At 43.9% G+C, this 72089-nt stretch overlaps 1 protein-coding gene across 1 annotated transcript; it reads left to right on the top strand.

Annotated features, from left to right (window-relative positions):
* Window positions 1-11847: 11847 nt before the first annotated feature.
* Window positions 11848-43824, top strand: MARCO (macrophage receptor with collagenous structure). The gene is made up of 16 exons (XM_037049897.1): window positions 11848-12002; window positions 19135-19236; window positions 20053-20274; window positions 21597-21632; window positions 26070-26114; window positions 27293-27337; window positions 27638-27745; window positions 31035-31133; window positions 31251-31286; window positions 31761-31859; window positions 31955-32017; window positions 39926-39970; window positions 40803-40901; window positions 41464-41508; window positions 42199-42375; window positions 43561-43824. The coding sequence occupies exons 1-16, from the start codon at window positions 11969-11971 to the stop codon at window positions 43689-43691; spliced, it is 1386 nt and encodes a 461-aa protein (XP_036905792.1). The 5' UTR covers window positions 11848-11968; the 3' UTR covers window positions 43692-43824.
* The last annotated feature ends 28265 nt before the right edge of the window (window positions 43825-72089 follow it).

Raw genomic sequence — 72089 nt, 5'->3', positions numbered from 1 at the left:
TAGGGTCTTGGGCACTGTAGCTCTGACGTACACTTCAAACACTGGGAATTATCCTGCTTGTAGTTATCAAAATATTTCCCTGGCATTGTGTTCTCAAAAGCTTTAAAGGCATGTTTGCAGTTGCTAACTACAAAGCAAATGACCTCCCTAACACTGGACAACAAGGGGAATGAAGAGAATGACTGATTCAGGGATTGTGAACCTGTATCTTTCACTTGTGAGTATCATGGAGATAAAGCAAAACTGTCATGCCACACCAAAGATCAACAGAACTGCAGAGCAGTAACTGAGAGTGACACCAATTCCTTAATTTTTTTAAATCACATTTCTCAGTTAAGCTGGGAATTTGATGAAAAAGGATAACTTGTTGAAGAGAAAACTACAAGGCTCAAAATGGTGCCACTTGTGCTAAAGGCCATAATACCAAACTTAATTTTTTTCTTTTCCTTTTTTTAAAAGATTTAATAGTCCCTGTGGGTTTTTTTTGCTTGTTTCATACACTAACTTATTGTTGTTCAATTACAGTTGTCGGCATTTTCTACCCACCACTCCCCCACCAATTCAGCCAAACCCACCTCTCTCCTTTCCTCCCACCCCTCCCTTGGTTTTGTCCCTGTGTTCTTTATAGTTCCCGAAAACCCTTCTTCCCACTGTCCTTTCCCCACTCCCCTTGGCTATTGTTAGATTGTTCTTAATTTCAATGTCTCTGGTTATATTTTGTTTGCTTTTTTCTTTTATTGATTATGTTCCAGTTAAAGGTGAGATTGTATGGTATTTGTCCCTTACCGCCTGTCTTATTTTGCTTAGCATAATGCTCTCAAGTTCCATCATAAACAAATCAACAAATAAGTGTTGGAAAGGATGCAGAGAATAGGAAATCCTAGTGCACTGTTGGTGGGAATAGAGACTGGTCCAGCCACTGTAGAAAACTGTATGAAATTTACTCAGTAAACTAAAAACAAAGCTGCCTTTTAATCCAGCAATTGCACTGCTGGAATTATACCCTAAGAGCCCTGAAACACCAATCCAAAAGAACCTATGCACCCCAATGTTCATAGAAGCACAATTTACAACAGCCAAGTGCTGGAAGCAACCTAAGTGTCCATCAGCAAATGAGTGGATCAACAAACTGCTACATTTACACAATGGAATTCTACCAAACCTAAATTTAATACCTGATCTAATTGATGTTTCAACCTCTCCTAAAAATTTAATCTTAATCAACTAGTCTGGAATTTCTGGTCAACACCAGTGAGGTAATCTGTCACACAGGCCCTCTCTTCACCCCTCACCCCCCAATATGAGAAAGAGGCAATCTGCATGATTAAAATTCTTCCACTTTCCTTCCCCACAAAAGATGTCCTGGTCCAAAAATGATCCTTTATTTTCTTGTTAATAACTCCTTTGCCTCACCCTTCTTCTTATAAAAGCCTTCCAATTTAGATAACCCTCAGGGTGACTTTCCAGTTTCTGGATGGGAGGCTGCCTGATTCATCAACTGCTTAATAGAGTCAATTAGATTTTCAAATTTACTCTGCTGAATTATTTTAAACAAATTTTATAATGTGGTAAATCCGTGAATTAGATTCTCCCTCTTCTACAAAGTTTCCAGAGGTTTTTTTTTTTTTCTTTTTTGTTTGTTTATTTTTTATTATTGTTGTAGGGTGTCTCTCTGCTGAACATTTCCTCAGGTCTTTTCTGAACCTGCCCCTTTCTCTGTCCAGGGTTCCTAGTACAGAGCTCCTAAAATGCCTGTAATTTCCTCAGTAATAAGAACACTAGGAGCACCTACTGTTCTAACATTTGTCTTTGACCCTATCTCTGACCAGGGCTCCTAAAACCTTTGTAACTCCTAAGTGATAAGAGCAGTAGGAACATTTTCTTGTTGGTGGTTGTTTTTTTTTTTTATGCAGCTCTGAGTGGGCTTCTGGGTGAGGGACTAATAACAAGAAAAAACAAGCCATGCTTAGAAGGGTATAATTTCAAGCCCCAGCTTTCATCCTCCAGAGAGAGGAAAGAGGCTAGAAATTGAGTTAATTGATCATGACTACCTGAGGAAGCCTCCATGAAATCCCAATAATACGGCACTCAGAGAGCTTCCAGGTTGGTGAACACATCCACATCCCAGGAGGGTGACACTCCATGGGGACTGAAGTTCCTGCACTTGGGACCCCCCAGACCTTACCCTATGCATCTCTTCATCTGTCTGTTCATCTGTACCCTTTATCACATTCTTTAATAAGCTGATAAACATAAGTGTTTCCATAAGTTCTGTGTGCTACTCTAGTAAATTGATCAAACCCAAGGAGAGGGTAGTGGTCTTTGGAAACTCTAATCTAGCCAGTTGGTCAGAAGCACAGGTGATCACCAGGTTCTGTTACTGGCGTCTGAAGTGTATGTGGCAGGTGGGGGTAGGGGGAGGCCGTCTTGTGGGACTGAGCCACTAACCTGTGGGATCTGATGCCACCATACCTCTGGGTAGATAGTGTCAGAATTGAATTAAATTGTAGGACACACAGCTAGTGTCTGAGAGAATCGCTTAGTGTAGAGACAAACCTCCACACATTTGCTGACCAGAAGTAGAGTGTGTTGTGTGAGTAGTAAAGGGGACTCACAGAATAGACTAAGACGTAGTAGTGGGGAAGGAGGTTTGCTCCTACTAAGGAGGTGAAAAACTGACTTCCTTTTTTACAACTGGTCATGCTTTCTAAACTCCACCATATATTGTGTTGTTTTGAGTGTCCAAAACAAGTGATGTTCCTCTAATTAAATTTCTTGGAAGGTAATTTAGCTGATGAGGGTTGATGCAATGGCGTATAGCCTTCATGCCTTTTCCTCAATAATATGAAGTAGAAATTCATTTTGAAACATAGAATCCTGATATTTAGAGGACAATGTCTTTGTTATCTCTTCTGGCTCCAGCAGGTCATGCCAGAAATGTGGGTTGCTGTCTCAAATGCCTGCTATGTGGCTGAGGGCAGGTAGGAGATGGGTAGCTGCCACTATGCTGATAGCTGAAACTGATAGAAATTAACTGCAGTTTATCAGCCAAAATGTTTCCTGGAAGCTGTCTTTTTCAAATAAACTCCAGAGTTACAAAATGCCGTAGTCACCTTAGACTGTTTCTGCCATTATAATTGCTGTCCAGCTGGAGAGATAGATTCCTGCTACTTTCTACTCTACCATCTTCCCTAATGTGACTCCTGACTTATGTCTTAAAAGAATAACTTCAGCTGCTATATTGAATGTGGACTATATGGTAGCAAGGATAGAAATATGAACATCTATTAGAAAGTTATTGAGGTAATTAAGATGAGAGGTCATGGTGACTTGCACTAGAGTGGTAACAGAGAAATGAGGAGAATTTTTAAGATCTGTATATATTTTGAAAGTAAACCCAAAGGACTTCCTAATGGATTGAATGTGGGGAAATAAAGAGAGTGGGGGAGATAAAGAGAATGAAAATGATAAAGGAGTCAAGGTTGACTTCATGATTTTTGATTGACATACATCAGCTAAGATGGAGGAAACACCAGGAGTTCAGTTTTAGTATAGAGCTTGAGATGCCAACGGCATGCCTTGGAGATATTGCAGGTTCAGTGCCAGACCACTGCAATAGAGCAAATAGCATAATAAAGTGAATCACGAAAAGTTTTTGGTTCCCAGTGCATATAGAAGTTAGGTTTACACTATATTACAGTCTATTAACTGGGTCATAGCATTATGTCAAAGAACAATGTACATACCTTAATCAAAAATACTTTATTGCTAAAAATGCTAAGCATCATCAGAGCCTTCAGCAAGTCTTAGTCTTTTTGTTGATGGAGAGTCTTGCCTCAATATTGATGCTGCTGACTGAGTAGGGTGGTGTTGGCTGAAGGTTGTGGCGCTGTGGCAATTTCTTAAAATAAGACAACAATGAAGTCTCCCACATCAATTGAATCTTTTTCTCATAAACAATTTCTCATGAATCTGATGCTGTTTGAAAGCATTTTCCCTACAATAGAACTTCTTTCAAAATTATAGTAAATTTTCTGAAACTCTGCCACTGCTTTATCCACTAAGTTTAGGTAATATTCTCAATCCATTGTTGTCGTTTCAACAATCTTCACAATATCTTAACCATGAGTAGATTTCATCTCAAGAAAACACTTTCATTGTTCATCCATAAGAAGCAATTCCTCATCTATTAAAGTTTTATCAGAATATTACAGCAACTCAGTCACATCTTCAGGCTCCATTGCTAATTCTAGTTGCTTTCTCCACTGAAGTTTTGAGCCCCTCAAAGTCATCCAGTAGGGTTGGAATCAACTTCTTTTAAACTCCTATTAATGTTGATATTTTGACCTCTTCCCATGAATCAAAAATCTTTCTAATGGCACCTAGAATTTTTTCCAGGAGGTTTATAATTTACTTTCCTCAGATCCATCAGAGGAATCTCTATCTATGGCAGCTATACAGCCTTATAACATGTATTTCTTGACTAATAAGACTTGAATGTAGAGATCCTTGATCCATAGGCTACAGAGTGGATGTGGTGTTAGAAGGCATGAAAACCACATTTATCTTGTACAGCTCCATCAGAGATCTTGGGTGATCCAGTATATTGTCAATTAGCAACAATATTTTGAAAGAAAGTTTTTTTCCTGAGTAGTAGTTCTCAGTAGAGGTCTTAAATTGGTCAGTAAACAATGTTGCAAGTACATATGCTGTCATTCAGGCTTTGCTGTCCCATTTACAGAGCACTGCTGAGTAGATTTAGCATGATTATGAGGGGCTCTAGAACTTGAGGAATTGTAAAGGAGCATTGAATTTAACTTAAAGTCACCAGCCCCTAATAAGGGAGTTAGCTTGTCCTTTAAAGCCAAAGCTGGACATTGACCTCTCATCTGCTGTAATAGTACTAGATAGTATCTTCTTCAAATACAAAGCTGTTTAGTCTACATTGAAAATTTGTTGTTTAGTGTAGCCACCTTCATCAATTACCTTAACTGATCTTCTGTGTAGCTTGCTGCAACTTCTATATGAACACTTGCAGCTTCACTTTGTACTTTTATGTTACAAAGACAGCTTCTTTCCTTAAACCTAATAAACCACTCTCTGCTTGCTTCAACCTCTTTTGCAGCTTCTTCAGCTCTCTCAACCTTCACAGAATGTACCAGAGTTCGAGCCTTGCTCTGGATTAGGCTTTGGCTCAAGGAAATGTTGTGGCTGGTTTGATCTTTTCTCTACACCATTAAAACTGTTTTGATTATAATTCATGTGTTTACTAAAGTAGCACTTTTAATTTTCTTTAAGAATGTTTCCTTTGCATTCACAACTTGCCTGTTTTGTGCAAGAGATCTATATTGGCTTTTGGCATGCTTTTCTCACTAGGCTTAGTCATTCCTTGCTTTTGGTTTAAAGTGAGAGATGTGCAACTCTTCTTTTAACTTGAACACTTAGAGGCCATTGTCAGATTATTAGTTGGGCTAATTTCAATATCATTGCATCTCAAGGAATAGAGACACCTGAGGAAGGATAAGATGAGGGAACAACAGTTCTGTGGAGCAGTCAGAACACACACAACATTTATTAGATTTGCCACTTATATGGGCACAGCTCATGGTGTCCCAAAACAATTGGAATAATGACAAAGATCACTAATCACAGATCACCATCTATTATTATTATTATTATTATTATTACAATTATAAAAGTTCTGGCCAAGATGGAGGTATAGATAAAAACCTTTGGCTTCCTCACACAACCAATCTAAAATCAATAAACAACCAAAAGTACCAGAAAAATCAAACTGCATGTAACTCCAACAACAAAAGAATTAAAGAAAAAAATCAATGAGAACAACCAGACGTGTAAGGTTGTAGACCTTGTGGGCTGACTCAGAAAAACTGAGGGGACAGATCACGAATGCAGGGCTGGCTTGTGAGCTCGGTGGGCTGTGTGGGAGGGGCTGATTTAAGAGGAAAACTGAGACTCAGAGCTGACTGTGGACTATGGCTGGGGTTGCCACTGTGGGAGAAACTCCCAGTTCCATATGAGAGTTTGTTGAAAAGTGCACTAGAGACAAGCAGGCAAGCTGCACTATTCCCTCTCTGGCCCCTCCCCCACAAGCAGCACCTCAGCTCAGCAAGGAGGGTTGCCCTGCCCTGGTGAATACTGAAGGTCCTGCCCCTTACAACTTATCGGGTGCCCCAAGACAAAGAAGTATGGCCCAAATGAAAGAACAGAGCATAACCTCAGAAAGAAAGCTAAGCGGTGACAACATAGCCAACCTATCTGATGGAGAATTTAATGCCCTGGTAATTAAAATGCTCACACATCTGATTGAGCTTGGTTGAAAAATGAAAGAATAGATGAAAGATACCCCAAATGAAATAAAGCAAAATATTCAGGGAACCAACAGTGACAGGAAAGAAACCAGTACTCAAACCAACAATTTAGAACAGAAGGAAAAACTAAGCATCCATCCAGAACAAAATAAAGAAACAAGAATTCAAAAAAGTGAAGAGACTCTTACAAACTTCTGGGACAACCTGAAACATTCCAATATTCAAATTATAGGGGTGCCAGAAAGAGAAGAACAACAATAAGAAATTAAAAACTTATTTGAGCAAATAATGAAGGAAATCCTCCCCAATTTGGCAGAGTAGATAGACTTCTAGGAAGTTCAGGAAGCCCAGAGTCCCAAGGAAGTTGGGCCCAAAGAGGAACACACCAAGGCCCATCATCATTAAGTTACCCAAGGTTAAAGATAAGGAGAGAATCCTAAAAGAAGCAAGGGGAAAGGAGAGAGTTACCTATAAAGGAGTTCCCATTAGACAATCAGCTGATTTCTCAAAAGAGAGCTTACAGGCAAGAAGGGCCTGGAAAGAAATATTTCTTCCTTGAAAGTCATGAAAGGCAAGGACCTGCAACCAAGATTGCTCTATCCAGCAAAGCTTTCATTTAGAATGGAAGGGCAGATAAAGCGCTTCTCAGATAAGGTCAAGTTAAAGGAGTTCATCATCACCAAGCCATTATTATATGAAATGTTAAAGGGACTTATCCAAGAAAAAGAAGATCAAAACTATGAATGGTAAAATGACAACAAACTCACAACTATCAATGAATGAACCTAAAAGAAAAGAAAAACAATGAAAACAAAAATGAAGCAAACAACCAGAACAGGAACAGAATTAGAAAAATAGACATCACATGGAGGGATTTCAGTGGGGAGGGGGAAGGGAAGAATAGGGGGGAAAAGGCACAGGGAAGAAGAAGCATAATTAGTAGGCATAAAATAGACAGGGAGAGATAAAATGGTATAGAAAACAGAGGATTCAAAGAACTTATATGTACAATTCATGGACATGAACTAAGTGGGGGGATGGTGGAGGGTTGGGAAGGTGGGGTGGAGAGGGGATAAAGGGAGGAAAATTGGGAAAACTTTAATAACATAATCAATAAAAATACTTTAAAAATAAAATAAAATAAATAAAAATTCTGGCAGAACACCCATTTCAATAAAAAAAGATTCAGCCAAATCTTATTTCTTTAAGAATTGCTTAGCCCTGGCTGGTGTAGCTCAGTGGATTGAGCGCGGGCCTGTGAAGTGAAGGATCACAGTTCGATTCCCAGTCAGGGCACATGCCTGGGTTGCAGGCCAGTTCCCAGTGGGGGACACATGAGAGGCAACCACACATTGATATTTCTCTCCTTCTCTCCTTTCCTTCCCCTCTTTCTGAAAATAAATAAAATATTTTTAAAAAAAGAATTGCTTATTCTGCCAGGTGTTGAAGGACAAATACCATATAATCTCACCTTTAACAGGAAGCTGAACAACAAAACAAACAAGCGAGCAAAATATAACCAAAGACACTGAAATAGAGAACAGGCTGGCAGTGACCAGAGGGAAGAGGGGAGGGAATTTCAGGGGAAATAGGGGAGGGATCTAGAGGGACATATATAAAGGATACATGGACAACAACTGAGAAGGGTGGAAATGGGAGGGAGGAGGGAGCACGGGGGGCAGGATGGGCTGGGAGTAGTAGACAGAAAACTGTACTTGAAAAATAATTAAATAAAAAAATTGGAAACAAAAGAATTGCTTATTCTTATTATTTCTTTCTATGTTGATTAGTATCCTATTTTATGGATGTAATGCAACATATTAATCTTGATTTACCTAGTTGCCTGTTAATGGTCATTTGTGTGTTGGGTTTTTTAATTTTTAAAACGAATCAACAGTTAAGCTTCATTTGGTATCAGGCACTGAGAGAGGCCCGAGGACACTGACCACTATTGTCATGCACAACTGACAGCAAATATAGATAGAATTTTAAAAATTTGTCTCCTATACATTCTCTTTAGCACAGGTTCCTCTTCCATCATATCCACTGGTGAGCTCGGGCAAACAGCAGGCAAGTGGCCAGACAGCTAGTGAGGTATGACAGGGCCTTGGGGACTGTGATGGAGGCTTGGCTAGCCTGCTTGCTGTGGGGTTTTTTGGTTTGTTTTGTTTTGAACATTAGGGTCTGTCAGTGGTTTATATACAGTGCAATAACCAGGTTGCCTCAATTTTAAGATGGAATGGGGTCATGCAGGAGTTCTTGATGATCTACCAGGTGGCCCAACAACTACACTAGTTTTGGACCCACAAGTTCATAGAGTCAAGTTCTGAGGAGGCCACCAGGAGTGGGGCCACATTTGCCTGGGACTCCAGCCCCATTTCCCTGTCTGTTAAAGCACTGTGAACCATGTGACTGGCATTCTGGAAAACATCAGAGCTTGATTTAGCTACACCAGAGCCACTCTGAACACACATTTAAATTCTCCAATCCAATTATATGCACTCTGCTAGAAGAATAAAGCCCAATCCTACATTTCTTGAACAACATGGGCCCCAAATGCAAGTTGACCACTTCGGCTGATGCTCAAGGGAAATAACAGCCAGATCCTTGTTCTCAAAGATAAAAGTATCTGAGTGGGACTTAGGAACAGACTGCACAATTATCCCAAATTGTGTGTTTTGTACTTTACAGAAGATCTAAAGGATTTTTAAGGGTAACATGGACAATGCAGGCATTTCACATTATGAATGTGGCTTGATAATAAATGCTATTCTACCTCGAGCCCTTTCATTTACAAATGTGCTTACAGTTCTATTATTTTGTTTCATCTTTACATCCACCTTGTGGGCGGACGTGGTGCCTATTGGCATCCGGTTTTGCAATGGGGATGCTGAAGCCCAGGGTAATGAGCAGGGCTGAGACCAGGCTGAGTGAGTGACCAGTAATTCACAAGTGCAGCATGGGATCCTGTCTTCATTTAAAATGTTGACGTTTTGTTCATAATGGGCTTTTTGCATAAATTGTCGATTTTAAAAGATTGTGTTCACATATTATCTACCTTGATTACTGAATGTTTTGCACCCCATGCTAGTACCTCATTAGCCTCACTCCAGTCCTGGCCCTGCAGCTGGGTGTATTTGCTTGCACCCTGTGAGTTGATTGTTTTATTGCATGTCGAAAGGGATCCAACCTAATGGATCCTCTCAGGATGGAGTCCCAAGGGCCCACAGGGGTCTTTGTGCCGCATGTGACCACTTCACTGTTCTGCACAGGATTCCTCAGGCTGGCTGTGCATTAGAACCCACCATGGGGCTGCTATTAAAATCAGAGCCTCTGGCTGCAGGTGGGGACCAGCATGTGAGTTTTCAAAAACCTCCTCTGGTTCTAACCACTGGATTCCAGCTTCTGTATTATACTGGGGGTAGAGGCAAGGAATTCTGGACTTGAATTCTGGCATCATCGAATTCTAACCATCTGAGGCAAGTTACAAGTTGTTATGAGTATTGATTAATGTATGTAAAGTCTAGCATAGTGCCTGGCACCTAATAAGTCCTGGATAATAGTTCATGTTTCTGCAAGCTAGTACTGTGTCTACAAGCAAGTTTGGGTTCCAGGTCTGTCTGGCCCCATAGGCAGAGCCAAAACATCCACACTTGACACTCACTAAATGCTTCCCTCCAAGGATGGTGGCACCAGGTAATGAGCCCAGAGCTTTCTAATGAGCCTCTTCCCTACCCCACACATGAGGATGGCCTTGGTCAGAGCTGAGCTGGAGGGGCAGAGGGAGGAGGCATTGTTACCTAAGTGAGGCTGGGTTTCTTTGCCTAGGGGATTTCCCTCCTGAGTGGGAATCCCTCTGAAGCCTCTGTTACCTTGTGCTGCCCATCCAAATCTCTGGCCCAGCTCCCAGCTGCCTTCATTGCTTCACTTTCAGTTATCTCCTTTTAACCTTTTCTGTTCTGGCTTCTGTTCCTACCCAGCCCTGGGCCAAAACAGAGACTCTGAATGTTGACATTGTGAATGTGCCACGAGGGACCTCTGCCATATGGGGCATTGCCAGTAGCCCACTTTCCTGAGTTTCTTTTTCCTCCTTTGCTCTCTGCCATGCCACAGGACAAAGAAAGTAAACCAGCCAGCCCAGCCTCATCTCCTGCTGCCTCTCCTCCTCACCCAGAAGACTATGGTGTCTCTACCTATGTGAGGCAGCACTTGCCATTTTTCCTACCGGAAGGCCCTTGTTTTATTTTGCTTTCCAGGGAAACATGTAGTCATCCCTTTAAACCCAGATTGGATCCTGAAGCTTGTTATGGTATTGACATCCTGCTGGCCCCACCTCCAGGCCACTTCTGTCCTCTCAGGTGTTTCAATGAACACCCCACTTAGCAGGGATTTTCTGGCTGAGACCAGGCTGAGTGACCAGTAATTGTTCAGTGCAGTGACCAGTAAGTGAGTTCAGTTTTGTCAACATCCATCCTGCATACTAGACTACAAACTCCTTTAAGGCAAAGGCTGGTTCCTTCATCTCCGTGGCACCCTTCACAACGTCTCCAGTGATAACTGGCAATGTTACCTTAGTGCCCATTGCCACCAGAAGCCATCTTAGCCACCCTGCACAATTTAATTCATTTAATATACATAACAATTATTACAAGCTTTTCATTTTACAAATGAGGGAAGTATGACAGTTAGAGCTTAAGTGACTTGCTCACAGTCACATAGCTGTTATGTGGAGGAAATGAAATTCAAACCCAGGCATTTCAGCTGTTAGGGTCTGTGTTTTCTTAACCAATGCACCATACAATCTCCCCAGTAGGGCCTGCCCAGCACAGGACACAGAGGAAGAGGTTTCCCCCGTCAAGTTTCTCAGATCTTACCAGGACCAGAGCAAGTACATATGTGTACACATAGAACGTGGGAAAACTGTAAAGGGAAACAATTGAATGCTAAAATGTGTGGCATAGAACAGTGCCTCTCCAATACTAATGTGAATACACATCACCTGGGGATCTTGTTAAACCATACATCTAGATTCAGTCTGCATGGGGTGGAACCTGAGACTTCATTTCTAACAAGTTTCCAGGTGATGGAAATGTAGCCGGTCCATGGTCCACACCTGAGTAGCAAGGATGAACCCCATGAGCAGAAGGAGGTCAGAGGAAGGAGATTTGAGTGTGGGCTGGAGAGGCCCTGGGGCAGCGAGCTGGATCTGAGATTAGGTAGGGGGAGGGGAGGTAGAGAAACAGTGTTCCTGGGTCCTCCACCTCTCTGCTCTCAGGAGCCTGGGAACAAGGGGTGGTTTCAAAAACTCTGCGCAGAAAGCCGTCTAGACCCGCCCTCACCAAGCAGCTGCGTTAAGCAGGAGCTCTGTACATGTGAATAGCCCGTTTTTGAGAAATGGCAGGAAACATTTTGCAAATTCAGAAATCAGAGCCAAAAGGAAGTGCTGCGAGGTCTACAACTAGCTACAGTAGTTAAATGGGAACAATCTTTTCCCAACTGGTTCCTCATGTGGGAAGCATTTCTGCTGGCTCCAGGACTTTGACCATCTATAAAGCTTAGTGTCGAAACATACAGAAATTCTCAAGGAGGAAGAGTTCTTAACTAACACGGGAGAAAGAACTGCTCTGGACCAAACCATGTTTTCTACAATGGAGTCCTTTGAACTCAGTGGTAAAGTACTACTCCTCAGTAATGACAGTGCCAGGTGATGTAGTCTTTCTGTTGGTGATAGAAGACTAGAGATGTCAATAGAAAGTCTAGGTTGGCACCATAGTTGAATGCTTCAATCTAGAATTTGTGTAATGCTAATAATAGATGCTGTGTTTTTAGGATAGTGAGTGTTTTTTAAGCTTCACAATTTCTTTCATTTGTATTGAAATATTTTCCGTTAGATTAAGGCCAATTCTTATTCCATGTCCCTCCTTTTTTTATTAGGGTCTTGTTCTGACAAATAGGTTGTGTGATGAAATGGCGGTGCAAACTAAAAGTAGTGAAAAAGTTCCACAAAACTGGAGCCACATGCCTTGTATTTATTTAATGCAATTCCTCTGAAATTCTGTAAGATGACTTCCATTATAATTGATGTGTTGACGAGAAGGAGCTATCTCTATTTCCTGTTGGCTATGCCCATCTCTTCATGATTATTTTGTTTAGGTCAAACTCAGATTTTAAAAATTCAGTCAACTCTGTTGTCTCTATTTTTGCTCAGTGTTACCCAGGTGATGCATTGTTTAAATCTTCTAGAATTTGTAGCATTTAAACCCACCAGTAAGTGCTTTCCAGAGAGGAGCTCTGACCTCCCATTCTAGAATATCCTCCGTGAAACGTTTTCCAAGTTGATCGGCCTTTCCTACTCCCAGTCTTTTCTGGAGGATGTTTGTTCAGGAACTACTGCATTTCTCTCCGCTGGCCTCAGTGCCCCTCTCATCCAGCGCCTGTTTGTGCAGATGGCCGATTGGAATTTATGGGAGTACAAAGATGAAGAGTCTGGTGTGTTGCCTTTAGGAATTTATACTGTGGTAACAGAAAAGGCATGCATGTGAATGCCTTTCGTAATTGTTGGTTCTTCAGCACCTTGGGGGAATGCAGCATTTCTGGATATATGATTTTTAAGATGCTTCAATGTTCAGACAAAGTCAGTTGATCAAACATATTCAGCATGCACTACCTCCTGGGCACTGCACTCAGCACTGAGAAAACAGACAGGAATAAACACAGCCTCTGGCCTCAGGGAGCCCATAGTCCTGTTGATGGTGGCAGGGGGGTGGCAGGGCAAGCCCACCCATAACCTATTTCTATATAATCCATGATCGGTTATAGGTGATATTTGTACAGGACATTAGAGATGAGTCTGGTGTGGGGTCCCGGAGGCCAGAACTGAGACCTTTTCTACATTTGAATGGGCAAGAGGGGTTCATCAGAAAGTAGGTATATGGTGCCTGAGGTGGGCTAAGAAACCATATGTTTAAGATATATTTATGAGGGCTATTCAGAGAAATGTAAATAGCTTGATGTTTTTGGACAAAAATTGGGTGGGGAAATCTAAGTGGGGATTGAGACTAGGGACAATTAATAGGAACTTTATCCCAAGGGCAATAGGGAGCTTTGAAGGGATTGAAGCTGGGCTGAGAGGCATTGGTTTGCATTTAAGATTACTCACTACCAGATGAGGACAAGCTGGAAAGAGTTATGCTGAGAACAGAGAGGAGTGAGCTCACAAGAGATGATAAGAAGCAGTGATTGTAAAGAAGAAAAGGGAAGGTGGTCTGGGGAAATATTAGAAGTCAGGTCAGTGGGACTGTAATGGTGGGACCCGGCAAGACTCGGCAAGTGAGGGAGATGCAAGGGTCAAGGGTGGGCTCCAGATTTCCGACATGGGTTGCAGATGCCACTGACTAAATATCTAACCAAGAAACAAAATTACTCCACTTTAGATGGAAGGAATATTTTCCTAAATGCATTTACAATTTCTTGTCTTCTTGTATAAAGATCATGGACCAAATGGAATTTTCTAGATGACTGCCATTATGGACAATCATCCCTATGAGGCTTTGTAACGTAGTGACCCCCTCAGGTCTCACTGAGATGCATGAAAGTACTTGTCTCGGCATTAAATGACCCCAGGCATCTTCCTTTATTGATTTATCTCTGCAAAGCTTAGTTCAGTTTTCTGTAGAGGCTTGAGCCCTGAAGGTCCCACAAAGCCCCAAGAGTTCTGCCCCCACACCTGCAAGCTCTGGCGGGCCTTGGCACTGCCATCTGTGGGACCTCTCACCCTAAGCCCCCACACTTTCAGCCTCCACATCTTTCTTCTTGATGCTTCTTCCCACTGATTCTAGTCTGAAGAACTTCATTTATTTATCTATTTTTATTTTTTTATTGAGTTATATTTGACATATGTCAAATTGTAAGTTTAAGGAGTACAATATATCAATGTGATACATATACGCTGCAGTAGGAGTGTCATAGTAGCACTAGCTAACGTGTTTAGAACATCACATAGTTACCAGTTCTTCTAGTGTTGAGAGCAATTAAATTCTAGTCTCTTAGCAAGTTTGATGTTTATAATACAGTTTTGTTGCTTGTAATTGTTGCATTGTGTATTAGGTCTCCAGGACTTATTTATCTACAAGTTGCAAGTATCATGCCTTCCACCCCACTCCACCCTAGTCCCTGGTTTATATTTATCTTCATCTATCTTCTCCTAATCTTTGAAGAACATTTCTTCTTGGCAGAGAAGACCCCCAAAAATATACATAGAGAACTTATGGTTTTTGTTGTTGTTGTTTGTTTAAATTAACACTAATCATCAGCTCCTAGCTGTGGGCTTAATATCTCTTCTTTCTGCTCTAAAGATAATTTAAAAAATTGCCCAACACCTTAACCTTGGAGTCCATTCAGGGTCAGACTTGCTGATGTGGCTACTATTGGTTCATGTCATTGTTCTGACTTTTTCCTTTGTTATGTCAATATTTCTCAGCATATTTTCAACATCTGGTCTTAACCTCGAGTTTTCTTAAAAATTACTTTTTATTTAGAAATAATTATATTGTAAATTTTATTGTAGAAATTATAATAATTTATAATTATATAATTTACAATAATTATATTGTAAATTATATTGCAGAAAGTTGCAAAACAATGTAAAGGGAAGTCTCACAACCCAGCCCCAGGACCCTCCAGCAACGATGTTTTGTATAGCTGTGGCACAATGTCACAACCAGGAGACCGGTATTGTACAACCCACAGAGCTTATTTAGATTTCATTAGTTTTCCATGCATTAATTTGTGTGTGTGAATATAGTTCTCTACAACGTAATCATATGTGTGTATTTGTGTAACGACCACCTACATCAAAACACAGAATGTGTGTTCAGTCACCACAAAAATCTCTCTTATGCTACTCCTTTGTAGCCATACATCCTCCCCACTCCCCTGCCAGTAATCACTGTCCCGCGACAACCAGTGATCAGTTTTCTCTTTCTGTAATTTTCTTATTTAAAGAATGTTACATAAATGGAACCACACAGTATGTAACTTTTTAAGGATTGTCTATTTTTCCACACAGCATAATTCTCTTGAGATCCATCCAAGGTGTTGTGTGTATCAATAGCTGGTTCTTTTCATTAATGAGTATTTCATCACATGAATGTACCACAGTTTAAGAGTTTACCCATTGAAAGACATTTAGGTTGTTTCCAGTTTGAAGTATTACAAATAAAGCTTCTATGATTATTTATTGTAAGTTTTTCATGAGTACAAGTTTTTATTTCTCTGGGATAAGTGCCCAAAAGTGTAATTGCTGGATTGTAAGTGTATGCTTGGTTTTTCAACAAGCAGCTGATCTATTTCCCAGCATGGATGGACCATTTTACACTTTCACTAGCAATGTACAGCTAGTCCAGTTTCTTTGCATCCCTGCCAGCAATTGGAATTATTACTACTTTTATTTGAGGCATTCTGATAGGTGTATAATAGTGATAACTCATTGTAATTTTAATTTGCATTTTCCTAATGGCTAATGATGTTAAATATCTTTTCATGTGCTTATTTTTCCATTTGTATATTCTCTTTGGTGAAATGTTTCTGTCTTTTGGCAAGGTTTAATTGGATTGTTTTTTTATTATTGTTTACTTTTGGAAGTTTTTTATATATTCAAAATACAAGTCCTTTGCTGAATATGTGGTTTGTAAATAGTTTCTCTCAGTATGTAATTAGTCTTCTTCATTCATTTAAACAGAGTCTTTTGCAAAGCAAATTTATTGAATTCTATTGAGGTCCAACTTGTCAGGTTTTTTTTTTTTTTGGATTGTGCTTTTAGTATCAAGTCAAAGAACTCTTCATCTAGCCCTGGGTCCTATGTTTAAGTCTAAAAGTTTTATAGCTTTACATTTAAAAATTAAGTCTATGGTTTACTTTGAGCTGATTTTTTTATAAGATGTAAAGTCTAGGCCAAGGTTTGTTTGTTTGTTTTGCCTATGGATGTCCAATTGCTCCAACACTTTTTGTTGAAAAGACTTTCCTTCTTCCATTAAATTATTTTGCCCCGTCAAAAATCAAGTGGGTATATCTACGTAGGTCTATTTCTGTGTTCTTCATTCTTTTAAAAAAGACTTTCTTTCTTTTTAGAGAGAGGAGAGGAAGGGAGGGAGAAAGATAGGGAGAGAAACATCAATTAAACATGCCAAGGACTGAACCTGCAATGCAGGCATGTGCCCTGACAAGGAATCAAACTGGTGACCTTTCATTTTGAAAGACGAGATCCCAAGCAACTGAGCCACATGGGTCAGGGCAGTGTTCTTTAATCTATTCCACTGATCTGTATGTTTATCCTCCACCACTACCACATTATCTTGATTACTGTAAATTTATGATAAGCCTTAATATCACACTTCACATTTTAGTTTTCATTTTCAAGATTATTTTACCTATTATATGGCTTTGCCTTTCCATTAAATATTAGTATAAACTTACCTATAACTACAGAAAACTTTGCTGGAATTCCATAAGAATTTATAGATAAATTTAAGGAGAACTGACATCTTTACCTTGTTCAGTCTTGCAATCCACGAATATGGCATGTTTCTACATTTATTTAGATCTTTGATTTTATTTTTTTAAATCAAGATTTTATAAAATTCAGCATATAGATACTACATACACTTTGTTAAATTATATCTAAATATTTTATTTTATTTGGAGTGATTGTAAATGCCATTGTGTTTCAATTTTTAATTCCACTGTGCCAGTAGTATATAGAAATGTGACTGAATATGAGCGTGAGAACAAACATCCTTGCCTTCTTCCCAATCCTAGGAGAAAACTATTATGTTGCACCATTAAGTGTCATATTAGTGTTAGCTATTGTGTAGATGCTTTGAAAAATAGATTTTATTTATTTATTTTTAGAGAGAGGGGAAGGTAGAGAGAAGGAGAGAAAGAGAAACATCGGAGAGAGATACACCCATCAGTTGCCTTTCACACACCCCCCACCGGGGACCCCACTTGCAATCTAGGTTATAGGAAGTGTGGCCCCAGGAGAACCACTTGGCAGGAGGGCTTCCCGTACCAGGTGGGAGCTGTTTGTACTGAGAGAAGTGAGCAGCCCTGCGAGGCTGAGGCAGGGGAGTGACTTGGCCAGGTTTTGTTCCAGGAATTGACCACTGTCGATTGAGCTCAGGCAGTTGTGTGGGCCTCTGTAGGGAGATACAGAGGGGGGATGCTCTGTGCTATTTTGAGCATAACCAAGTGCCACTAACTAAAACTCTACCCAACAAAAAACCCCCACTTTTCTTGGCACTGCCAGAACCACGACCACCACGCTTCGGTGATGCTTGAACAGTACCCCTGGTCTTCAGATATCTGGAAAGTATGTAACCAGCATAACATAGGCCCCACAGGTGATGGAAAAGACCCAAGCTCATACATTGCTATTGTAATAGTCAACTGAAAACCCACCCTCACCTAACTCTAAAGAAACCAATGCTCACAACACTCCCTCTGTCCCCTAGGTTGCTCCATACTAATGTCTTTTCCCCTCACATCTGCCCTGGGGCTCATATCAACTTCATTTTCTCAGAGGCAGGACTCAGTGTAGGCTAGTGAGGTGAGTGCAGGCCTGGGAGTCAGATGTATCTAGGGTCAGGGGCCTACTGTGTCACCTTTTCAGAACCCCAGGTCTGCCCTTTGTAGGATGGGATGATTACACCTACCTCACAGGATTGTTGCAGACATTAGAGATGATGCTGTCGATTGCTGGAGCAGGGTAGGTGCTCAGTAACATGAGTGGTGGGTTCCTGCCTTTGGGTGCCTTTAAACAGGGAGACAGCTGGCCTGGAGAAAAGACTGAGGTTGGAACCACTGCCCCTTCTTTTGTAATGCCCCAGACAGGAAACAGCTCATTAATAGGGAAATATTTTCATGAATTGTAGCTTTTGTTTTTAAGGACTGTTATGCAGCTGTTAAAAAGAATTGTTAAATCTTTATTTACAAAGAAAACTAAAGGACTGTCCATAGAAAATCACTCATTGTAAAAAGCAACATGCTGTATTATATGAAGTATGCTATCATTTATGTAAAATTAAAAGAAAAAACAAGTGTATGTAAAAGTATATGGGTATCAAGTTTCTGAGAGCAAGGTGGGCAGAAGCAAGGGCCACCCCTCAGAATGCTGACAAAGCTCACCGCCTCAATTAGAACCTAAGGGGGGGTTGAGAGAAAATCATTAACTCTTGTTATACTGTCAATATTGTCTAATTATATTAAGGATTTTTTACTGTTATAATTTCAAAGTCTCTTTAGACGAAGAAATTAGGAAAGAAATCGAAGGCCTGGACTTGAATTCTAAATCTGCATCTTATAACCTAAAAGGTGTCTCAACTTCTCCAAACTTTGCTCTTTGTGTATAAAATGGCAACAATCATCCTCTTTTCAGAGTTTTGAAACAAACACATCAATGTGCTAATAATTCACCTGGCAAACACCTACCCAGAGCACCCTGTGGCCAGGCCCTGGGCTGGGGCTCTGACAGTGACACCTGTTTGAAGGACCGCCCTCCTCCAGCTGTGAAATGTGGCACAGGGGTTTGTTTGCCTGGCCACACAAATGAATGGCCCACAGTGGCACTTCTTGTGCTGTGGCAAGCAGGAGGATTGGGGGGAGATTTGGGGGAGTGGGCCTTTGGTGTCTTCTCCACACAACTTCACAGGGAGCCCTCTGCACGTACACAGGGGACTCCAGCCCAAGTTGGGGCACCTGTGCTCCACCCTTGGCAGCAGCCACCTTCCTCTTGGTTGTGTTTCAGGTCCAAAGCCTCAAAAGAGAAATGGGCTGAAGTGCTTCATGGTCACGGTGGTCATCTACCTGATTCTGCTCTCTGCTGGCACTGGGTTGCTGGTGATAAAAGGTGAAGCAGCCTTGGTCCCTCTGGGAGTGACTAACACAGAGCTGCAGCTGAGTGGAGAGCCCTGGGGCTGCTGCTGCCACCTGCTGGGAGAGAACTCTCAGTCCCTTAGTTCATGGATGGAGGCAGACAGAGGGAAGCAAGAAGAGAGAAGTGTGGGCTGTGTCGTGTGTGTGTATCTGTGTATCTGTGTGTGTGTGAGAGAGAGAACCCATGTGAGCCTGTGTGAGTCCAAAGCAGTGAAAGATGCAATGATTTCACACAGGTGTGCCATCAGCTTCTTACATCAAGGATTTACAGCCTCTGAATTGGAAGGGGTTTTATCAGTGCTCATTTCAACATGACTTTACTTTTCAAAGTGTTTCCACTCCAAATCTTAAGGTCATAAAGCAATTCTATCAGCAGACACTGAATTTACTCAAGAACATCGCGCGCCCAGCTGTCAAATACATGTCACATGCATATTAAGGTGACATGAATAAGTCAGACCAGCACATTAGTTGTTATACATTCATGTCCAGAATATGCACAAGGGTCTTCACTTCATGAAGATTAAAGGTTGACTGTGATTCCATGGGTACACAAGGGGACGTTCTGTGAACATTTAGTGTCATGCCTCAGTGTGGAGCACACATGTGCAAGATAGAGAAAAAGCTCTGTGCTCATGCTAGGTCTTCACAGTATATGAAATTTGTTTATGCATTCAGGGCCTAGAGGAGGTATGACATCTATGACACAAAAATGCCAGAAATGTGCTCAAATGCCTCAGGCTTTAAGGAGGTTCTGAAAGAATGCCGTGGGGTGGGATGGGGTGTCCAGTTCTGAATCTGCAGGAGCAGCTCAGGGCCCTCAAGATTCACCTTGGCAATGGAACAGGGGCCGACGAGGACAGCTCATTGTTCGCCTTACGCTGGTCAGAACACACCCCTCACGGGGCTGCAGATGCACTGAGCCTGCAAGTCCTGCGGGTGCAGCTCAGCCAGGTCCACACCAAACAGGAGTACCTGCTGCAGCAGGTGGACAACTTCACTCGGAACCCAGGTTTGGCCCTCTCCTCTCCCAATTGGGACTCCTTGGAGGAGGACAAGGAAGTAGAAGCTGCTTGTTCACAGCAAGAGAGTCTTTGGGCCTGAAACTCCTTCCCTGGCAAGGGGGTCTTCCAAAATCCTGGCTTGGCATGAAAACTCGGAATCCAAGACATGGAATGAGAGCCATGTGGGGTAGACACAAAGTTACAGGTTCCATGGGTTGCAGACAGGGCTATCAGAAAGTGGGGCTGGGAACATAAGAACCAAAGGCCTTGTCCAAACAGAGTGTAACCTAAGAACCAGGGACTGGAGCAACTAGCTCAAGGCCAAGTCTGACTCACAGAGCCTTCAGTCCAATCCAGAATACTTGGGAAGTTGGGTAAGACCCATAACCTGTGGTAATTCCCAGGGCCCCACCCATACAGACAGCTAATACTGGCCCATTGCTGGTAGGCCAGGTGATGTGGGAACTGTGGAGGGGAAAGATCAGCTGGACCTAAGGGGAAAAATAGTGGCTTAGATGGTAGGGCTGCAGATAGAAAAAAAGGGATCCTAAAACAATCCTCCTTCCCTCTGTCCCCTCCAGGACTTATACCCACCACTCTCTCAGGCTGGCCTAGAAAGGAAAAGGCTAATTTAAGCAAAACCAGCTCCTAGGTGTGACCTGGCTATTGCAGGGTTTACACCATTGCATGGAGCCTGGGATCCTTGCTCTGAACCCCCCTGTCTGGGGTGAGCTGGGGCTTAGGAGAGTGAGCCTATGGCCAGGGGCCTGTCCCCACAGAAGCAAGTGCTGTACACAGATGCCATGAAATGCTACTGCCTCCCCAGTGAGCACAGATGAGAACCAAGTTGGGATGTGAGCATAGAGGACAGTGTGGCAGATGGGCAGAGTCCAGGCTCAGGTGCTGGACACAGGAAGTGTTACTCTTTCAATTGAGAGGTGAAGGAGGAGCTAGTGCTGAACAGCATGAGGGCCCTTCCTCTAACCTGAGGCATTTTCCCAGCTGGTTTGTCCCCACAGTCTCTGACAGAGTGGGGGGCCTCCAGGGCCCCACACTTCTGGGACTCCCAGAGATCTACAGGTGTAGAGCTCTCAGGTGTAGAGCACTAGTTACAAGGAAATACCTGGCCCTCTCTAAGGACTCATTCTTGGAAAATGTCCAGGTGCTTGGCTTCTGTTGTTCAGTGCCCCTCGGGTCCCCCCAGCTCTTCCACCCCACTACAATCTCCCTCTGCTGCCCACATGGGAGGTGCTAATACTCAACACCAAGCTGGGAGCTCTGGGTGGTGCCACCACAGCCCAGCCTGCAACCCACTCTCCTTTCCTTGCAGACCTCTTCCGGATCAAAGGCGAACGAGGCACTCCAGGTGGGTTCATTTCCACTCTGACCCATGCTGCTCTCCCCACAACCTTCACCCATGGGCCCCTTGGCCTGTGCCTTTCAGGTGCTCCACACTTGACCCCAACTTACCTTCCATGGGTCCCCCCTAAACTCCCTGGTCTTCACCTGGATTCTTCTCTTGATCCCCTGACCACATTTGCACACCCATTATCTGAGCCTTTAAACTGCTCCTTGCCTGAGATGGGAAGTGGCTCCTACCTCAACTCACCCCCCAAATCTAGCCACTTCTAAGATGAGCCCCAGTGCATCTCCTCAGCTGGACTCTCCTCCCAGGATCCCAGCTGCCAGCACAGGTCACTTCCTTTGTTTCCCGCAAGTGCTCTTTCCAGGTTCCTGTTACCTGACACTCCACACTCGCACCCAGCTGGCAGTGGCCGAGGTAATGATGTGGGGAGGGACAGCCTGTGAAGTCAGACTGACCTGGGTCTAGTCGTGGGTCTGCCACTCACTAGTTGTGTGACTTTGGGCCAGTTACTTAATTTTCCTGGAGCCTTGGCTGTTCACCTGTTTAGAAAATAATGGAGGTAATTATCCTTCCATCACAGAGTTGCTGTATGATTCAAGTGAGCTGATGTGAAAAAATACCTGTCAATAACAAGTGCCCTCTGAGGACAAAGCCTGTGGCTTAGTCTCCTTTTCTTTCTACCTCGAGACACACATTTTGTTGCACATACATGCACACACTTCACTGGCACTCTACTGTAGTCCATTAGCTTCTTGGAGCAGAACTCTTTGGTCTCATAATTTTTCAAGAATGGCCCAGATCACACTACTGACCAGTGGGGCATTGAGAAACCTTGCGAGTGCCAGGAATCTAGGCTTGGATGACTGTCAGACTGGGACACAAACTCTAGCTCTGCCTTTCAGGAGCCAGGTGGCCTTGAACAAGTTGGTTCCCACTTCTGAGCTTTGTGTTCTTCCCTATAAGATAGGGGCAATGATAGGACCTCCAGCACTGGTGTCAAGATAAAATGATAAATGGAAAAGTGCTTAGTCCAGTGCCCAGTTCACTGTGAGTGCTCAATAATGTTGTTGTTACTATGATTATTATTATTTGCTTCATTTTTGTTTTTCTTGGGAAGATTAAATGAGCTGATACTTGGAGAGCCCCCAGCCTGATGAATGTTGGCCCCTGCACTCTAAGGAGACGCTGTTTCAAAACCTCAATCACTTTAGTGGACAGAATCAATGCTTAAACTCTTTCTCAACTCAGTGAGTTTTTAGCCTGACCTTTAATATCTGCTCTATCACCTGCCCCAGGCACAGTGGCCCAGGACCAGGCACGGAGTCCACCTTCTCCCACATCAGGGTGGGAACAGGCTCCCTCTGGTTCCTCTCTATCTCTCTATGAGCACATGGATGTATATACATTTATAACCTTCAGACGCTATCTGTCTGTGGTTCTCAGTCTCTGACAGCTTCTTCTATCTGTCTTTCTCTTTCTCTCCTAGAGCCAGAAACTGGAGGCAGGAATTACTAATGTCAGCAGCCTGGTCTGCAGAAGATCTGCCTCAGGACCTGCTTGCCTCCCAGGTTCCCCACCACCTTGGCTTCCCCAGGAGGCTATAGACTCTCTCCCATCCTCCATCCTGCTTTGACTGGTCAGGGCTCCGCAAAGGGACATTTTGCTATAAAGTCTCACAGAGATCAATAGGTTGGCCAGAGAGGGCAGCAGGGTGCAGAGCTCGGAAGCTGGTGTTTTCACCCTGAGGACGCCTGCTTGTGAAGGTGCACGATGGCCCAGGGTTCCTAAAACACTGTTGGGGAAGGTGGAAGAGGGTACCATTACACCTAAGTCAAGTTTTGGGGAAGTGTAGTGTGGAGCCCATCTGTGCTTCAGTTCCCATCTTTTGTATGCCCCAAACTTTTTTCTTTCTTCCCAACAAATATTTATTGAAAGCCTCTTAAGGAGGAGGCATTGACCAGGCAGTGAATCCATTCATTAGAAGTCACACAGGACACCTGCCCCCAGGGGCCTTCCTGTTTAGGCGGGAGATCAACTTGGAGCATAATTTGGTAGCAGCCCTAGCTACTGCTCTGAAAGGTGGACGATTCCCTGGGTTAAAAGAACATAGATGGGACCTGACCTCCACAGGTGCCAAGGAAGGCTCCAGAGCCACCTTTTAGATGAGACCTGAGGGTGGGGGAAAGTTACAACGAAGCATGGGTCCCAGAGAGCAAGAATCCCAAGTGTAAGGCTCTTAGGTGGGAAGGGAGTTTGGTGAATAAAGGAACGCTGAGAGTCCAGAGTGCAAGAGCAGGGGAAATGTAGGTGGGCGGTGGGCCTGGGGAGTCACAGGGACTAGGCAAACCCAGGGGTGAGGCCAGCCCCGCTAGTTAACTGAAGGTACATTTTATCTGTTCTTTTGATGACTTCACACCAATGCTGAGTGGCTGTTGCTATGATCCCTCTTTCACAGATGAGGAAAGTGAGGGTCAGAGGTATGTTGACTTGCTCAAGCTGAGCCAGGTAAGATTGCAAGAGATGAGTTTGACTCCACAGTGAACCTGGGACAGTCTGTAGAGCCTGTGGTGAAAGGGAGCCACCTGAGAGGCACAAGATTCTGGGGCACTTCTGAAGTGCCAAGGGCAGGAGCCTCCTGCCTTGGTCTACTAGGATGAGGAACAGCTCTGATGAGGTGTTTTCTGTGTCCTGGGGTCTCTGGGGTTCTCGCCTCCTCCTTTTGGTAGTAAGTATAGAAACCCTCTTTTACTGGACTTCTACCACATCCCACAACCTCATCAAGTCCCCTGGGGATCCCGTGAGGAGGGTGCTGCTATTCCCACGTGCAGAGGAGAGTGATGCTAGGCCGAGGGAAGGCCCTCACTCAGGTCACAAAAGGGGAGCCAGCTCTCAAATCCTGAACTGGTCCTCACTGGTCTCTTGCCTGAGACCCTGTGCTAAAGTGAGGTATTACAGTCCCCAGTTCTACTTCTTTCTCTCTGGACCTCAGTCTTGTATACATAAAATAGATCTCATAACATCACGGGTTCCATACGCTGCACTGCAATTCTACTCTGAAATACACTCAGGCCTCCACATCTGTGGTTCTGTATTTGCAGATTCAACCAATCAAAGAATGAAAATATTTGAATAAAAATTCCAAAATGTAGATCCCTAAACAATGCAGTACAACTATTTATGTAGCATTTACATTATATTAGGTATTATAAGTACTCTAGAGATTATTTAAAATATATGAAAGGATGAATGTAGGTTATATGCAAATACTGTGCCATTTTATACAAGGGACTTGAGCATCTGTGGATTTTAGTGTCCATGGGGGTCCTTGAACCAATCCCCTGTGGATACCAATGGATGACTCTAGAAGCTTCCCCACCATGGTGCCCTGGCATGTGTACAGGCTTTGCTGTTGGGACACTCAGAGTCTGCTGACCTCTCTCCAAATATGTCACCTTAGGCAATGCCCAAAGCGCTCAAAAAGTCATTCTTCTCTGTGGTGATGTGGAGATGTGCTATGTTCTGAATGTCTGTGTCCTGAATTCATGTATCAAAACTCTAATGCCTAAGGTGGTGGCATTAGGAGGTAGGGCCTATGCAAGGTGATTAGGTCTTGAGAATAAAGCCTTTATGAATGAGATTAGAGCCATTGTAAAAGAGGCCCCACAGAGCACTCTAGTTCTAGAGAAATGAATTTCTGTTGTTTGTAAGCCACCCAGTCTGTGGCATATTGTTACAGCAGCCAGAATGGACTGAGACGGGACAAGGAGCCCTGTCCTGCCCATCTGAGTCATTGAGACTTGAGTCTGCAAAACAGAGAGGCCCTTACAAAGAGAGAGAACCACATAGAAAGGGCAACAGTCATGGGCGCCATTTGTCCAGAGCGCTGTATGTTTCCACACGGTTTCCATGTGATAACCTCAGAACAGCCCTGTGTAAGCAGTATGTCAACACCACTGTACTGACAAGAAAGGTGAGGCTCAAAACGGGGAAGTGACTTGCACAAGGTCACTCTGCTACTATTGGGACCCAGGTCTGTCTTAGTCCCTGTCAGGAGATGTCATCTATACAATTGTGTCTTGCCTGCTAGGCCATGAACTTCTTGCAGAAAGAAGCTCTGTCTTGTTTTTTTTTCTTCTTCCTTCCACACAGTTTGGCTGGTCCTGAGTGCTAGTGACAAACTGTCACTACAGTTTGTTGAATGAACAATGACACTGAGTGGCATTGTCAACACACCTGTTTGGATGGCTTATTGGTGTTTCTGCTCCTCTTCCTCATGTCTTCTAGGTCAAAAGGGTCTTGACATTCTTGGCTGAGAAGAAGGATCAGGAGGTGGAAGGGAACAATGGAGCCGCTGATGCTCCCCACTTATCTACTTGCACCGTAATCCTCTTCCTCCTCCTTGTCCTGGCTGCATTATGAATTCCTTTTCCTTTCCAGGCCCTCCGGGACTCCGAGGCCCACCAGGAACCAAAGGAGAGGCAGGTAAGTGGGGGCCAGTGTGTGTGCTGGCACCCCCAGCAGGCTTTTTCAGAGAGGCTGCCTTGGGTTACAGACACAGACCCACTCTAAACACTCCGCGGGGTCTCTGTGTGAGGGAGGCTGGCTCAGCGTGACACCCTAGATGAGCTGGGAATGCTGAGAGACACCCTGCATTGTGGGGAAAGTACCTAGATGGGGCTGGAGCGGGTTGGATGCTCCAGTCTCCTCTCAGGGATCAGGAATCCAAGCCTGTGAGCATCACTGGGGAGAGTCAAGCTCACTGGTGCAGCAGAGACTCTAGAATCCAACATATCTGCCTCCACCATGGACCGACTCTGTGACCTTGGGAACACCCTCTCACCTTTCTGAACCTCATTTTTCTTATGTGTAAAACAGGGATAGTGTGCTTCAGAGGGTCACAGGGGGATTAGCATGATGAACAGTCCATGACTGTGACTATGTATTAGGATGTAGCTTAAACCCACCCAGCTGCCTCACAAATGGCCACAGCATGGCTGGAGCAGAGAATTTGGGGGGCTTGACTGCACCCACCCTGGCAAGGAGGGAGACTGAAATGTCAGAGCTCATGACCCTTATAGTCCAGTCCACTCTCCACTTAGACTCTCCAACCTCCAGGTCCCTGGAAGTGCTCAGGCCACTGAGATGTACAGATGTTAAGACAGTGACGTTACTAGAAAAAGAGCTGGAAGAGAGTACTCACGAGGAAGGGCAAGTAAACAAACCAAGAGTCACTAGGCCTCCGGGGCACTGAGGTAGAAAGAAAACATTGCCAGTTATGGAGGGGAAACTTGTTAGCAAATAAAAATCTTTTTTTTGAGGAGCTAGTTTTGGGGAGGAATTTAACAGAAGAGATCCCAACGAGTCTCATTTTAAGCCTCTAGCAGGGGTTTTTCCAGGGAGGTTTTCAGCGATGGAGATGGACAAGTAAACAATAAGGGGAGAATTTATAATGTAGCGAGGGACCACCCAGACACCTGTACACCCGTGTGCTCACACACGCATGCTCATGTGCCTCTGTGTGTGTATGTGTGTGGGGAGAGAAAGAGACAGAGTGAGAATGAGATCTCTGCAGGGTGCTTTAGCAGGGAAGCTGCTACTGATTGAGGAACTGAGACCGCAGAGTGACTGAGCTCTTTTTCCCACCATTCCCTCCCATACAGGCCTCCAAGGACCGAAGGGTGCTCCAGGGGAGCAAGGAGACACAGGTAACGTGTGCTTCTTCTGCTTGGGATCAGTGATGCACTGGCCCGGGCACTGAGTCGATCAGATGTCCCCAGCATTTCTTCCCCTCAGCTCCTCTCCAGCCCAAGAGCATTAACGCCTCCTACAGTCCTCTTGAGTCTTACTGTACCACCTTAAGATTACCTAAGAGATGAGCTAACACACCCCTAGACTTTTCCAGAGACTCCTTACTTTTCTCCCCAGAATTTCTCCTGCCTATCATGTAGCAAGCCCATGCCCAGGAGGATGCTGGGAGCCCACCTCACTGACCATTCCCTTCACAGGCAACCCAGGACCTCAGGGAGAGAAAGGCAGCAAAGGCGATGGGGGTCTCATTGGCAAGAAAGGGGAAGCTGGTGCTAAGGGAGACAAAGGAGACCAGGGCTTCCCAGGTAAGGGCCTTGTTGAAGTGTTGGTGTTCACCGGGAGGCCTGGCGGGCTGGGTTCCCACTCTGTGCAACCATGTCTGTTCAGTGCCCACAGAGGACAGGGCAATCCTTGGCCTACCAGCATCCCTGGATTGTAGATGTGGTACCTTCCATCCAGGTGAGCAAAAGAAAGGAATGTGAAAGCTAAGAGCAATGTGAGAGAGGCGACAATGTCACACCAAGCATAATGGTGGCAACTGGTGAGATAGGCTGGGCTAGTAAGTAGCAGGAAAAGAAAGTGAGACACCAGAGTAGGGACCTGAGGTGGGCAGGGGGAAGGAGGGAAGCCTGCATGGCAGTGAAGGCAAGGGGCTGATTCTAGAGGGAGGACTTCAGACAGCCCCCCTCCTTGATGGCAGGTGCAGTACTTCTCAAGCTAAGTAAGGGTCATGGGTTAGAACTACTTTGGGTGCTTGTTCAAAATGCAGGTTAGACCCAACAGTCTGTTTCAGAGGCCCTGGATGATTCTGACCCTGGAGGTCTAGGAGACACCTCTGAGAAGCACTGCCCTAGGGGCTCTGGCCCTCATGACTAGGCATGTCATGCTCTTTGTCACTTGGCTTCTTTGTGGGCCTCTCAGGGTGTATCTGGGATGCAGCAGGGGAATGAGGGCTGCAGATCTATCCAGGTTGGTTGCCATCTCTGCTCTGAACCTGTCCACCAGCGTGACTAGGCACATGACTTTGCCTGCTGAGATTTGATTTCCTCATTTCAGAAAAAAATGGTAATTAAATTAAAATAATTAAATTGTGCACACCATGGAGGGCAATTATAAAGGTTAGAGGTTATATTTTCAAACTCTTCCATATGGTTGACACTAAATAAATGACCATCATTATTGTTAGTAGTATTAGTGATCCTGTAAAGTAGGAAGGGAAGGACTTCAGTTCCAAGATCAGGCAGATCTGGGTTCTAATACGGCTCACTACCTGTGTGACCTTGGACAAACAACCTCAGTTTACTCACCTTAAAGAGGAAGATAGTAATAGTAGCCTTTAATGAGGATTAATTAAAACAGGAGTATGAGAAACAAAAGAAGTGTGATACTGTCATTACAAATGTTACTACCTAGTTTCTTATTTACGTATACTTGCCTAGGTACACTTCCTGTACCTAGGTACACCTAGAAACTAGGTACACTTGCCTTCAGGAAGAGAACCCTTAACAGGGAGCTGTCAGCCATCCTCAAATATTAGAAAGGCACTTGTGGAAGAGAAAACAGACTTGCTGTAGTGGAGCCCAGCAGACGAATGAGCACTAATAGGCAAAGGTTTCAGGAGAACCAATTGTGTCGTGTGAGGGAGGAAGAACAGGGTAAGACTTGGGACTGCCCCGTGATGAAGTGGGCAGATGATGGTATCAAGGAGCAGCCTGCTGCTGGGGAGGTACAGAATTCTCCCGGGTGGGGCTGGCAGGGCAGGGTCCTTCCTTGCATTAGGTTGGACAGTTGACCTCTAAGGATGGTTTCCAAAGTGGCAGTCTGAGTTCTCTTTGCAACAGGAAAGGGAGGACCAGACTTTTCTCAGGGTGGTTCTGCCGGCCCCAAGGAAGGGGACAATAGCCAGGCCTTCACCTGCCAGCCCTTTCCTATGGAGGTTTTCCACCCACACTCACACACTGCCACATAGGAGGGCATTGAGCCCACACCCAGTTGCAGCCTGGGAGCACTGTGGCTGGTGAGAGGAAATGCCACAGACTCACTTCCTCAGAAATCAGGATGCTGATCTTCCCCTCCTCTTCCTAAGTCTCCTCTCCCAGTATCACAAGCTCTCTCTTACCCACTGCTTGCTCACCCAAATGCGACTTATCCTGGTGCTCCTGAGGTTTTCTACTCTTCATCCCAGCAGATGGGTAATGCTACAGAGGTGAATTTCCAGGAGACATGCTCCATCTTTAGCTGTATTTAAAAGTTCTGAAGTCAGACACAGCTGTGATTGTTCAGCTGGTGCCAGACTCGTCTTTTCACTGACACTTCTCTGCTTCCAATGTTGTCCCTTTGATGGAGACATGGAAGTCATGGAAATATAGACTCAGGCCCAGGTCATGCTCAAGAAACTTCATACAGCCAGGAATGATGGTCCTGACTATCCCAGAGCAGTGGGACGCCAACAAATTCCTCCAGAGAAATAATTCCTAGTCCCTTTAATAAGACATTTGTTCCTTCTGTCACAGTGAATGATCAAAAACTGCCTTCTTGCTGTTTGCACCTAGGCTGTTGTAAGAGAGCTCAAGTCTAACCAAGTTCTTGAGAGTTGTTTTATCTTCCACCAAGAAAGAATCATTCTTTGTATATCCAAAACATTTTCAAGAATCTGATTTCCAAACCTTGCCCCTAACATCCCTCAAAGCTTATAACCATTTAGGTTTGTATAACAGTTGCTCCTCTTCAGTCCATTTTGTCTCCTTTCCTGATTCACTAGAGAGAAAGCTGGTTGTCTCCTGAGTCATCTCCAGCTCTGATATCACAACACTAATTGAATTCTATCCCAACAAGCCATCCCCAGGGCCCAAGGAAGCTGCCCTGGGCGGGTCTTTGCAGCTCCCTGAATATCAGCCAGCCTGTGGGTTACTGATGAGCAAGCTCACCTGGTGCAGCTGGCGAGGGCCAAGCAGCCCGCTCACAAACCAAAAGCACATTTTGGGAATGGGTGGGTGACTCCTGCCTTGTGAGGAGCTGCCCTCCGTTGATATGCATCAATCGGTGGCAGAAAATGGGAGGGAGCAAAGAAGAATCAAGGAGTGGACAGGCTGGGACAGGCTTTGAATGCTGATGACAAGGGGTACATGTGAACCCTTTGTCACAAGGAAAGCCTGTGGCTGAACAGCTGGTAGGAAAAGGAACTGCCACAATGTCTTTCTCTCCACTGATGCTCAAATTTTCTATTCTCAGCATTTGGTGTCTGCCTTCTAAAATATTCAGATTTCTGTTTGGGAGACTTGAAAAAATAATTCCCAAATAAGCTGGGCAGTGCAAGTTGAGCCCGGGCTGTGGTCCCCCCCAAGTGGACCTGAGTGCTTAGCTGGGTCCTGAGAGCCTGGCTTCCAGACCTCCCACTGTCCTGGCCACTGTTGATCAGCTAGGCCAGGTCACCTTGTCCATTTTTCATGAGTTTATGTCTTGTCTCTGGGGCAAGGTGGTATGCCTCTTGAGGGCAGCCATCATCTCTTTGTGTGGGACAAGATGCATCAGAGTGGGACCTGGTGCCCAGGTTAGCTCTTGTGTCATGCCTGACTACGACTTTCTGGTTTTTAGGAAGCAAGGGGGATATGGGCATGAAAGGAGACATGGGGATCATGGGACCCCCTGGAGCCCAGGGCCATAAAGGTGACTCGGGGAAACCAGGCCCTCCAGGTAAGAGGCTGTGTGGACAGGTCCACTGGCTTGTAGACATTCCCCCCTCCCCCTTTTCTTTTTCTGGAAGGCTGAGCTAGAGGAAAAATAATTCCTAAAAGTCCCTCCTAATTTTAGGTGTGGCTGGCGTTTCTGGAGTCAAAGGAGATCAAGGTAAGAACAGTAGAAATCCGTACCCAGTTCCCACGCTTTCTGGGCAAAGTCGAGCCCAAGACCTGACTCTGCTATCTTTTATTTCATTGCAGTATTAATCTAGAGCATCTGGGGTTTCTAAAACCTGGCCCCTCCTAAGAGGAACAAAGCAGCATGCTTAACTGATATTCCTCTTTAGAGCTTCACCCCACTCTGCCACCCAGGGTTGGAGCTGGACATTTGCAACCCAGGGCTCCTAGTAAGTTCACAAGACCCAAACTGCAGCAGTGAATGGAAAAAAGTAATAAATTGCTGAGACTGTATTCTTTCCCCTTCACCCTTGCTTCTGTTAAGGCTACTTCTAAACCTGCCCGGGGAACATATGAGGTGTTAGGACATACTACTCTCACTGCTGAGAACAGATGTGTGTTTAGGGGACAGCAGCCAGGCCCTCTGCCAACCATCCTAGCCTTGCAGTCATGACTTAACTTTCAGGACCACCCGGAGCAGAGGGTCTTCGGGGCCCACAGGGTGCGACAGGATCCCCAGGTGCCAAGGGTGAGCCTGGCAGTGCTGGTGCCCCTGGGCTAACAGGTGAGGAGGTCCTTTATCCTGTGGTGGGCTTGGGGAGTGGTGTCTGAAGATTCATCTACCCAGCTCTTATGCCCACTGTGGCATCTCTTGTACAGGACCGCCAGGGAGACCTGGGAGTCCAGGAGCTGAAGGTGTGAAAGGAAGCAAGGGAGACACAGGTAACAGAGGGTGTAGGTTGAGGATGTGGGTAGGTTTGTTGGATATCAGAGATGAACAGGAAGGAGGACCAGCTCCCTGTGGGTCCACTAGAATGTGGCAGAAGGTATCCTGTGCTCTGCCCCTCTGAAAGTCCTGGGGCTGTTCTTCCTCTGCCCAGGATTTCCTAAAGGCCTTGAATGTTATGACCAAACCTCCAACATCAAAAAGGAGAGCAGAGCACCTTGACCACACCGTCTGCTTGTTCTGCCTTCCAACTGTGAGCATAGTTTTCACTCTTTTCTGCTGACTTGGGATTCAGGCAGAGAGTATCAAGAAACCCCTTTTTGCACATTGTTTCATGGTTCTCAGGCTGGGAGGAGTGACCCACTGCAAATGAACTCACAGAGACTTGCTTCTAAACCATTGCACCAACTTACCGTAGGTTATAAATTGTCATGTCAATTTTATCTGTGTTATAAACCATTGTGCCAACTTGGCCTATATACCAAAAGCAAAACACCAATGCAGTCTACTTTATAAAACACTATGCCAATTTTATCTACGTCACTATGCAAGTCCAGGTACCTGCAATGTTCTAGAAAGTCTGGGCCACCGTGTTGGGCGCTGGGTCCCCATGATGCGTAAGACCTAGTTCCATTCTTCAGCCATACAGATTGGGGCAGGAGATAAACAGACTTTTACCGCACCATGTCAGGCATATGTCAGGCATACTTTGATGCATGGGGAACTCTTGTCCACAATTTAGAAAGCCAGTTGCAAGTGTGGTGGCAGTATGAGGCTGTGAAAAAGGGCTACATCTCTGCTTAGGATGTCTGAGGGCAGTCTGCTGCAGTCTCCTCCTCTGCCAGAGCAAAGATCAGGCTGGTTTTAGCAAACCTGCATGTCCTCACCCCAGAGCCATACTATGAGCTCGCAGCAGAGGCAAGAACTCTCAGTTTTAGTTGATCAAGTGGTTGACTGATTAGTTAATTAAACAAATAGGACTTGACCCTGCTAAATGCATCAGGTTAGCAAGGGCTGGAGTCTGGTGGGGGTGGTGAAAGACCCGTGTGGGGGTGGTGTAAGAGCTTCAGCTGAGTGTTAGAGGATGAGTGAAGTTTGGACAATGTGCAGGAGGAGAAGGGAAGTCTAGAGAGAGGGAACAGAGCAGGCAAAGTCATGGAAGAGTGAGAGAGGGCTCTACAGGGTGCTGTCCTTGGCACCTAGTTGATATCTAAATTTGGTAAGGGGCAAATCAGGAGCTCTGGTCAGAGGAGCAGGTGAGGCCACCTCCTGGCCAGCTTTGGACATCTGAGGTTTTACAGAAGGTTGTCAGGAGCCATGGCATGGGCAGCTCCTGCACCCACTGTTCTTCCCATCCATCCAGCCTTGGAGCTGATTTCTTTTTCACACATAGTGTGTCCGTAGAAGCAGTGGCTCTGCTACCTAATGCCACCTGAAGGCTGCCAGCAAGGTCTTACCTTTCAGAAAGATTCCATCTGAAGTGAAGTCTGGTGGTCCTAACTTCTCAGCTCCCTCTTCTGATCTTATATTGCCCTCTTTTCTGGAGATCTTAGGGTGTCTTACTTTGGGACCTGAGGATGTCTTACCCCTGTTTTCTGCTTGGCTTCACGGATATGAGAGCTTTCCTGTCTCAGTTATAAACAGAGTATACCTTCTCCTCCACCTCCCACTACCCCCAGCTAGACTAAGCAAAAATATTTGCAGTAAAATATTATTTTACTCAAAGCCTTCCTGTGGCCACTCCCCAAGCCCTAGTCTTTGTCTCCTGCTGTCTGAAAGCGGAGTATCTTGCCCTGTACTCTGCATCCTTGGAAGCTTTGCATTATAAGAGCAGCTACTGACAGTAAGCATCCCTACAACAAATAGTGGACTGAGCAGTCTTGGGAGTTGTGTTTCACAGTAAGAGGTGTGGGCCAGGGTTCAAATCTGGGTAAGGGTTCAAATCAGGCTTGGCCCATACAAAGCTTGGGCTTCATCTATTACGCTTTGTCATGCTATCTTCCTCCCCAAGCAGCCTGAAGTGTCCCCTTTTCCAATCAGGAGATGCTGATGAGTGATACTTCTCCCCCTGTCCTAGTCCAAAAGGATCGGTGGAAGCTGCAGCAGCTTCTTCCACTCCTAGGAGAAAACCAGAAACTCTCAAGCTCTGTTATGGCTCTTCCTATTTACCCCACCCCCATTTTAGCATGCAGTCTGGGAATTATTTTAACTCCATCATTGAGTCCTTGTTTATTTGCTAAACATCTTTATATTGATCCCCATCAATAAGACCCCGTGGTAAATACCAACCAGGCAAATTCTAAGGGTAATTCCTTAATTCCCATTGCCCAAATAAGCATGGTGAATTACATTTTCATTTTGAAGCATGCAATAATGACAACTCATGTAAATTTGCATAAATTTCTTGCACAAATCCAAATACTTGTCTTGAACAAGTAGCTGATGGTCCACATGGACATCTCAGAAAGGAATTCCCATAGAGAGGACCACAATCTGGCCCATCATAGCCAGGTCTATAAATCATCCTGAAGTAAAAGATTAATGAACTTTGGGATAAGTTAGATTTTTGGAGTGGGAAAAGGAAGGCTGGGGGGCAGTGAGTGGTGGAGAAATCTCATTATGGAGATAATGCATATTTTTCAGTGTCAGGACCCTGGTATTCCCCAAACCAGAGGTCCTATGCTGTTTGTCCAGTTTTGATTATATGAAACCAGTTTTTCAAATGGATGTGTTTTTTCCATTTTGTAAATAAAATCATTAATCTTTCAAATGGCTATCTAACTGCATTTGATAAAAAAAAAAGAGAGAGAAGTTACAGTGCATTGGCTTGGCCTGGGTGACAGCTAGCTTTCAGTATTGTGCGTTAATAATAAAAGCAAACAATGTTTATTATCAACAATGCCTCTGAGCCAGACACCGTGCTTGGGATGTTGTTCCCATGATCTTAGTTTATCTACCCACACACTTGAGTTTCATCATCCCTCCTACATTATAACCAAGGAAGCCAAGGCTCCCAGATGGTACACACTTTCTTAGGGATCTTACAGTTAATATACATGGAATCCAGTTAATCTCAAAATATGATTCCAAATTGTACTTTTTAAGACTTTGTTGTGTAGAATAACATAGAGTATAGGACTCAAGATAATTCAGAATCACCTGCACCTCTCATCCCACAGTAGAAGGGTAAATCCTGGCTTAGACACCAACTATCTCCACTTTTACAGTCATTAACCATACTCCAACCCATTCTGGTGAAATATTTCCTCTTGTTCCCACCTCTTGAGAAAAAGGTGGCAACTCAGATGAGAGGAGGTGAAGAGGAAAGTTCTTCCATTCTGTTGGAAAGGTAAACTGCTTAGCTTATTAAGTATTCTCACCCAGCAGAACTTTCTCTAATGGTAATTTCCTTTACCATTCATAAAACAAGGTTTTATCAAACCCCCAAACTAGTTTTTCTCACTTTTGGTCTTTTAAACAATTGTAAAATCACTAAAAATTTTTTTTGCAAAAAATACCCCACAACAAAATGAATTTTAGCTCAAAATTTTATAAAGTTCATTTGGAAATGAGGAAGGACTCACTTCAACTTGTAATAATGGCATTTCTCTTTCTATTTCTACCTCATGGAATGATGTTAGTAGCAACCAAAACATTTAAGCTCCAAAACACTGATCTAATCAGAAGTTCTGCGTCTCCACAGCCTTCAACTCCAAAATATAGCAAGAACTTAAATTTTCTATGTCTTTTTATTTTTCTCTTGAGGAAAACCCAAAGTGCAAAATAACTTGAAATCCATTTTTTCATCTGTAATGCTTTACTTTAAAGATAAGCAACAAAAAATAATTTATAATAGCAATCAGCCCAATATTGTGAATTTAATTTCTCAGTTAATTCCATTCCATATATCTAACTACTAAGCCCAAAAATGTATTAAGTCTGTCAAGTCATGTTACTAAATTGTCACTTATGAATTTTTTCCTTGTTTTTCTCTGAGTTTCCTAGAGGTATTTGCAGAAGTCTGCATGCCTTCCATTTTTAGGTTTACTACACACCCTCTTACTTTTTGACAAGCAGCTCAATTTGTCAGTTATTAAATTAATCCTAAATTTGCCAGGCTGCACTCAGCCTGTATATCAAAATGATATTGAAGGAAGTTTCCTAATTTCCATACTGGAAATTTCTGCATTCGGGAAACCTGTGCCTCAGCTTGGACTTGCCACTGACTAGTTCGGTAACAATGGGTCAGTACTCGACCTCCCTGGGCCTCAGTTTTCTCCTCCATGAGATGTGAGGAAAAGTCTAGAATAGCATCTGGATCTTGCCAGCTCAGCAGCACTCTGGGTTTGAAATAGGCAGTTTTCCCATGGGGCAGGAACATTCTAAGATTTTAGGCAGAAAACTAAGCAGGCATTTGCTTTCTAATCCACAGAAACTATTTTGGAGAAAGGAATATCTTCCCTGAGTAAAAATCTTGCAAATAAATATGTCAGGCCCTCTCAGCTTATAAATTTCTGATACCCAAGTAAACCCAATTTGTTTGTGGTTAAGAGGAAAACCCAATGTTCATTGGCTTTCTAGTGTAGTTTTATATACACATCTAGATCCTAATTTTCAACCATTTTCTCTCTCCCTGGTCCAATCAGGATGCTGCCTTGATTTATAGTGAATTACTAGTCCTTTGATCAAATGCAAAGCACAGGCACTGAGAGAACATCCCCTGGAGTTTGGTGAGTCTTAGAGAGAAATCAAACAAAACTCAATTTTCATTTTCTCCACTTGAAGTGGGGAGTTTTGAAGATAAAACCACCACCCATTATGCACACACACACATATCACAGGGCATTTTATTAAGAGCCAGTGGATTTGGGAGCACTCAGACATGGGAGGGTCTGGGAATTCCTCAGAGATGGGAAGACTGCCCACAGGAACTGATACTTGGACCATCAGTATCAGCATCACCTGTAGACCTATTAGAAATGCAGAGTCTCAGGTCCTGTCCCGGATCCATCCACCGAATCCACAACTCTGGGTGGGGCTTAGCATTGTTGATTTTTTAAGCAAACCCTGTACAGGTGATTCTGAGGCACACTCCAGTTTGACTACTTGTTTAGGAGAAAGAAATGGCCTACAGACATTTGGGAACATCTTCAGAACCAGGTGAACAGCCTTACTGAAACCCCAGGAAGCAGTGAGCTGGCAGCTACAGGGCCTAAGGGAGGCCTAACCTGGGATCCAACCACAATTTCCCCTTAGATAATCTTTTTCCTCCTCTGTAATGAGGGAAATCGCCCTGCCTTGCAGTGCAGCTGAGAGATGAAGCAAGGAAGTATAGGTAAAGTCCTTAGCACACTGCCTACCTTAGTGCAAGCAGTAGAAGACACTGAGTCCCCAGGAGGTGAGAGGCTGAGGGCAAAGGTAGGAGAAACAAAGTAGGGAGTGTCAGGCCATAGGGATCATGGGCCTAATGAATTAGGGTTTTCCTACGGTTCCTGTCTGTACAGGGTGTTTGTTGATCAGTGCTTTAGAGATAGCTAGAGAAGGCCCTTCTTTGGGGGGTGAGGGGAACAACAAAAGGAGGTCACAGATTCTGAAGTTCTTGAACCTGGCGTCTATGGACAGGATCTTTAGGTAGAGATTTCTGCAAAATGGTGCTCTCTAGGATACAGACAGAGAGGGCCAAGAGTCTAGACATGGAGCATTTTTAAATTTAATAGTAACCAAGGACATGTTTCTGAATGTCTTCACCTTCTTTATCTTGACACATGCAATTCAGATGCAGATAAGCAAAAAGAGAACATCTGCCACCTCTCCTGGGTGACCTCAGGTCAACAGCAAACAGGGGCTCTCTGGGAAGCAAATGAGGAGCTTGTGCAGGGCTCCAGTCCCAGAAGAGGAAAGGGAGTCTCAGGGAGGGAAACACCTTGCTCAAGGTCACAGAGGTGGACACACGCTCAGGGCATCTGACTTTAGCTACTTTTCTGCCTTGGAAGGAAGTGTGCCATGAGTGGGCAAGGCCAGAGAAGGCTTCACAGTCTATGACATTGGACATTTTAGCAGGTTTTACAGACTTCATTGGAGTTTTCCAAGGACCAAAGAGGTGAAACATTTTAGACAAAGATACCAGAGCACAAAGAAATGGCCTGGGTGAATGGGACCTGCCAAGCTTTGGGCCTCTAAGGTACCTCCAGCTCCTAGAAGAAGCTTTGAGCCTGAGTCCTGTCTCCATCCCTCAAATGAGGTGCTGGAGCTGTTGCCTTCTCACTGAAAGGTTTTCTTAGGCTCTGCCAAGGAAGAAATGCCATTCAGCCACAAAGTTAGGCAGTAGAGCTTTATTGGGGTTTGTGCACCTGGGCGAGGTTCTCTGGTCCACAAAGTGGGGCTCAAGAAGCCGCACCCAAACAGGGAATGTGGTGGGGTTTTACTTTTGTGGGCTCTCTTCATGGGAGCTGGGGACAGGTCCCCTTTGAACAAAGCGGCAATATAGCATTGGTGGTTCTCCTCGGGCTCAGGTTGCTATGCGGATATCCTTTTGGCAAAGCCCGTCACTTTGGCTCCCTGGTTTGACATCAGCCGTCTTTTCCGGGTTGTAGTTCAGCCGCCATTTTGTCCTACCCTGCCCATCCTGACACCCATATCATTCCAGTGTGTGTTGCATCTCTCTGCACTGAGACATGTAGTGACAGCTCATGGCTCCTTGGCCCTCTGATCCTCCTCCCAGCAGTGTCCAGCCTCAGGCAAGTCATCTGAAGGCTGCTGGGAGCCACAACTCCCTTTGCTCATTACTCCAAGAAGTTGTCCCAAACAATTCTACCAGGCCTCTAGCTAGCTCTACACTGACCAGAATTCATTGTAGGTGCTCAGCAAAGTCAAGAACTGAGAGGCAGGTACTTACTCAGGTGGGAACTTCCCCCAAACAATTGGCAATGAGGGTAACTGTGGTTTCTATTGAACATCAAAGGGCGGGCCTTTGGTTAAGGCTGGACTTCCACTATGGGAGGGACATCAGTCAAGGGCATGGTGACAAGCACCCTGCTGCCTGCATTCCTATTGTTAACTTCTAATAACTGTACTTTATATCAATATCAAACTTTCTTTTTCCCAAACTTGTATAACTGTCATGAAGAGTCCTGTTTCTCTGAAATAAAGATAATTTTGGCCCTTAAAATCATGATGTGGCTACACCAATAAATTATTACCCCACAGTGACCCAATTTGGTGCTGAGAACAGTGGACATTCCATGGAAATTAGAAAATGAAAGGATGAATGGAAGAAAAGAAGGAAGAAAGGAAAAGAGGAAAGGATGAATGAAAGGAGAAAAGATACTACAAATAGTATCATCACCAATAATTGCATGATTATTTTTTTATTTTATGGACATGAGACCCTTTAGCTACATGAATCTTTAGCCACACTGGGGAACCAGAATAAAATAAACCAACCAAACTACTGAACATCTACTATGGGTAAAGGCCCCCAAAACTCCTGGTGGCCACTAAGTATACTTCACAGTCTTTTGGAAATAGAGATAACTTTATTCTCAAAATACCAGTTCTTTTCCAATAAAATGCATCCTTTCCTAGGAAAGGATGGAATTGGATTTAGACACCAAGTCAGGAAGAATATCACTGGCAAGGGAGGCCAGCAGGAACTTTGGGGTCTGTCTAACTCAGACTTTCATCCAATACAGTTCCATTTTCACCCCAACACACATGTCCCCGAAAGGAGACAGAAGCAGTCTGTCTCCTTTTACACTCTGCTGAAGAGGCTTTAAACAATCACGAAGAACCAATGTCTCTTTCTATCTGCATTAATCAGACAAAAGGTAGAGGTTTTCTGAGATTAAAAGTATCTAATATCCAAGTTTTATTATCTCATCCCCCTTTTTGTATTTTTATCTTAGGACTTCAAGGACAAAAAGGAGCAAAAGGAGAATCAGGAGTTCCAGGTAAAGGGCCAACTTTGTTTTAATTTCCTCTTTCCAGAAAGATGACTGCAAAGGCTCAGGCTTGGAGGGAGGGCTGCTTGACTTTGAACACACTGCTGTGACCTTCCCCCAAAGTGGCCAGGGCCCAAGGTGATTTGAGGCTAAGACTCCATGATTCTGTCACTGAAGCCTAAGATTTTCTTCCTGAAAAGGCTGAGGAATTACAGGGGGTGTAGGGAGAGGGCTAGTGTGGAACATAGTGAAGTGTCAGGAGAGCCAGTGGTCAAGTAGTGGCTTCAGGCTATACAGCCACCGTGGTATCTCCCGCACCTACCCTCCTCCTTCTTCTGACTAGATTATTATCGTCATCCCCTCCTCGTTCACTTAGCCCCTGGCCCTTTCCATACAGCTTCTTCAGTCTTCTCAGCAGCTTGAGCCTAAGGAGTGCTAAGGCAACAACACTTCTCAGACAAGCTGCTTGAGCAGTCTTTCTTACTCACAAACGGCACACTCTATTCCTATTTTAACTTACAAAAGGAGAAATTGAGGCTAGAAACATTGTAACAAATTCTTCCAGAATGTCTAGAACTTCCACCCAATTTTGTAGTCTGATGAAGACCAACGACCTTTGGAATCCTGACAGCAAGTTTTCAACCAGCATTTACACGCAAGTCAGGAGATCTGAGCAGCACCATGCCCCCTCAGTTGGACCAAAGATACCAGCCAAATATCCAAACAATCCAATTCACAGGGGACACCTGCTAGTTAAGGACAAGTCATTCATTAAACACCAAGGCTCTTGGTCCCATTTGCAGAGCAGAGCTTCTAACAGAGTGGTCTCTCTCCTCCCTAGGCCCTGCAGGCATGAAGGGAGACAAAGGAAACCCAGGACTGGTAGGCCCCAAGGGTGCATCTGGACCAAGTGGCCAGAAGGGAGACCCAGGAATGAAAGGTAAGGCTCTGTGTTTATTTTTTGTGGTTTTGAAGAAGTCCTGATGTAAGGGGCTTGGGTGTTTTCAGGACCAGAAGGGTTAAGGTCTCTTGGTTTAGTGGACAAGTCCTGAGCTCTGGGGATTGGCCAGAGCTCTGAGGGATTGGCCTCAGCTCTGAGCCTACAAAAGTGGATAAGGCACAGTCCAGCACTCAGAGAGGCAGACATGTGAACTTGCACTCACACTATGCCCAGCCATGCCCCCAGCCACTCTGGACAGTTTCCACGACTGACCAGATCTTTCCATGAAGGAGATGCTTCCCACTCCATGTCTCTTACCTTTGCAATGTCCCTTGCTAATCTAGCTTAGATCCTTCCTGCTGTGGATTAGGTCCATTTCTTTGTGCTTAACTGATGGTGCCCATGGAATGCCCTGTCCCCATGATGCCAGGTCACTGGCAAAGCTGGAAAGAGAATCTGGCCTCCTTGGCACCACTCCAACCTCCTGCCATGGGTGGTAGAGGAGGGCAAGGAGGTCTTGCCTGGTTCCCTTCAATTCATGTGGTTTTTCTCCTTGTGACAGGATCTCCTGGGTCTCAAGGCGCAAAGGGAGAAAAAGGTCAAAAAGGTAATTGCTGTTTTTATTCTTTTATTTGTGCTTTATAGTCAATTCTATACTTGAAAATTGTGTGTGTGGAAGGGGTAGAGGTTCTCAGAAAAATGTCTCATTTTTAGAAAGGTTAGTGATCTCTTTTTTTGAATAAGCCTACTCATAACAATAACCATAGCACAACAGTCTCCCTTCCTTCCTCCCTCCTTTCCTCCCTTCCTCTCTCTCTCCTTTCCTTTCCTTCCTTCCTTCCTTCCTTCCTTCCTTCCTTCCTTCCTTCCTTCCTTCCTTCCTTCCTTCCTTCCTTCCCTCCTTCCCTCCCTCCCTCCCTCCCTCCTTCCTTCCCTCCTTCTTCCATCTCTTTCTCCTCCCTTCCATTTCTCTCTTCTTTCATTTCTCCTTCCTTTCTTTTTTCTCTTCCTCTCCTTTTTCCTTCCTTCCTTTCTCCCCATAACTCAAGGCAAAACATGGTCATCTGGACTTACAAGACCAACCACAGAGGCTCCTGGTTCTATGGCATCATGCCTGTAGGCCCAGGGGTACAAAGGCTGCTTGCCAAGTCATGTTGGTGCTGTATGTGGGATATTCCTGGCCAAGCAGGGGGTTTCTCTCCCCTAACTATAGAATGCCCCCAAGTAAAAAAGCAGTCTACATTCACACAAAGCGCTAGGCTGCCTTCCTCACCTCTCTTATGTATTTTTCACCCAGGTGAATTCCCGACATCTGTCAGGATTATTGGCTCTGCAAACCGAGGACGGGCTGAAGTTTACTATAGCAATTCCTGGGGCACAATTTGTGATGATGCCTGGGACAATTCGGATGCCACTGTCTTCTGTCGCATGCTGGGTTACTCAGCGGGGAAGGCCATTTACCATGTGGGAGCTGGTAAGTGACTCCTCAAACAGCAGCCTCTTTCCTTAAGCAGCTGACATGGGCTTTCTCTCCCTTTGCAAGTTATTCAGTGTGGTTTTAGTTAGAATAAAAAGACTGGTTCAAGCAACTGAGAAGTTCTACAGCTCAGGGCCCTAGGTTTCCATCCTTCTAGCTTGGCAGCCCTTGAAAAAATATGGCCCTTCTTCTCCAAGATTGACAGCAAGGCTTGGTTAGAGTTCTGACTGGCTTGGCTTGGGTCAATATCTCTCCATCCCTTGAGCCAGAATGCAGTATAGCTGATGGTGTTTGAGAGGAATGACTCTCCAAAGATTAGTTGAGGTGCTGGTGCTTGAAGAATGGAGAAAAGATGCAATGCAGGGAAACACAGGCATTTATTCCAACTGTCTGGAAACTAGAGGAAACTAGTGGGCCAGGATTGCCCACTCTGTAATCACCTTTAAGGAGAAGGTGTGAAGGAAGAGAAAGCAAATCAGAGAAGGGGCTTCCTAAAATCAGTGCAGGTTGCTAGAGACTCAGCCTGTGTCTTTCAGCAAAAGGTTCAAGCTTTCAATAAAGGAGTTAAATCCTCAGGCTGAAACCATTTTTTCAGCCATAAGGGCTTATATGGCATGGACACTAGGCCCATTCCTCCTGCTCCCACCCCCAAATGCTCTCTGCCCTTATTACTTCACCCCAAAGTACATAATTATTCTTTAATCTGAGTCCAGGTGGATTGTAAAACAACTTTAAAATACACATTCCCCTTGTATAGATTGTCACACTGTGGTGTCAATTAATGCAAAGAAACAATCCAACTGTTTTCCTCTGAGCTCTTGATCTAAAATCAACTATATCAGAAGAGAGGGGGATTGAAGAAGGTGAATGCTTGGGAGGAACATGGATAGGCTGTAATGACCTAGCAGGAAAAGATGAATGCTGAGAGACTCCCAGGAGGAGATTTCGAATAGTGAGTGTATTAGTATTAAATACTTGGATGAGACTTTTGTCAAAGGGCGGAAAGCAGAACAGAGGCAGAACCATTAAAAGAGACTAGTCTAGCCACCAGCACCTTGGGTCTGAAATGATGTCAGAGAAATTGGCAGTCTACCACAAATGGGTGCCCCCAACCATCAACAAGTAACTCAGCTTTGAACCTAATCCCAAGCTCCTTTCCCTCCTTGCTTTCTCTGTGAATAGGCACTGGTGCAATTTGGCTGGATGATGTTGCATGTACAGGGACAGAGACAAGCCTGTGGAACTGCGCCAAGAGCAAATGGGGAGCTCACAATTGTAACCACAGTGAAGATGCTGGTGTGGAATGCAGCTGACCTGCTGTAGCCCTTACATGGTTCTGCCCCCAAGGTGCCTGCTGGACCCACTTGGGGAAGGCCAGCACTCTCTGAGGGGTTCCCTGAAAGTGGAGTCATTAGTAAAATTCAAAGTGCTACTTGGCAATGTAAATGGCCATGGCTGAAATCATTCCAGCCCTTCTTGATGTACCCAATCAATGCACAACCTTGCACTGAGTCCTCACATGCCCCTGCACACAGGGACAGTGGAGTCCCCACTTATAGCCAGGGAGTACAGGGGATCTAAATGAGATACAGAAAGTGAAGGCCACCTGTAGTCACAATTAGTCATGACCATTCCTTTGATCATTCAGATGGAGCATCTCTCATAGCATGTTCTCCCTCCAGCACTGGAGCTGTTCAGGATGATAGCACCTTTAAGCATGAACATTAGCTCTTATTAAAACATGAGCTCCAGAAATGCAGGGACTTTTGTCTGTTGAATTCATTCCTATAGGGGCTCAGCAAATAATTGCTCAATGAATGACTGAATTAAACCAAGACAATAGAGCAGCTCACCCACTCTGAGAAATTTGGCTTCTGGCTTCCTTTTCATTCTTCCCCTGGGACCACATTCTCTCTGTCTGCCTCTCTGTCTCTTCTCCTCTCCTCTCCCCTCATCTCCAGGGGTTATAAATGATTCAGATGAATGTTGAATTTTGAAGAATGAATGCATGTATGATGTGACTCTGATGTACCATCATTCATGCTTGACCCATGAGTTGCTCAGCTTCAGGGAATTAGGAAAATTGCTGAGGGTCACTTGTAAATGGTAAAGCCAAGGTTAGGACTTAGGGAGCAGCAGTGGAAAGGTTGGGAAATGGAGTGGCCACAGCTCTGGCTGCTGCACAGGCAGAGCACAAACAAGTGGCCCCCACCAGGACACTTCAGGGCTCCCCTTGGGAACTCAGCAAACCACCCAAAAGCCACAACAATTTCAAGGGCTGCAGGTTCACAATTCTAGAACAAGTGTCAGAGCTGCAGGGGGAGAGAGGGGAAGGGACCCTGGCAGGGAGGGGGGCTTGAAAGCTGGCAGTTTTAACTTTGCAGAAACCTCTGTAATGATGCACCTTTTTCTGTCATGTTGGGATGGGGGAATGGTAGGCCAGGGAGAACTTAAAATGTCAAGAAGACATTTTAAGCCGTATCAGTGGTTCTGGGATGTAATATTTTGAAAATGTATAAACAGAGTGCTTTGCCAGCATCTCTTATCTCTCAAATCTTTATGCCTGTTATCTCCCAAGACTTTTTTGTTCAAGGGAAGGAAAGAACTGGTACTGTTGCCTGATAGGACATGGTCCTGAGCAGGTCTGCCTAGGGCTGGCTGGTAGTGTGTGGGTTCTTGACTTTGTGCAGGATAAATTTTACAACACAAGTCCATGTGACTAGGAGGGTACGTTTATTAAAACTGGGGAGAATAAAACAAGGAAGGACTTAGCATAGAAGCAACAGAAGAGCCTAAGCTGGGCTGCTTTTGCTCACTGGGAAGTCAGAGAAAAGGGGATCTTGGGGACAAGTTCAGGGAGTCAGCAGAAGATGAGGTGCCACTGCACATTGCCATCCTGGTTGTAAGTCTTGTAGGGCCCCATAGAGTTGCAGATATGTGCCTGTGGGGAAAAGTGAGGGAAACAGAGGGGGAAGGGAATGGTGTGGGCTACTCCCTAGAGGGAGAGTGCTGCTGGGTCCTTTGTCTTGAGGCCTTTGTCTCTTTCTTGCAGTTGGAAATTCAGGGGAAGATTTCAGCAGAATATTCACCAGTTTTCCAGGTGTGCTCTTTCAGGGTCATGGTCTCCACTGATTGGCAAGTGCCAGGGGAGTGCCAGGGTAATTAGTCATTGCAGCTGGTCCTGGCTTTGCCCACCTGGTTTGCTGCTTTTTCTGGTTTGGGAGCTGAAATACAGCTTAGGCCTAGATGTTATCTCTAAGGAGATGACCTTCTGTGTGTGGCTGCAAATTACTCAGCCCATTTGTTCATCTCTTTCTCAGTTTCCCTATTCCTCTTATCCTGGCTGACTGGCCTATCTCAGTACTGTCTGAAATAGATGTCATCTCTCCCATCTGAATTTCAAATCTGACTTTCTGAACCTCCTTAAAACAGGAGCACCATGAGAATAAAGATGAAAGCAGAACTATTTTCTTCCTTTTAGCTCATCAAAAGCCAAGCCTTGCTGACTTAATCATAGCATTTTAAGGAAAGGAGGTCTGACCTGAGGCAACAGGACAGGCATGAGGTGAAAGCCTCCCTACCCCCTTGCTCAGTGGATTGTGGGAAAAGGGAATCAGGAGATAGAAGTAGAGGGGAGGGTCCTCCTGGTACTCTCAGAGCCAGCTCCTGCTTTTTTTATTTTGTGTCTCAGAATCTGCCTACTGCAAGAATGATGGACTGTGGGACTCCTTGCTGCCCACAGGACCCCTGCTGCCATGCTCAGAGACCTATTGGCACTTGTGCATTCTCTCTCTCTCTCTCTCTCTCTGCCTCACCCCCACACACATCTTTTCACAAGAACAAAAGCAGTTTATAAGCACAGAATAGTCAAAATCCTTACAGAGAATGGACCATCTATGCTGCCAAACCACACTCAACACTTTCCCTCCATGGCACTGGTTTTCATCTCTGGGCTGTGGATAAAGTGTAGGCCTGTATCCTGACCTCTCATCTTATGCAACTTCCTGCTAATTTCCTTCCACACAGGTACCTCAAAGGTCAGGCAGCTAGAGCCTGACCCATCATCCGCCCCTCCTATGTTCCCCATCTCAGCCAATGTGTATTCCCTCTATCCAGTGCCAAAGACAAAAACTGAGTGTCAAATGCCATGTCTCCCTTCTGTTAGCCCCCATCAACCAGACACCAAATCCAACTAATTCAACTTCTCAGATATCTTTTCAGTGCATCTAGCTCTCCTCATCTTTGTCACCACAATGGTCCAGGACATAACATCAATGGCCTAGATGCTTGGACCATCTCCTAATTAGTCTCTTCCCTCCACCACACTCCACCAGCCACTCATTTATTTCCCACAGAGCAGCCTGAAAGATCCTTAGAAATGACGAAGCTAACCATGCCACTCCCTGCCTGAAACCTTCAATGGCTCCCCACCCTCTTATGTAGTGGGGCAGATTCATCACAGTGGTTTATAAGGAAGTGACCTTGACAATTGATCTCACACAGCTGTCTAGCAACCTTAATGTTCTTCTTTTTAAAATTTAATCTTTATTGCATTTTTTCCATTGCCATTTAATCTCTTTATACCTCCCTCCCTGCAACAGTCTTAATGTTTCAAATCCTATTACATCTAGTTTTTTGTTCATGCAGTTTTTCTTATGCAATATTTCCTATACAACAGGCTATTGATGAGTGTTTTCTGATTGACTCCCTGAATAAACAAATGAAGGAATGTCAAGCAGAGCACTTAGCTTCCCTGGGCTGGAATTTATTTACAGTCTTTCCTCAGATAGGAGGTGCATCCTTGTTGTACCTTGTACTCTATTTTTACTAAAGACTCTGACTCAGTTTCCCAGATACAAAAAAAAAATGGTTTTCATCAAGGCAAATCTAACCTTTGGCCTTTTACATCTTATAATGTTAGCTTTCAAAACAAAATAATGGGGCCCATGTTTTACTAGGTGTGCTATTTTAAAGATTTTTTAGTTTGTCTTTTCCTGCTGCCTCAACATCCCCATGAACAGGCTATGAGTACAGGCCTAGGTGACCACGTACGTACATCAAGGTGAGAAGGCAGGCCCCTGCCACAAATTCCCTTTTCTACCCTCTTACACCTATGACCTAGTGACATTCAAAGGCACCAATGAAATTCCTTTGTGCTCTTAGCTTGTGAACCCCACCTGACCCCCAATCAAGACCTTCGCCTATGAATCCTTGCTCTCTCTGCTCCCTGCCTTCGAGGTTGATCCCATTCCCTGGCACTTCCTTTGCACGATCCCCTCTCTCTGTAGGACCATGAGTATAATCAACTTTGTTTTCCCACATCTGTCCTGCACCCTCTCCTGTGGCTGCAACTGACCTGATCATTCCCCAAGAGAACACAGAGCACTAGAACATCACATGATATGAGTGAAATTATTCCCATTTTGTAAAAAACGCAAAGTGAGTCACAAAGAGGGTAAGTAACATGGTATGTTGACTTCAATTCACTCTTCTGTTCATGGCCTTTACAACGTGACTTTGCTGTTCTTCTCAGCAGAATCCAGGTCTGTTGCTCTTTCATTCTCTCTCTCTCTCTCCTCTCTCTCTCTCTCTCTCTCTCTCTCTCTCTCTCTCTCAGAATTCCTGCCACTAGGCTGTGAGGTGGTTTGTCACACAGCAATAACCACCTGATAAGGTTAACCTGATGGAGGACACACAGCTGGTAAGAGGCAGAGGGGAATTCAAAACCAGGTCCATTTGGCACAAGTAAGATTAAGAGATGAAGGACAGTTGCTGCCACCTGTACCTCTGTCAGGCAGTTCCTCTGATAAGCTCTCAGGCTGAGCTAAGCTGAGGACGCTCCCCTTTCAGATACACAGGGGCCGCAGCACATGGCAGCAGTGTGGGCATGCTGATTCTGTGGCTGACTGGAGGCTGATGTGGGGCTGAAGAGGAACTGGGTAAAATTAGCATGCCAGCATCGACTGCCAGAGAGCAAGCTGGTGTGGGGCTGTTCCCTCTAAATGTTGGGCATGGCCTCCTGGCCTCTGCATGACACTGTTGCCAGTGACTTAGCTGTGCTGCCCACTGGAAAAAATTCTCCCCTCTTGTTTCCCCTCCTAGAGACACCATAACCTGGCTGAGGCCTGTGGGACAGATACCAGCACTGAACAGACTGGTTGGGCAAGACAGAGATGACAGGGCCCCTAAAGACCGTCTGTGCACAAGCCCCCATTATTTCCCTGCCAAATTGTTTCCCAGAACCCACCTGTAGAGGCACAGCTAAGCATAAAGGTTCAGGAGCCAGACTGCCTGGGTTAGAAATCCCATGGAACAGAATTCTAACTACCCGTTAGAATCCTGTTACCCATGTAACAGGTCTTTACCTGGACAACTGTTATCGAACCTCTCTGAGCCTGGTTCCCAGTCTTAAGATAAAGATAACAGTTCTCTCTCAGAGCTCTTGTGAGGATTAGCTGAAATGAGAAGTACAAAGGAAGCATTTGAAATGATGCCTGGCACATGGTAAACAGTGTTAGTTATTGTGATCCTTCAAAATTCTTCACAGTTCGCCCCTTGTCCCCCAACACTACCCCACTAAGCCCTTTGCACCAAGTAGATAAGTAGTAGATAAGTCTTCTAGAGCCCTCCCATCCATACGAGGACTGGGTGTTGGGTGATGAGGATGGTGCGACTGTGGATTCTCCAGAAGCCAACACAGAGGGAGTTGGGAGTGGGAGAGGTTTACTGGAAGTGATGCCTATAAGAAGGTGGAGAGAGCAGGAGTGAGCAGGAGAGCCTCAGGCCAACATGCAAACATGACAAAGTCTCAGCCAACTCTACAAGGAGTTCTGGAGCAGAGAGGACTAGGCAGGCCCCAGTACAACCCTCCTCAGTCCCTGGCCAGGGAGTGCCCTGGAAGTGCATGAACTTGACCCACAAGTAGAGGTGGATCCTGAAGGTAATGCACTGAGGCTGGAGGCTCCTGTGCTCACTCCCACAGCTGAATGGCAGGTTCTCTCTTGAATCCAGGGACTTAGAAGCACCTTCATGGCTGCTAGAGATGGTTTGCTGAGTCAAATTCCAGTGCCAATGATCAATTCTGTGGCTTTGGGGAAGTCATAACCTCCCTAAATTTCTGCTTCCTCATTTATTCCTCATTTAAAATTGATATTTCCCATTCCCTTTTTCTTCCTCATTTATAAAGTGGAAATAATGATGATAATAAAAATAAAATACTTCCTTATGTATATTACTGCTGTGCTCTTGGCACACAGTGGAGACTAACAGACAGTTGCATTTATTGGAACAGCTTCTGACTCCAAGCCTTGTTCTAAGCCTTGTCTTCACACTCAGAATAGCTTCCCTTTTCCATCCACCACTCCAAAATTGTTCCCACCTTGTAATGCCCAGTTCAACTTCTTCTTCCTCTAGAAAACCTTTCCCAAGTGCTCTTGCTCCAGAGAAATCTTTCCTGCCCTGGCTGGTGTAGTTCAGTGGATTGAGCACAGGCCTGCGAACCACATGATCATGGTTCGATTCCCAGTCAGGGCACATGCCTGGGTTGCGGGCCAGTTCCCAGCAGGGGACTCACGAGAGGCAACCATACATTAATATTTCTCTCCTCCTCTCCTTCCCTTTCCCTCTGAAGATAAATAAATAAAATCTTAAAAAAAAAAAAGAAATCTTTCCTTTCTCTCAGTCCCTTCCTGGTAAGGAAGGAAAAATCACTGCAAATCTAATTTTCTGGAGGGCCTACTGTGTGGTAGGCACCATGTCACATGCATTATATTCTTGCACAATTACTTGTAATCTTACTTATTTTACACAGCAACATTGAGTGAAAGTTTCCATCATTACGTCCATTTTACAGGTGGGGAAACTGAAGCTGGGAGAAAATAAAATGAGCTTCCTTCAGTCATCAGAACTCTAGGTCTTCTAGTTCTGAATACTTTTTAACTTGTACCATGATGGACCCAGGAAGCATTCAGAGAATATTATCATTGCAACATAGTATTCAAACAGCACTTACCTGATACGGTTGTTTTAAGTCTGTGAGGTTGAGGAGGGGATTGGAACTCAAGGAATGCATTTGTTCAAACCCTTCCACATTCCCCTCTGTGGTAAATAATCAGAGGTCCCAGGGATATAGATTATCAATCCACAGAAGAGAAACCAAAAATGAGCCCCGACCAAGTAACTCAGTTGGTATCATCCCGATACACCAAGGTTGTGGATTTGATATGTGGTCAGGGCACATATAAAGATCAACCAATGAATGCATAAATAAGTGAAATAAAAAATTGATATTTCCCATTCTCTTTTTCTCTCTAAAATCAATAAATAAATTTAAAAAAGAAAAACCATGGGCCAGTAAATATGTTAAAAAGTGTTCATTCTCACTAGTTACAAAAATTGCAAAAAAACCCAACAAAAACCAAAAAACCCCAAACCCTAGATCATTCTTTGCATGTCAGATTGTCAATTAAAGAAAAATCCTTGGTGTTGGTCAGGCAGGAGAGAAACAAGCTCTGTTACTTACTGTGAATACAAATATAGATGGATTTTTGGGGGGCAGAAGGGATTCTGCAAGATGTGGACTAAACTTTATGAAACAGAAAAAGAAAATACATTTCACCCTTGAACAACATAAATTTGAAGTGTAGGGGTCTACTTATATGCAGATTCTTTCAAAAATATTTTCTCTTTCTTATGATTTTCTTAACAACATTTTATTTTCTCTAGCTTACTTTATTGTAAGAATACAATATATAATACACAACATGCAAAATAGGGTTATTCAACCATTTATGTTATTAGGAAGATTTCCAGTCAACAATAAACTATTAGTAATGTATTTTTTTATTAGTAAAGTTTTTGGGAAGTCCAAAGTTACACTTGGATTGTTGTTTAAGGGTCAATTATAATCAGAAATGCCAGGTGTATTGTTGGGAACTGCCCTGCCTGCTTTTAGAAGCTTTAATCACCACCACCCCACGGCTAAGGCTGAGTGAGAGACCTTGGGACCATAAGCCAGTAAGAAGACAGCTTATCTCCCTGGCAGGGGCATTGCCTCTTCCCTCTTTATTCTGCTTGGCCCCAAGCCTGGCTGGTTAGCCAAGGACGGGTAAGATTCCTCAAGAGAAGTATAATGTAAGATAGGCATGGTCAAAGGGGACCCTCAGGAAAGGACATGGAGGGCTATAGAAAAGGGGGATGATGGACCTTCGCCCCTCAGCTTTGACATAGCCTGAATCCTCATTCTGTCTATGAGAAGTCTTTTTTTAAGAGTTTATTCATTTATCTTTAGATGGAAAGGGAAGGAGAGAGGGAGAGACGTATCAGTGTGTGGTTGCCTCTCATGTGTCCCCCGCTGGGAACTGGCCTGCAACCCAGGCATGTGCCCTGACTGGGAATCTAACCTCTATCCCTTAGTACACAGGCCCGCACTCAATCCACTGAGCTACACCAGCCAGGGCTTTGAGAAGTCTTTTGATCTCTTGGCTGCCTTACTTCCCCTGCCTGATTTAAGCCTGGAACAATGACAAAGGGCAATGCAGCCCTGTGCTAGAAAGGGCAGGTTCCCTGGGGCAATCAGGCCTAAGAAAGAATACATAAAATCTTGTGAAAACTGCTTTGCTAAGAATGCTCTCAATTTTCTGATAAAGGTCCAAGCATGAAATGTGTTTGTTTTCCAAAGTTTTATAGCCCTTTAGCTAATAGTTAAAGGCCCTGATTCAGAATAAGCCCTCATAGTTCTTTGAGTGTTATCTATTGTTTGATCCTTACTGCCTGACAATGATTAATGGGCTTTACCTGTATTCCTGTGCAAATTAAACCCAATAAAAGCCCATTAAGGAAAAGACTCTTGGTCCTTCTCCTTTGATAGATTGGCCATCTTTCCTCCCCAAGTAGATCATGTCTTGGTAGATTTATTCTCATCCATGGTGGACAGGGGACTCTGTAGGCAAAGCTCCCTCACACTGTATTGGTTAGTTACTGCTGCATAACAAATCACAACAGGCTTTGGTAGGTTGCAGTTATTTGTGCTCATTCATATATCTGCAGGTCAGCTAGAGATGGGCTGCTCTGGGCTAGGCTCAACTGGGCAGCTCTGCTTCAAGCTGCAGGTCCAGGTGGGTTTGGCTCCTCGCTGTGGGTCAGGCTTAGGCTGATCCATTGTGTTCCCTCAAGAACTTGCCTTCTGGTGAAGCTAGCAGCACAAAAGGATAAGCAGGAACACATGGTGCCTCTTAAAGCCTATGTTCAGAGGTGGCACTCTGCCACCTCTGCCCACATCTCATTGACCAAAGTGAAGTCATATGACTGGGCCCAAAGTCATGGGGCAGGAAAGTTCTCTCCTGCTCTAGTGGGAGGACAGAGAAGGGGCAAAAGGCTGTGTGGGAAGGATGCAGAACTGGAGCTAATGAGGCACCTACTGACCTACAGAAGTGAACTGAAGGTCTTTGGAACATTGTGTGTAATGGTGTGGAGTCACACAGATGTGCCTTTAATGTATATAAATTCAACTTATAGAAAATTAAAAGAAAAATGGCAATTTAAGTAGTGGCCTAAAGTTATATTTTGTACAGTTTCTTTATCAGATGCCATACATGATATATTTACATATATATATTTACTATACATGGCAAAACAACAAAGACTGTACTTGACAGATGACTTAAAAGGTTTTCAAAGGTATTGTGATCACAAATAATTTACCCCTTTGCTTCTCTTGTAAAAAAAATTTGTAGCCCTAGCTGGTGTCACTCAGTGGATTGAGCACTAGCCTGCAAATCAAAGGGTTGCAGGTTCAATTCTCAGTTAGAACACATGCCTGGGTTGTGGTCTGGGTGTCCAGTAGAGGGCACGTGAGAGGCAACCAGACATTGATGTTTCTCTCTTCTTTCTCCCTCCCTTACCCTTTATCTAAAAATAAATAAAATTTAAAAAAATTTCTAAATAAGGAGAGCTTTGATTAACTAAATGACAGTACATAAAGTGCAATTACAGACTACTTGACCATTATTAACCATATCAGAGAGGACATTTAGGAATATGAGGAAGTATTCATGCTATATGTATTTAAGAGAAAAAAGTCATAAGACAGTATTATAGAATGACCATAATTTGACAAAATAATTTTCTCCTCCTTCCCACTGCTTCTACCCCAGATTCGATCAAGCATGTAAAAACACCTGAGCTCTCCCTCAGAGGCTTCCTGGGTGTGTCTTCTATCTCTTCACCTGCCACCACTACCTCCACCAGGGCCTGTGCCACACTGTCAGTGGCCTGGATAATTGTAACAGCCCCAAGTGTGAGGGATAGGTCTCTCTCCCCTCACACTTATCTCCTCCTAGCCATTTATCTGAAATAGCCAGAGTGGCCTTACATCTTGTCCTTCTCCTTGTTTCAAATTATTCAAAGACCACTCACTGCCCATACAAGGGAGTTTCTACCCCAGCCATCATATGAGGGATCTTTGGTCATCCAGCCCAAGACATCTCAGCCTTTGAATCACCACTGACAATCTAGCCCAACTTTACTCTCCAGCCTGAGGAACTCCATTCAGTCCCGCGGAACAGCTGTGCTCATTTATCTCCCCTTCCCACCACATTTTCTACCACCTGTTTCCTCTGAGCCTCACACACCTGAATTCAGCCAGCATGACTGCATTCAGCATATTTTAAGAGAACTGTTTATTGCCTCACTCTGCTCAGAGGGCGGGGACTGTGTCTGTTTTGCTGTGCTCCTATTATTAAGAATATATATGTGTGTGTACATACATGCACACACACATATAAACATATATGAGGTCTTTCCAGACGGTATCCAGCCATGTAATATAAAAAATAGAGACATTTATTGAAGAACATACAAGATACAAGAAAAATTGTACATAGGACAATGACACCTCAGTCCCCTGTGAAGTCAGTACCTTGGGACCTCACACAGTTCTCCCAATCACCATTAGCTGCCCCATCATATTTTCCTGAATCTCATTGACAGCCTGAAATTTCTTCATTTTCAAAGGTGACTTTAGTTTTGGAAAAAGCCAGAAGTTGCAGAGTACCAAATCTGGGCTGTAGAGGGGCTGAATCCCCTGAGAGATTTGATGTTTTGCAAAAACAAAAACAAAAACAAAAAACAGGTTTTTAAGATGGCAGTGGAGTAGGACAAAGGATTTCACTTCCCCACAAGCACCGGAGAAAGCACCAGATCAGTGGGCTGATCTGCGGAGGAGCGCAGTGGATAGCCAACAGGGACCCAGCATATAGGAAGGTAGGACTCTAGAAAGCGTAGCGGACACTTAATGACCAGAGGTTGAGGAGAGGAGACAACTGCATGTCAACAAGGTACAAGGGAACAGCACAGAGGCTGCAGGCCCTCCACCAGGCCGCACCAGGGCCCCGACTAGTCCGCCTTGGTCTCTGAGAGCCGAGGGTGGGCAACAATGACCCTGGGAGAGAACCAGTCACCAGCACCCTCCCTACCCAGCTGCGCACAGATTGAAAAACACCAGGAAAGATCGGTTTGCCTGTAGTGGCAGAGAGAGGAGTGGGCATTAGGAAGCAAACCAGAGAGCTCTGATAACCCGTGGAGTCAGACTGTGGTTGCCGGTTTGGGAGAACTGAGAGTCGACCTGAGCCGGGTCCACCACAGACTCTGGGAGCTGCGGGCTGCCAGCAAGGCCCCTGGAAAAGAGTCAGTCATCAGCAACCTCCCTACCCAACCGGGTGCAGACTGAAAAACACCAGGGAGTCAGGCTGTGGTTGCTGGCTTGGGAGAATTGAGAGTTGCCCTGTGCATTCTGCCATAGCACTGGGAAAGGTTCGCGCCCAAGCCTGTGAGACCAGGAAAGCCTGGCTGGGAGCACACGCCCACATGCCAGGCCAGGACTGTGAATCCTGGGGAAAAATCTGCTCTCAGTGGAGCGCTGGATGGAGAGCAGCGCCAGTCTGGATCTTGGGAGGGCACTGGTGAGACCGGTTGAATTCACTGAGAAGCGAGGAAGGCCACACTAATAGCCCCCTCAGGCTGCTGCAGCTGCTGACCCAAAGAAAAGGTTTGACCAGCTGGAAACCAACAAGAAGTGGTTTTTTTGTTTATTTGTTTTTGTTTTGTTTTATTTNGCTGTGGTTGCTGGCTTGGGAGAATTGAGAGTTGCCCTGTGCATTCTGCCATAGCACTGGGAAAGGTCCGCGCCCAAGCCTGTGAGACCAGGAAAGCCTGGCTGGGAGCACACGCCCACATGCCAGGCCAGGACTGTGAATCCTGGGGAAAAATCTGCTCTCAGTGGAGCGCTGGATGGAGAGCAGCGCCAGTCTGGATCTTGGGAGGGCACTGGTGAGACCGGTTGAGTTCACTGAGAAGCGAGGAAGGCCACACTAATAGCCCCTCAGGCTGCTGCAGCTACTGAGACCAAAAGAAAAGGTTTGACCAGCTGGAAACCAACAAGAGGTGGTTTTTTTGTTTATTTGTTTTTGTTTTGTTTTATTTTTATTTTGTATTTTTTTTGTTTTTAAATAATCTTTTATTTCTTTAACTTTATTATTCTTTTACCTTTCAATACTTTTACCCTCTCTTCTGCTTTCTTGTTTTATTTCTTCTTCCTTTCTTTCCAAACCTACCGCTTTTTTCTCCCATCTGCTGCCCTTTTTTTAATCTTTTTTCTTTCTTTTTGCCCCTCTCCCCTGCAAGTGAGACAAAAGACTTGGAAAGGTGAAAAAAACAGAGTTGGACTCAAAGAGGGGGCATCCCAACAGTAGAAACAGAGAGACAAAATTTATTTTGCTATAACAGAAAAACTACAAGTCACTACATATTTGTATTTTTCATTGTTTTGTCATTATTCTTACATCTTTTATTTTATTTTATTTTTAAAATATATTTTATTGATTATACCATTACAGTTGTTGTTCTATTTCCCCCTTCATTCTCCTCCACCCTGCACACCCCCTCCCCCACCATTCTCCCCTTTAGTTTATGACCACGTGTCTGAAGTTCTTTAGATTCTCTATTTCCCCTACTATTTTTGCCCTCCCCCCTATCTATTTTCTACCTATTGTCTACACTATTTTCTGTACCTTCTCCCCCCTTCTCCTCCTCCACTCCCCTGTTGCTAACCCTCCATGTGTTCTTCATTTCTATGGTTCCACTCCTGATCTAGCTGTCCTCTTGGTTTGCTTTTGTTTTAGGTGTGGTTGTTAATACCTGTGAGTTTGCTGTCTTTCACTGTTCATATTTTTCATCTTCTTTTTCTTATATAAGTCCCTTTAGCATTTCATATAATAAGGGCTTGGTGATGATGAACTCCTTGAACTTGACCTTATCTGAGAAGCACTTTATCTGTCCTTCCATTCTAAATGAAAGTTTTGCTGGATAAAGCAATCTTGGCTGTAGGTCTTTGGATTTCATGACTTGGAATACTTCTTTCCAGCCCCTTCTTGCCTGTAAGGTCTCTTTTGAGAAATCCGCTGACAGTCTGATGGGTACTCCTTTGTAGGTGACTGTCCCCTTATCCCTTGCTGCTTCTAGGATTCTCTCCTTCATTTTGGTCTTGGCTAATGTAATTATGATGTGCCTTGGTGTGTTCCTTCTTGGGTCCAACTTGTTTGGGACTCTCTGAGCTTCCTGGATTTCCTGGAAGTCTATTTCCTTTGCCAGACTGGGGAAGTTCTCCTTTATTATTTGTTCAAATAAGTTTTCCACTCGTGGCTGTTTCTTTTCCCCTTCTGGTACCCCTATAATTCAGATGTTGGAATGTTTAAAGATGTCCTGGAGGTTCCTAAGCCTCTCCTCATTTTTTTGAATTCTTGTTTCTTTATTCTTTTCTGGTTGGATGTTTTGTTCTTCCTTCTTGTCCACTCCATTGATTTGAGTCCCAATTTCCTTTCCATCGCTATTGGTTTCCTGTGCATTTCCCTTCATTTCAATTAGTTTAGCCTTCATGTGTTCCTCTAATTTGTGAATATAATCAACCAGTTCTGTGAGCATCCTGATTACCAATATTTTGAACTGTGCATCTGAGAGGTTTGCTATTTCTTTTTTGCTTAGAGTTATTGGCTCTGGGGCTTTGAGTTCTTCTTGAGCCATATTTTGGGCTGTTCATGCCTGTTACGTGTGAGGAGCGGAGCCCTAGGTGTTCACCAGGGCAGGACCACTCAGTTGCTGGGTTGTGATGCTTTATGTTGGGGTGGGGTAAAAGGAAATCAATGGTGGTCCCCTCTGCCTCCTCCCACCACCGGGGCCACGCAGTCCGTCTCACTGCTCACTCCTTTGCTGGGTTTGTCTGCGCACTTGCAAATGTGCAACCACGCTCAGCCTGCCCCGCACCGTCACTGGGTCTGTGATGCTATCCTGGCTGCCTGCGCATCTGGGTAGCCTGGGTCGCCTGGGTTGGGGGAGCCTTTCTGCCCGACCCTGCTCTGCTGCTGGCTCGGCCCCTCTTACAGGTCCCTGTTGAACAGTTCATTGTTGTTGGACTTCCGTATAGTTCAGTTTTCTGTTCTTTGGCTGCCTCTTTGTTTACTAAACCTTTATTGTATTCAAACTTGGTTGTGGGAGAGGGCACAGTGTTTCCACCTATGCCTCCATCTTGGCAGAAGTCTGACATCTTTTATTTTAATGGTATCTCTCTATTCCCCCTCTTTCTGTATAGTCTTCTTTCCTTGGCTGAATATATGGTACCATTTGCCAGGTTTCCCTGTCCCCTCAATCATATTGTATTGCTAATTTACTGTTCTTTAATTCCCTTTACCCAGCTAGCACACTATTGAAGATCTAATACTCCTTAATCTTGGTGTATCATAGATTCTGTCATATGATTGTTGCTCTAATATTATTGTAAATAATAGCTATTATATACTATTGTGAACACTACACAACACCTCCCCCAGTTCTTAGCCCACTACATTGTTGCCTGAACTATAATTCTGTAGTGATTAACTCTATTCTCTCTCACACTACACCTATTTACTATCCTTTATTCTCACCTTACCTCAGAATCTGACCTCCCTCAACCTTACTCCTTTTTAGATCCAAATCACAAACCCTCCTTCCCCAAACAAGAGCCTTATCTTCCTTCCATTTTCTTCTAAAAGGGGCTAGTGGAATTGAAGATTAAATGGTTATCTCTGTACATAGCCAAGGGATCACCTATCTCTTCTATAGCGGCTGTTGCTGTAAATATCACAGAATACTCTCCTGCTGTCATAAACCTCCTTGCCTCCCCCTCCAACTGATCACAAAAAAAAAGAAAAAAAAAGGAGTAGGTGAAAGCACAGCACACCAGGATAACTGAAGGAGTCTGCACCACTGAATTTCACAGGCATTCAACCACGTAAGTTCACACCATAAACCCAAGGAGTCAGAACAGATCAATTTAAGAAGCTGAGGCCAACAAGAAGAGTCTCACAAACAATGGGAAGACAAAAAACAACCCCCAAATGAAAAGAAAGGAGGAAGCTGCAGACAGAATGTTAGATGAACTAGAGGCAAGTCAACTATCAGATATTGAATTCAAAGCACTGGTTATCAGGAAATTCAAAGAGCTTACAACAAGCTACCAGAAACTACAGGGGAGCTACAAGGAACTCACCACAAATTATATCATCATGAAAAAGGAAATAGAAACTATCAGCAAAGGCCAAGAGGAAATGAAGAATACAATTTCTGACCTGAAGAACACAGTAGAAGGAATGAAAAGCTGGATCAATGAGGCAGAAGATTGGATCAGTGAGTTAGAGGACAGAGTAGAGAGAATCTCCCAGACAGAGCATGAAAAGCAAAAGAGACTCAGAAAGAATGAGGCGGGATTAAGAGAAATGCAAGATAATATGAAATGCAATAATATCCAAATAATAGGAATACCAAAAGGAGAAGAGGAAGAACAAGGGATAGAAAACCTATTTCAAAGAGTAATGATGGAAATTTTTCCCTAATTTGATGAGAGAAAAAGTCACACAAATCCAGGAATCACAGAGAGTCCCAATCAAGAGAAACCCAAAGAGGCCCACTTCAAGACACATCATCATTAAAATGGCAAAATACCAAGATAAAGAGAGAATCTTAAAGGCAGTAGGGGAGAAAAAGGAAGTAACATACAAGGGAGCCCCAATAAGGTTAGCTACTGACTTCATTATGCTGAGTGAAATGGAGACACTCGTAGCAAGAAGAGAATGGCAAGAAATATTCCAAGTAATGAAAATCAGAGGCCTGAAACCAAGGCTACTTTACCCAGCAAGGCTCTCAATCAAGATAGAAGGCCAAATAAAGAGCTTCCAAGACAAAAGAAGTCTAAACGAATACGCCTCCACCAAGCCAGCTCTGCAAGAGATGCTAAAAGGACTGCTCTAAGGAAAGGAAGAAAAAGAGATAGGGGGAACACAGGTACAAAAATGGCAATGAATAAGTACCTATCAATAATAACATTAAACATAAATGGATTATAGGCTCCAATCAAAAAATATAGAATAGCTGAATGGATAAGAAAGAATGACCCACACATATGCTGTCTACAATACAAGAGACTCCCCTCAGGACAAAAGACCATCACAGACTAAAAGTGAAGGCCTGGGAACAAATTTTCCAAGCAAACAGACAAAAAAAAAAAGGCTGGGGTAGCAATTCTCATAACAGACAAAATAGACTTCAAAAAAAGGGACAAAGAGAGAGACCCAGAAGGTCACTTCATAATAGTCAAGGGAAGAATCCACCAATAACACATTAACATCATAAATATATATGCACCCAACATAGGAGGAGCCAAATATATACAGAAAATCTTAGAGGATTTCAAGAAAGATATTGACAGTAACACAATTATAGTAGGGGATTTTAATACCCCACTGTCAAAAATGAACAGATCTTCCAAACAAAATATCAACAAAGATATTGTGGCATTGAACAATGCCCTAGATGAAGTGGACTTAACTGATAATATATAGAGCCCTCCAACCCAAAGAGGCTAAATACACATTCTTTTCAAATGCATGTGGAACATTTTCAAAAATAGACCACATTATAGGACACAAAAAGAGCCTCGACAAATTCAAGAAAATTGAAATCATACCAAGTATTTTCTCCACCCACAAGGGACTGAATCTGGAAATCAACCCCAAAGGAAAAAATCCCAAACACTCAAAATCATGGAGATTGAATGCCATGCTATTAAACAATGAATGGGTCAAGAATGAAATTAGGGAAGAAATCAAAAATTTTCTGGAAACAAATGAAAATGAACTCACAACAACCCAAAACTTATGGGATACAGTGAAGGCAGTCCTGAGAGGAAAATTCATAGCAATACAGGCTTACCTAAAAAAGATAGAAACATTTCAAACAAACTAACCCTATGCCTGCAAGAACTCAAGGAACAACAACAAAGACAGCCCAGAGCAAGTAGAAGGAAGGAAATAACCAAGATCAGAGCAGAACTAAATGACATAGAGACTAAAAGCACAATTCTAAGGATCAATGAATCCAGGAGCTGGTTTTTTGAAAAGATAAACAAAATAGAAAAGCCTTTAAGTAGGCTCATCAATGAAAAAAGAGAGAGGACACAAATAAACACAATCATAAATGAAACAGGCGAGATTACAACTGATACCACAGAAATAGAAGGGATTGTAAGAAATTACTATGAAGAACTGTATGCCAAGAAATTTGAAAACCTAAGTGAAATGGACAAATTTCTAGAAAAATATAATCTTCCAAAACTCAATGAAGAAGAAGCAGGAAGTCTGAACAGGCCAATAACAGCAGATGAAATTGGAGCAATAATAAAAAAACTCCCATCACACAAACGTCCTGGACCAGATGGTTTCACAGGAGAATTCTACAAAGCATTTAAGGAAGAGCTAACTCCTATCCTTCACAGACTATTCCAAAAATTCCAAAATGATGGAAGACTCCCAAACTCTTTTTATGAAGCCAGCATCATCCTAATTCCAATCCTGATACATAACAGTCATGAACAGCCCAAAAGATGGCTCAAGAAGAGCTCAAAGCCCCAGAGCCAATAACTCTAAGCAAAAAAGAATAGCAAACCTCTCAGATGCACAGTTCAAAATATTGGTAATCAGGATGCTCACAGAACTGGTTGATTATATTCACAAATTAGAGGAACACATGAAGGCTAAACTAATTGAAATGAAGGGAAATGCACAGGAAACCAATAGTGATGGAAAGGAAATTGGGACTCAAATCAATGGAGTGGACAAGAAGGAAGAACAAAACATCCAACCAGAAAAGAATAAAGAAACAAGAATTCAAAAAAATGAGGAGAGGCTTAGGAACCTCCAGGACATCTTTAAACATTCCAACATCTGAATTATAGGGGTACCAGAAGGGGAAAAGAAACAGCCACGAGTGGAAAACGTATTTGAACAAATAATAAAGGAGAACTTCCCCAGTCTGGCAAAGGAAATAGACTTCCAGGAAATCCAGGAAGCTCAGAGAGTGCCAAAGAAGTTGGACCCAAGAAGGAACACACCAAGGCACATCATAATTACATTAGCCAAGACCAAAATGAAGGAGAGAATCCTAGAAGCAGCAAGGGATAAGGGGACAGTCACCTACAAAGGAGTACCCATCAGACTGTCAGCGGATTTCTCAAAAGAGACCTTACAGGCAAGAAGGGGCTGGAAAGAAGTATTCCAAGTCATGAAATCCAAAGACCTACAGCCAAGATTGCTTTATCCAGCAAAACTTTCATTTAGAATGGAAGGACAGATAAAGTGCTTCTCAGATAAGGTCAAGTTCAAGGAGTTCATCATCACCAAGCCCTTATTATATGAAATGCTAAAGGGACTTATATAAGAAAGAGATGATGAAAAATATAAACAGTGAAAGGACAGCAAACACACAGTTATTAACAACCACACCTAAAACAAAAGCAAACCAAGAGGACAGCTAGATCAGGAGTGGAACCATAGAAATGAAGAACACATGGAGGGTTAGAAACAGGGGGGTGGGAGGAGGAGAAGGGGGGAGAAGGCACAGAAAATAGCATAGATGGTAGGTAGAAAATAGATAGGGGGGAGGGTGAGAATAGTGGGGGAAATATAGAATCTAAAGAACTTGAGACACATGGTTATAAACTAAGGGGGGGAGAAGGGTGGGGGAGGGAGTGTGCGGGTGGAGGGGAATGAAGGGGGGGAATAGAACAACTGTAATGGTATAATCAATAAAATATATTTTTAAAAAAAGAAAAAAAAGCTTTTGATAAGATACAACACCCACTTATGATAAAAACACTCAGCGAAGTGGGAATAGAGGGAGCATTCCTCAATATATTAAAGGCCATATATGAGAGACCTATAGCCAACATCATACTCCATGGGCAAAAACTAAAATCTTTTCCACTAAGATCAGGAACAAGACTAGGTTGTCCACTTTCACCACTTCTATTCAATATAGTATTGGAAGTTTTAGCCACAGTAATCAGACAAGGAAAGGAAATAAAAGGCATCCAAATCGGAAAGGAGGAAACAAATCTGTCATTGTCTGCAGATGACCTGATAGTATATATAAGAAACCCTATACACTCTACCCAAAAACTGCTCGACCTAATAAACAAATTTGGCAAAACAGTGGGATACAAAGTCAATATTCATAAGTCAAAGGCATTTTTATATACAAACAATGAATCAGCAGAAGCAGAAATTGAGAAAAGAATCCCATTCTATGTAGCAAAAACAAAAATAAAATATCTGGGAATAAACCTAACCAAGGAGGTAAAAGACATGTATGCTGAAAACTATACAACAATGGAGAAGGAAATCAAGGAAGACACAAACAAATGGAAACAAATACTGTATTCATGGATTGGAAGAATTAATATCATCAAAATGTCCATACTACCCAAAGCAATTTACAGATTCAATGCAATACCTATTAAAGTACCAATGGCATATTTCACAGACATAGAACAAACACTTCAAAAATTTATATGGAACCATAAATGACCCCGAAGAGCAGCTGCAATTTTGAGAAAGAAGGACAAGGTAGGAGGGATCATAATACCTGACATCAAACTGTATTACAAGGCCACTGTAATCAAAACAGCCTGGTAGTGGCATAAAAATAGGCACATAGACCAATGGAACAGAACAGAGAGCCCAGAATTAAACCCAACTCTCTAAAGTCAATTAATAGTCAACAAAGGGTGCAATGGCATAAAATGGACTAAAAATAGCCTCTTCAACAAATGGTGCTGGGTGAACTGGACAGCTACATGCAAAAAAAAAAAAATGAAACTTGAGCACCAACTTACACCATACACCAAAATAAATTCAAGGTGGATAAAATACTTAAATTTAAGCCATGAAACCATTAAAGTCCGAGAGGAGAACATTGGCAGGAAAATCTCAGATATTTCACACAGCAACATTTTTACTGATATGTCCCCTAGAGCAAGGAATATAAAGGAAAGAATAAACAAATAGCATCTCATCAAAATAAAACGCTTCTTCACAGCTAAAGAAAATAGCATTAAGATAAAAAGAGAACCAACTGTTTGGGAAAACATATTTGCCAATGATACCTCAGACAAAAGTTTAATCTCCAAAATATACACAGAACTTACTTGACTCCACTCTAAGAAGACAAGCAACCCAATTAAAAAATGGGCAAAGGACTTGAACAGACACTTCTCCAAGGAGGACATACAGAGGATCCAGAGACACATGAAAAGATGCTCAATATTGCTAGCTATCAGAGAGAGGCAAATTAAAACCACAATGAGATACAACCTTACACTGGTGAGAATGGCCATCACAAACAAAGCAACAACCAACAAATATTGGAGGGGTTGTGGGGAAAAGGGGACCCTAGTTCACTCTTGGTGGGATTGCAGACTGGTACAACCACTATGGAAAACAGTATGGAATTTTCTAAGAAAACTAAAAATGGACCTGCCTTTTGACCCAGCAATCCCACTGCTGCGATTATATCCTACGAACCCTAAAACACCAATCCCAAAGAACCTATGCACCCCAATGTTCATAGCAGCACAATTTACAATGGCCAAGAGTTGGAAGCAACCTAGGTGCCCATTGGTAAATGACTGGATCAAAAAGCTATGGTACATTTACACAATGGAATTCTATGCAGCAGAAAGAAAGAAGGAGCTTCTACCCTTTGCAACAGCATGGAAGGAACTGGAAAGCATTATGCTGAGTGAAATAAGTCAGGTGGGGAAAGACAGATACCATATGATCTCACCTTTAACAGGAAGCTAAGCAACAAAAGAAACAAGCAAGCAAATTATGACCAAAGACACCAAATTCAGAACAGACTGACAGGGACCAGAGGGGAGAGAATTTCAGGGGAAAGGGGAAGGATTCACAGAAACTAGTATAAAGAACACATGGAGAACAATTAAGGGGGGTGGAAATGGGAGGGAGGTGCGGAGCATGGGGCGGGGTGGGCTGGGATGGGTGTGGGGGATGGAAAACTGTACTTGAACAAGAATTAAATTTAAAAAACTGCACGAGATGTGATGCATGGGCAGGTGTGTAGGTCTGATGAATCTGCCCATCACCAGTTGCCCATAGCTGTGACCTTACGAATCATCCGAATAGATTCCTCAGAGGGATGTTCAAGCTTAATGCAATATTTTATGCAGATTTGTTGCTCTACTTGCTCAGTCATTTTGAATGTGATGGCCACACAGTACACAGGCTCACTCAACAGCATCTATCCCCACCCCCATGGATTAGAACAGTGAAGATGTTACTGTTCACACATACACATTCCAGTCCACTTTCCTTGGCCTCCAGGTTACATTGATGTCATACAAACCATTCTCAATATATTAATAATAATTGGACTTTTTCTGGACAGACCTTTTATATCGCATACGCAATATGTATTATATATATTAAATATCTTCAATAAATGAATTTTGAAAATTTCCTAATGCTTAAGAAAAAGATTAGAAAGAAACATACCAAAATGTCTCTCTTTGGCAGTAGGATTATGATTAATTTTTAGTTTCTTTTTTATAATTGTCCATGATTTGGGGTTGCCTATCATGAGTACACACCAGTATTTGTAAGCAGAAAAGAAATTGTTATTTAAAGTAAACGATAGAAGTAAAACATGCATCGAAGTGCCCAGGATCTTCCTGCTCCTGAGCTCAGTCTTCTAGTCCTCTTTGTCACTGTGTGTCACTGGTGTGCAGACTCCTCGGAGGATAGGAGGCACTGAGTCTGAAGACACTCTGCTGCGTCGACTGTGAAGAGAAATGAGCTGCAGCTGGAGGAAGGCAGCTGGGATGCAGGGGAGTACTTTATATTTTATAAGAAGATATAGTAAGTCTTTTTTGTATGCTGATGGGAACATCCCAATACAAAGGGAGAAGTTAATAATTCAGGAATAAGGGCATAATTTCTGGAGCTAAGTCCTCACAAGGACTAGAGGACAAGAGATTCTGAGCAATTGCTGGGAACAGGAATAGTTCTTCCATGATGGCAGGAAGGAAAGAGAAAGTATGAATAAAGATAACAGAAGCCAGTGTGTTGGGCAGTGGGAAGATGGAATTCTCACCTCACTGCTTCTACTTCCTCGAAGGGCACGAGTTAATGTCAGCAGCTGAGCAGTGGAGGGAGGAATGGGCACAGGGAGTGTTGAGGAAGAAGGATCCAGCTCTGGGGAATAGAGGACTGCACTGCTGCTTTTATCAGAAATGTAAGGAGTAGTCAGGCAGCCACCCACTGAGGGCTCACCCTATGCCAGGCACAGTCTCCATTTAATCTTCAGAAAAACCTGCAAGGCAGGGATTCCTAGACCACTGTACAGAAAAGGAGCTGTGTGTTCAAGGTCACACATACAGCTAGTAAGAGGCAGAGACTGGATTTGAAGCCAGGTGTGCCTGAGGACAAAGGGGTGGCCATTCACATACTGTGTTCAAGACAGCTCTGTGGAGCCTTCACACCTTGCCTCCCATTCTGCTGAGCAGGGTATTACCTCACACCATGACTCACCCACACCCTGGTAAATTCCTGCTTCCTGAGTCCCAAGAAAATTTGGGTGCTCTAATACATGAACAGCTGCCAAAGGCTTAATGTCCTACCAGGGGAGCTCAGTAGTATTTTGAAAAAGGCCCCTCACTCTTTACTTTTTTACTTTACTGACTGTTACAACTTTGAGTTTTCATCTGCAATTTTTCAGCCATTTACCAGTGCCTTCTGCAAGTGAGGTGCCCTGTTAGGCACTGCAGATACAGAGATTAAAGACTCAGTGTCTGCCCCCTTAGCTCAGGGTACACAGGGGGAACCACAAGTGAACACAGCCTTGGGTGCAGATTAATGGTCTGGGCTAGGCTGGCCCAGGAATGTGGAGGCTGGTGAGGTCTTTGCTCTGAACCCCCACCAGGCTCAAGGCCAGATTGTGATTCCTCTCCTTAGTGCTGCTCCCCAAATCTATATAGTAAAATCTTAATGAACACATACAAAAAAATAGCTTTGTGGTGTCTCCTCATTAAATGCACTCAAAATCATACAAAGGAGAAACAGGAAATTTTCATAGTTGTTAAAATATATATTAAGATGTCATTTTTCTGAATTTTCTGATTGCAGTCCTCCAATAAGCTGAGGGGAGGGCTTCCTTCTCAGGTCCTCTGCACCATGGTCAGGGCTGGGAAGAATATAGTGAGTGCACGATGGAGCACAGTGGGTACTTGGTACATACAGGCTCTTGACTTCCAGGGAGAACTCTGGGTAAACACTCGGTAATGAATGGCTGCCTCCTCTTCCATGTCTGCGTGCTGGGCCATGCTTTCTCTTCAGGGCACAAGATCTAGGGGCTTCATTACCTGCAGATGTTTGCACAGTTTGGAAGGTTGTCTTCTGTTTCTGGGCACATGGGGGCGCTGCAGGTCTGCTTAGCCTACCAGGTGCCAGGCTCCGTATCTGCCCAGCTCCGAGTGTCAGGACCTCGAGAAGCTTCAGTCCAGGTCCCACTACTGAGAAAGGCTTCAGGGTATGTACCACCAGGACCCAGCCCATCAGCCTCATAAGAAATGCACCCTCTTCATTCACAAAACTACCTCCTTATCCCCCCTTTTGAGTCCCCAGTAACCATCTACACCTGCCCCGGGACAAAACGCATTCTAAAGGATATGCTCAAAAGTCAGCACCCGTAGGGAGTAGGGAAATTTCCATTTACTAAGTCCTGATTGTGAACTGCTACTGTGCGAAGTTCTTCCTATGTGTTAATTTCTCAGAGCAATTGGATGAAATTTTATAGCTCCCATTTTACTGAGAAGACAACTAAGCTCAGAGAGGTTAGATTATTTGCCCAGGGCCACACAGCAAATTGGAATGCAGCAGAGCTAGTGTTCCAAATCCAAGGCTGACCCAGAAGCCCACATTCTTCCTCTATACCTGCCATCTGCTTCCCATGCCCACATCCCAGGGTAAAGAGTTTGGGCAGGAGAATGTGGCTACCCCAGCAGGTTTGATGGAGGGACTTCTGAAGATGTCCAGGGAGACTGAGGATTTGATAGTGGACAAGCAGCAGTGTAATCAGGAGACCTGAGTTCTAGTCCCTCCTCAGCCAAATATTGGCCTGGGACTTTGGCCTCCAGTGCCTGATTTCTTGTTTGAATAAGGAAGGGTGGGACTAGGTCATTCCAAATGCCCCCCATCATCTCCAACAGTGCATGCATGGCACCTGGAGGACTCCCTGATGAGGGTGTGCCTTGTGGGATCCCTGGAGGAGCTGTGTGTTTGGCATGGACCTGTTGTGGCTGCCTGGACCTGCCAAGGAAGCCCTCCCAAGGCACCTGAAGTGTGGACAGTTCTCAAAGACAATTAAAGTGACTCTGTGATGCTGATTGTAGCCCCTGCTGTCATAGATAAAAGAGGCTGCAATTAATTAAAAACGAGCCTCCTCCTCTGGTAAGCAATGTTTAAGATGCTTCCCTGCAGAACCTGATGGCCCTTTATCTCCTAGATGAATCAGGTTGCCTCTCCCAGAGTCTCCCAGCTGATGCCTGAATCCCCACTGGACAAGCAGGCCAAGGGTTCACTGATCACATCATTTTTTCCCCAGAGAGGGGAAAAATGATGTAAGGAAACCCAGAGGGTTTTCTCTACCCCCAACCATATGGGAATCCTCCTGGGTTTGCTTAGTCAGAGTGAGACATGTGGGCTGGATGACAGCTTGAGACAGAGGCAAAACTATTCTCCGAAGCCTGCAGGCCTCTCAGGCCTAGCTGTGGCGGGAAACCATGTGGTTACAAAGGAGGTGTATTGAGCAGCTCCTCTGTGCCAGGCGCCATGCCAGGTACTGGGGATCAGGAGATGAAAGTCATAATCTAGGGCTCCAAGGAATTCACAGTCTAGGAGGGGAGACAGAGACATCAACAGAAAATTTTACTAGTGTGCGATGATACAAATGCTCTTTAGAAGACCTCAGGAGGTGAAGAAGTAGACATTCTGTGTTCTTCTATCATTACTTTCTGGTACAGTTACAAGGATTTCCCCAAGGTTACATACCACCCCAGGGTGCTACTCCAGCCCTCCCTAGGTTCTACATTTTCAGAGGCTCTTCAGGTAAAGTAAAGAAATGGATATAACAAAGATTTGGACACACAACCTTCTGATCTGGAGTCAGTCGTGCTACCATTGCGCCACAAGGCCACCTAGATATAACAAAGATTTGAGTTGGGGTCTAGAAAAAATGTAGAAAAACCAGAATGTCTGGCCTGTGAGGATGGTTAGAAGTCGTGATTTGAGTCGAAGGCCTTCAGTTTCAGGACGAGAATGGCAATGCAGCTGGCCCCAGGACACACTCTTGAGTGCTGAACTATATTATAATCCAGGTCCCCTGGACCCTAATTTAAGGTTCCTTCCACTAACCAAGCTATGCCACTCACCTTGGGGCTAATACAGTCACCCAAATTAGTGATTCATTCTATCTTTGACCAAAACAATACTTTGATGTTTGGTGATCCCAATGAAATGCAAATTTCTCAGAACAAAACCTTGTCATGGCTATATCTTGAGGCAAGATGGAAGGAGCTTTGGGGGGGATTACATCTCAGCCACCTTACAGGGAGTTTTCCTAAAGTGCCCCAGGGACAATGTGCAGTGACAAAATAAATTGACAAGACAGAAAAACAACATGGTGGAGATGGGCAACCTGAGAGAGCTCCCATCCCAGCCCTTGTTGGCTGAATAGGTCACTGGTGTTTCTCACAGGTGGCCTTGGGCCAGCTACTCAGTTATTGCCTTAATATGTAATTTTATTTAAAATCTATTATAAAATAAAAGTAATACATGCCTATAATTAAAAATTTCAAATAGTGCTTAAAAACATGAAATAAATAATAGCAGCCTTCCTTTCTATATGGAGCCCTTGCAGGATTCCTCCCAAGTGTATGTTAAACTCAGTAGTCAAAAGCCAGACCCATAATTTCCACCCAAAGACCTGCACCTGAATTTCTCATCTCACCTGATGAAACAACCATTCATATGTCTCAGAATAGACATGGTTACTAGTTTTACATGTATCCTTCCAAAAATTTAGTATATTCCATATATATGTTTTTAAATCAACATATGACAAAATGCTAGACACACTGTTCTCTCCTGAGGCGATTCCACTGATACCTCATCCTTCCTAATGATATTTTACAGTACAGATGCAGTATAACTCTCTACCCAAACCCCAAGTGATGGATGGTAGGTACCCTGCAATCTTTGTTCTTTCAAACAATGCTGCAGTGAGCACCCCTCCCAGTTCCCCTTTGTTAGCTCTGCAAGGCACCTATGGAGATCATTCCTAGTGGTGGAATTGCTGGGTCAAACAGGATGTGTACTTTAAACACCAACATAATCCTAAATTAGCTTCCAAAAACATTGTACCGGTTGACTGCCACCAGGAGTAAGAAGATGCCTCTTGCCCCACACCCCAGACAGCACTGAATAGTAATGAGCATTTTTATATCTGCCAATCTGAGCTGTGATTAATGAAGTCATATTGCATTTTGAATTACATTTTCTTAACTATGAGTTAGCTTGAGAATACTTTCATACTGGCTTTCATTTTTAAGAACTTCCTGTTCATATCTGTTCATTTGGGGTCTTTCAATTATTTTGTCTGCCATACACATTGCAAATACTTTTACAGTTTGTCCTGAAGATATTTTTTCTCTGTACTAAAGCTTTTAATTTTTTGCATATTCAGATTTATCAATCTTTTCTTTTTGGCTTCAGGGTTAAGCTGTTATTTAATATTTTATAGCTAGTTTTGGTTTTTACCCAACTAATAAAGTGTAAGGTGTTTTAACAGCATTGCCTGCATATTCTAACATGATTTTAAGCCTTGTGCTTGACAGTCAATGACTTAAGTATTTACTGATTAGATAAAAAGATAGATGGATGGTGGTAGGTGAGTGTGTGAATGGTAGGGGGAGGGAGGAGATATTTGACAGTGCTAACCATTACCTCTATTCAAAACACATCTTTAAAATTAAGAATGAAGCCCTGGCAGGAGTGGCCCTGTTGGTTGGAATGCCATTCTGTAATCGAAGGGTGGCTGGTTCAAATCCCAGTCAGAGCACATGCCAGGGTTGCAGGCTGAATTCTGGGTTGGGGCTCAAGTAAGAGGCAGCTGATTGATGTTTCTCTCATGCATCAATGTTTCTTTCTCTCCCTCCCTTCCCCTTTCTTGAATGAAAATAAAATAAGCCTTTAAAAATTTCAAAATGCCCTATATTCTTTGTGAAACATTCACTCCCCTTCATTTTCTCAACCTTTTTCTTGGAGTCCTGCCTACTTTTCTCCCTGACTCCCCCTTAGCCTTCCTTCCCAGCTCCTTTCTCTTTGCCCACCCCTTAGAAATTGACATTCACACTCTTCTCTCTTCAATATCCACATGTTCCCTAGCAGAAATGATACTGAGGGGTGGCTGGGGGGTAGTTACCACCCCCCCACTCCATCTGCTTCTTCCCAAAGCCACCTCCAAAGCAGGTAAAGAGAGAGGAAGAAAGAAAAAGAAAGTGAAGTAAAGTATGTGTTTTCTTCTTCTTCAGTAAAGCTTGAATAAAAATGTCTTAGGAAACTCTTATTTCTATTGATGTAACCTAAGCAAGAACAGCATGCTGAGCATGCACACATCCCCCAGCCCAGCCTGGTCCAGCCTTCCCAACATTGCAACTACCGCTCTCTCCCTCCTGCGGTCAACCCTGCTGCCTGGGCCACCTCACCCACCCTGGGCCGCTTTCACCATCGTCTAGAAGCACCACAAGTGCCTTCAACTGCACAGTCCCAAACTAGGGCCAGTGTCTCCCTATCATATACCTTCTGTCCCTTGAAGATGTTGTCATTCACGCAATCGCTCAGAAAGGACACAAAGGACTCACTGCAGATCACCTAGGCCTTTCAATTCATTCCACAACCAAGTCATCCTCAAACCCTTCCCTCCTCCCAGCACCACTCTAAATCCAGATCTTTGTCCTCTCTCACCCACCAGTGTATCACCTGCTTCAGTTCTTACCTGTTCAATCTCTGTGCCTCCTGTTGTCCAAAGGATTTTCTAACATTTGAATCTGACTTCCTCATTTCCTGGGGCAAAATCCCAGCCCAAACCAGGCAGAGAGTGGGCATCTGACAAATGTTGGTGGGTCTGAAGTGAGACAGGGGCTCTCTAAGGGATGGGGCTTCAGTGTGCGCTCTTCCCATCCCAGCTGGTTCCTACATATATTTGTTGAATAAAGG

The sequence above is a fragment of the Sturnira hondurensis genome, unplaced genomic scaffold (assembly GCF_014824575.4).
Source record: "Sturnira hondurensis isolate 20B ecotype Veracruz unplaced genomic scaffold, ASM1482457v3 Scaffold0006496, whole genome shotgun sequence".
Lineage (NCBI taxonomy): Eukaryota > Metazoa > Chordata > Mammalia > Chiroptera > Phyllostomidae > Sturnira > Sturnira hondurensis.
Note: the sequence above shows the minus strand (reverse complement) of the source record. Positions and strands in the feature narration are given on the sequence as shown.

Bases quoted from the DNA above. Each gene is read 5' to 3' on its own strand.
- MARCO (XM_037049897.1), top strand. From the start codon at position 11,969: ATGTTTTCTACAATGGAGTCCTTTGAACTCAGTG. The intron at 31,134-31,250 runs GTAAGAGGCTGT...TCCTAATTTTAG, and splicing joins GGGGAAACCAGGCCCTCCAG to GTGTGGCTGGCGTTTCTGGA. The intron at 31,860-31,954 runs GTGAGGAGGTCC...TCTCTTGTACAG, and splicing joins TGGTGCCCCTGGGCTAACAG to GACCGCCAGGGAGACCTGGG.